Raw genomic sequence first — 70,972 nt, 5'->3', positions numbered from 1 at the left:
TGCATATTCTTATGGAGTGTGTGTCCCCATTGATGTGTGAAATGGGAATGCCACTATTTTTGTAGACAAGTCTCTGTACCATCCTGGAGAGAATCACTCGATATTTGCCCACAGATTAGTTTTTTCTGCAATAGAAAATCACATAAACAGTCTCTTACCAGGTCCACTCCCTTTGGCAAGGTTTCTTCCCTTCAACTGGATTTTGAAGAACAATGATTAATACGTGCTATGTGTATACCAACCAGTAGTTGTTTTTATTGTTGAATAGTACTCCATTGTGGGGCTACAACGCACTTAGTTTATCCATTTCCTGCCGTTGAACACCTGAGCTATGTTTAGCCTTTGGGTGCATATAAACCTAGAGCTGATATAAACATTTTTATTGTTTTTGACATGGGATTAAGGAGAGAGGTGTAACGGCTACCCTGCAGCTAATTGGGTGGGATAAGGAGGTACACAGAATACATTTATTTAAAATGATAAGTAGGTGAAAGGTCAGGAGAGAAAGGATGGCTAGTGATCAGGGGTGATACATGGGAATGATCTGACCCTAGGGCCTGAGGCTGCCCCCTAACTCTTACCGGCAGAGACTTAAGGCTCAGCTTAACGGACACTTCCCCAGAAGTCTTTTCTGACCCAGGATCAGGCATGACATGGCTCCTGACGTGGCTCTCTTACAGCCTTGCCACCATTCATTTGTCTCACTCAGGTATTTCTTTGGCTGTTTTGGGGTGTGTATGCATGTGTGTGAAGGCCAGAGAAAAATCTCGAATGCTGTTCTTCAGGACTGTCTAGTTTTCTTTATTATTTTATTTAAAAACTATTACTGTTGTTGTTGTGTGTGTTGTCGCATGTGCCTGTGGAGTTGCTTCTCTTCCCCCTTTAGGTGGGTTTTGGAAGTCGGCAGGGTGGTACAGCCAGTGCTTTTACCTGCTGAGCCATTTGTAGTCTGCAAAAATAATGGCATTCCAATTTCACACATCGATGGGGACACACACTTCATAAGAATATGCATTCATCTCAGCTCACAGAATGGCAGAGTTAAATGCTGCCCTCCACCATTTCTTTTTTGAGACAGGGTCTCTCTCTGACCCGGAGCTTTCAAGCAGGCTTTTTTTTTTTTTTTTTTTTTTTTATTAAAACAATTAAAAGAAATGTGTAAGTTCTAGCACATGAGGCTTTTTTTTTTTTTTTTTTTTTTTTTTTTTTTTTTTTTTTTTTTTTTTGCTAGCAAAAGCATGTCGTTTGCAGTAGATCAAGAGTGGGTTCTGTTTATGTCCCTTGGTCTCTCTGTACTTCAGCGTCCCCATCTAAAAGGCAGGAATGAAAACACTGTCTCCTGAAGTTGCTGGGGGGATCTTGGAAAGTGTTGGGTGAGGAGCAGGTGCCTGAGCCTTGGCAATAATCACATTATCTTTGATGTGAAGCCAGCAATCACACTTGATCACAAGCAGCCTGTGGTCCTGGTGACCGGGACACCTGGCTTCACTGTCTGAGGTCAGACTGGAGCACAGGTGGGAGCTCAGTGTCCCCCTGCCCTAGGAGGTAAGCGTGAGGCTGGATCTTTGCTTGGAAGAGGTCATTGTGCCATTTGGCAGCTGCTACCAGGACCTTGGGGAGAAGATGGCATCTCCAACCACTGACCTCTGCTAGCCACTGGCCTCTGCCAGCCACTGTGTGTGGGGAAGGCTGTAGGGAGCTATGGGAACAGGGAGGACAGAGAGGCCAGGTGGTCTTAGGAGGCTGCAGGCTCAGGCTCTGGCTGATGTGAGAATGTCAGGGCTCTGGAGGGGATAGGGTTTCTGCCGCCTCCAGCTGCCCTAAGCCCCTTCTGCTGTTTTCCAGAGGGACCCAATTACCATCCCTTTGCAGAGCCAGGGCCGTGGGAGATCCCAAGGAGATAGGAGGCAGCTCCCAGCAGGGCAGCAGGGGCCTTTTAAGCTCCCCTTCTCATACACCTGTTCATGATCATCTGAGATTTGGGGCTGGTTTGGGAAAACGTCAGAACTTCTGACTACAGTCTCCCAGGCCTCTGTGGAGCCCCGGGCTTTCAAAGTGCTCTCATAAGAGCTGATGTGTTTGATCTTCATCAGAGCTTGCCAGCCGCCTGGACAGGCTTGATGGCCTTTGCCCACAGTACCCCTGCAGTGCAGAGAAGGGGAGCTAGTTGTCTGTGGTGACCTGTTGAGAAAGTGATCCAGGACTTCTGTCTCTGCAGAGCCTCTCCCCTTCGCTACTCAACAAGCCAACTGACACAGCTTGGTTCTCCAGTTTGCCCTAGGTGCTACCATCCTCTAGTGCATGAGCAAGCCTTTTTTGCTGCATTCATATGACCTGTTGGGCCCTTGAAGGTATTTGAGCAGTGGCTCCTGGCAGAGTGCTCAGCTTACCTTATGTGCAAAGGATGTGTGGGAGAAGGTGGAGTGTTCTCTGTCCCCAAGAGTGGATGGCCAGATATGTCTTCCAAGAGCGCAGACTGTGGTACTGGAAATACCACCAAGCCACGGTATGTTAGGTGTGAGGGTCTCCATCAGGGCTTAGGTTAAGCCAGAGGTCATCCCAATGGGGCATCTATGCAAGTGTAAGGAAGAAGGAAGACGGTCAGGGTTTCATAGGATGGAGAGAAGGCCCTTCCGTGAAAAATGGCTTTCGATTCACTGAGAGCTGTGTCTCAGGTACCCAGATGCCTTGTCTTGCCTCATCCTCATCATAGTCATGGGAGCAGATAGTTTCTCATTTTACACAGGTGCCAATATGCATATCCAGATGCATTGAAGTTAGTGGCTTGCTTAAGCCCTCTCTGGCTGTAAAGTCATTTTCCCACTGAGAGGGTTCTTTGGGGAAGGTGAGTTGGTGGGTATGTATGGGGGCAGAAGATAGGGAGCCCTTAGCCAGCCCTGGAAATAGTAGGAACTGAATAGACAAGAGCAAGGAGCTGGACCAAGTTGGCTATGAATGGAGTCAATGAGGGGGAAGTTTGATGCACAACTTCCTGTTCAGCCTTGGTACTGGGGACCCCGTTTGGTCCTCTCGATGGGTATACAGCTATTTGTCCTGCTTGTCTTCCCCACCATGATAGACTCTTCTCCACCTGGCCCTGCCTTCAGACTCTGTGGTCTCTGGCTTTTTTTTTCCTGTTATCGCTAAGTTCTTTTCTGGCTCCCACCTTGCTTTTGCTGTTCCTGCTTCCTATTGCTCTCTACCTCCACTATCCAGATCCCTTTCAAATCCACTGGAATTTTAGTGCCTTGAACAGTACAATTGCATGTGTTTTTAGCTGGAAGTTCCCAGGTCTCTTCCCACAGACTGCCTCACCTCTGTAGTTAATAAGTTTCCCTAGCTCAAGTGGGGCCCCAGCCCTCCCCATTCTTGGCTAGTCCTACAAGCATCATGGGCAATGGACACAGTGAGGGATCAAGTACTACCCATGTGGTTCCTGATTCAGTCTTCAAAGCAACTCATATGACGTAACAAGATAACTCTTCTCACGTAAAGAAGAGGCGGCTTGAGACTCGGAGAGGCTGGGCAGCATGCCCAGAGGATTCCACTTTCGAATAGGTCTCCCTCCAGAGCCCATCATGCTTTTTGCTTACTTGCCTTGCCTTTAGCATCTGTGAAGCTTGGGCAAACACGAGATCAACATTATCCCTGGTATACACATGATCAGGGCCAGGCCCCTGCTCCCATGTATCTGAGTAAGAGCTGTGTGTGCAGAACATTGTACCTGCAATGGGAGCTATGCAAGACCTTGTGCCTTGGTCACCTGACTAACCACTCTGAAGGTGCCTTACTGTATGCCCATTTCTGCTTTTTCTGTTCTTTCTTTTGCATGCTCTGTGGGGTGTGTGTAGCCATGAGTGAAGACATGTATCCTGGAAATCCAGCTTAATCTGTTAGTTTTCACTAGGAGCATAAAGCAGAGCAGCTACGGCTTGTACCTACTGAGACGTAATAAAAAGCTCACTGGGGGGATGAGAGGCTTTGGGGGTTCCTTCACTAACCCTGGCTGCAGCTCAGGGTTCCTGGCCTCATTGAAGCCTCATAGAGATCAGAGTCCTCCTGCCCAGGCAAGATTCACCATCCTGGAGGCAGGCGGCAGGCGAGAAATGCAGTCTTTAGCCAGCTCCTGACACCATCTCTGGAGGCTCCCCCACCCCAACTCCACAGGACCACGGCTGGGGAAGCAGGGGATTAGTGGCCTAATTCCTCCAAGAATCCTGTTTTTCTTAGCCTCACATGGATTGCTTTTTAGGAAAGGTTCCTCATCTAATCAGCCTGAGTCAACAGCTTCATTATTTGGACACGTGATGTTATGAAATGGGCAACTGCTGTGTTTTTATACCACATATCTGGCTGCCCCTCCAGGATGGCATCAGGAGGGAGGTGCTGTAGGCTACAGCCTGGGGGGGGGGGGGCTCCCGCAGAGCCGGAAGCAAGGCCCCATGACTACCAGCATGGCAGTACTCTCTCAGATTTCATAACATGAACATGACCACAGAGGGTTCACATACCCAGCTTTCTCTCCTCTTGGTGCTTTTGAATCAAAAGAAAGGATTATGGACATCTGACCAAAATTCTTTACTCTCTTTCTTCCTCAGAATTAAAGGAGACAATCTATTAACTACATCCATGGGTAGTGAAGGTGATTAGAGGAAAAAGCTAGTCAGATGTGGTGGCACACATCTGTAATTCCAGCACTGTGTGTGTGTGTGTGTGTGTGTGTGTGTGTGTGTGTGTGTGTGTGTTGTGTTGTGTGTGTGTGTGCTGAGGCAAGAGGATCATGAGTTTAAAACTGGCCAGAGCTACATAGTAAGACCCTGCCTCAAAAAAGAATTGATATTCGCTATTTACTAACAGCTCACTGCTTACAATGTGGTGAGTTATATTCTTTTCTATCTCCTCTTTCTCTCTGTCTTTTCCTAGCTTGTTACCCTTCCATACTTGGGGACAGTGAACCAACCTTTCCTCTTCACCCTACCCTAACTTTGGCGTTTACCAAATTACCCAGATTCTCTTTATGGCATTGATGCATCCATCACATATTATTTTAACCATAAAACCAAGGAAAAGTATTAACAAGGAAAGCACTCCCGTTTTCCAGATGAGGAAGCTGAGGTGAAGGAGAGGGTTGGGAACATACCCCCCCTCCCCTCTGCTCCCCGGAAAGAGCAGAGCTGAGTGTAAAACACAAGCCTGTATGACTAGAGTGTGATGGGGGGGGAGCAGACTCAATCTTCCTGGCACTTTCTTCACCCCAGCCAGGTTCAGACTTTGGTCGTAGTGAACAGGACCAAGGCCGTGTGCTTCTGACTATCCCCGCAAGTCTCTCCTCCAGGTGCCATTATTTATATCAAATGTGTCAGTTGAGATGGACACTCAGTACATTTGGACCAAATGGATGTCACCATGAATAAAGGAGCTGGAGCTGTGCCTGGCTGCCTCTGCCCTTCTCTAACTACAATCTCAGCTAGCTGAACTGTTTTACTTACACTACATTCTGCCTTGGGCACCCCAGAGCCAGATGGGAATGAGTCAGCACCGGAGGGTAGCCACCCTTTCCCCAGGGTACAGTCGGTCGCTATTTTCATTCCCTAGACTGTGAGCGCTGGGGACAGAGTGTTCATCCTTTTTATTTTTCTTTTGTTCCAAACAGAATATTATGAACAGCAGCAGACATTGAGGGGCAACTACCTCAAGTGGAGAGTTTGAAAAAGACAGTTATTACTCTCTCTCTCTCTCTCCTCTCCCGAATCTTGCCGGCCTTAGACTCACAGTCCTCCCATCCCAGTCTACTGTGTGCTAAACAAACATACATGCTCATTTGATTCTTGTCTTCTCCTTTATAGCAAGGGTCCCAGGCCAGGAACTGCTGCGTATATGTGTGTAAGATACTAAAATTAATTCCCAGAGTTGCTAAGAGTCTGGACAAGGGAGACTGGAAGAACAGGAGCCAAATGCATTGCTGGGTACGTTGAGAAAACAAAACAAATCCCAGTGTTGGGTCTGGAGGCTTCTGAAAAAGGTAACGGGACCTTTTTTTCCTGTTGACCTCTCAAACCATCTCACCCTGGGCCTTTTTTTTTTTTTTTTTTTTTTTTTTTCTGCTCTGGAGTTTATCAGAGACATCAGGGCCAGGAGTATAGCAGGACTAAAGTTACTGGGACAAAGCTGTAGGCAGGTCAGTGCTCCACAGGGGAGTCCCAAGGGCCTGCAGGCAGCCACTGCCACCAAGAACTTCTAAGGCCAAGAAAGGGAAGCCTCGAAGCCAAACATCCCTGCACGGTCCCAGGCAAATGTGTTCCTCATCAAGACAGATACAAACAGAGTTTATTAAAAAGCCTCCTAAAAGGACATTCCAAATCACCAGCAGGCCTCCTCGAGGTGACTGTCCATTCTCTTACGTACTCTCATTCCAGCCACGATGGAGCTTTTCAAACAGCAAGTCACCCATGTGTCTAGGAAGGAAAATAAACACACAGCCCGAGGTGACCCGGCTCTCAGTGCGAGCATGCACTCCGTGACACTGCGGCTAGTCGGGTCGATAAGAATGACCCAGGAATGGAGGACACACAGGGAATTGAGACCTCTTAGTCTGTGGGGTTTGAACCTCCTCTTTGTACCCTAATAGTGGCCCACCAGGCAGAGGAAGCACCCCTGGGGCTGTAGAAATGGGGGTTTGCTGTAGTGGAGTAAGCTCTGAGTTGGAAAGGCCACGGGTCTTTGTGCGTTCTGAGAGGGAGGATTTTACCTCCAACTAATTGGAAAATTTTCATCTGTGAAACTGGTGATTTTCTTTTCCCAGTAGATGGGAGCGAGAGTTCTTTAGCTGGAGTTGGACTCGGGGTTCTTAGAGGTTGGCCCAAAGCATGTTTTGGGTATTGGGCTACTTATGTCTCTCAACTTAGGGGAGGAACGATTTATTTTAGTTCATGGTTTCAGAGAATTTAGTCCTTGGTTGCCTGCCTACGTGCACTTGAGAAGAACATCATGGTGGCAGAAGGGTGTGGCTGAGGAGAGCTCTTCACTACTGGGCTAACCAGGAAGCAGGAAGGAAGACAGGAAGTGTCCAGGAACCCCAAAGGCCTTCCCCCAGTAATTTGCTTTCTTCAGCAGGGTCCCATTTTCAAAGTTTCCAGAACCTTCCAAAATGGTGTCACCATTGGGAATAGAGACACTTCACATGCAAATTAAAACAGGTACCCCCATGGATCCTGTGGGAATTGTGGCATTATACAGTTTTCTCCTGTGAGGTGAGCCAAGACTGCTTTTTACATAATCTGAGTACACAAGAGGACTGGTAAGTTAACAAAGGGGAGCAAAGATTCTATCTCAAAGATCTTTGGTTGCCATCGCCTCTTTTGTTATTTTGGGCATCTTTATTTCCTAAACCATCACTCCAAGGACAGGATGACATAATCACCACCTCTGGCCTTTGGTGTGAGCATCTGTACCAGGATCTAAACAGCTAGCAAAGACTGCGATACATGAGTATAGTTGTTTTTTTTTGTTTTTTTGAGACAGGGTTTCTCTGTAGCTTTGGAGCCTGTCCTGACTAGCTCTGTAGACCGGGTTGGCCTCGAACTCACAGAGATCCACCTGCCTCTGCCTCCCAAGTGCAGGGATTACAGGCATGCGCCGCCACCACCCGGCTGAGTATAGTTATTGTTACCCCCCTAAAATAGTGTGTGTGTGTGTGTGTGTGTGTGTGTGTGTGTGTGTGTGTGTGTGTGAAGGTGTGTGGATGTGTGAAGGTGTGTGTGTGAAGGTGTGTGGATGTGTGAAGGTGTGTGTGTGTGTGTGTGTGTGTGTGTGTGTGTGTGTGAAGGTGTGTGGATGTGTGAAGGTGTGTGTGTGAAGGTGTGTGGATGTGTGAAGGTGTGTGTGTGTGTGTGTGTGTGTGTGTGTGAAGGTGTGTGTGTGTGTGTGTGTGTGTGTGTATGTGTGTGTGAAGGTGGTCTGTGTCACAGTGTATATGTGGAAGTCAGAGGACAGACAGTTTGAAGGAGCTGATTCTCTCTCTCCAATGAGGGATCAAATTCCAGGCAGTTCAGTTTGTCAGGTTTGGCAGCAAGCCTTTTCCTGTTAAGCCTTGCTGCTCACCCTATGGTTACTTTTACTGTTTAACATGTATATTACATTTGTTTATTTACCATTTTAGGGAGGCAAGGAGTGTCTGGAGAAGAAAGGAAGAGTAGAAGAAGAAAGAGGGAGCCCATAGCAGGTAGGGAAAACTTGATGCTGATACAAATCAATTTATAGGCCCAGGGAGATGGCTCAGCAGTTAAGAGCTCTTGTTGCTCTTGCAGAGGACCAGGGTTCAGTTCCCAGCACCCACTCAGTGGCTTACAATCATCTGTAATTCCCATTCCAGGTAATCTGATGCCCTCTACTGGCTGATGTGGGCACTGCATGAATGTGGTACACAGACATATGCAGGCGAAACATCCATACACATAAGATAAAAATAAATATACCTTAAAAAGACTTCTACTTATAACAATTTATTGATAGTTTCCTGTAGCTGGAGTTTTCCTGCCTGGCCCACAGTCAGGACAAATCTCTCTTACCCGCCAGTCCCACAGTCGATCAGACCCAACCAAGTAAGCACACAGAGACTTACATTGTTTACAAACTGTATGGCTGTGGCAGGCTTCTTGTTATCTGTTTCTTCTATCTTAAATTAACCCATTTCTATTAATCTATAAGTTGCCACGTGGCTTGTACCTTACATCTTTCTTGTCATGGCGGTGGCTGACAGCATCTCTCTGCCCCAGCCTTCACTTCCCAGCATTCTCCTCTTCCTTGTCCTGCCTACCCTATCCTTCCTGCCTGGCTACTGGCCAATCAGCACTTTATTTTAACCAATCAGAGCAACACATTTGACATACAGACCATCCCACAGCAGTTTCCTACGAACAGGTACTGTAGGTAGAGACTTCAGAAAGTACCTCTTGTGACAGTTCCACACTACACATCACTAAGAAGGGAAATGAGGCTCAGGGAGTTTCAGTGGTGGTCCAAACCCAAGGCGTGGACAGGAGGAACTGAGACAGATTGCTTGATGCCACAGCCTGGCTCTCAGCCTCTCATTGATCTCTAGTTTTGAGGCACGGGCTGCCCTTCCACTAAGGTTTCGGAACATGCACCTCTCTCTGGGAAGAGTCCAGCTGGAGTTGCTAATGACACTGTTGGGGAGGTTCTTCCTGTCACAGAGCTGTGGACAAAGTCAGGGAAACATGTGGCCAATTTTGGTGACTCCAGCTTTCCTGGCTGTCAACTTGTGATTGTGTACCCTGCTGCCCCGTGCACACTACAGGAGAGCTATGAGAAATCCCCTGTTATGTAGGCCACCCAGTTTTATTCCATCAGCATTCCCAGGTGAGGCCAGGGAACCAGCATCTTGTTGAACACTTTGGCTGGTCCAAAGAGCACCTAGGCCTGAGAACCCCTCATAAGACAACCAGCTGGTACTGAGACTCTGTTTCCATTCACAGAGTAGGTGAGGGTGCTGCAGGTTGGAAGTGGAGGGTATGTTGAGGCAAGGATTATGCATGGGTAGGAAGGTGGTACAAAGGGAGAGATCAAACACTGCAGAGGGATGTATGAGACCAAGGCACAGACAGCCTAGGTGTCAAGTCATGGCAGAGCTGGGAATCACAGCAACGACTGATGGTAAGTGACTGGGGTTTCTGGGAGATGCCATTAGCAGCTCAGGGGTGAAATTTTCTAAGACTCAGTTCTGTACCCAATTCTTTGATTAAGCCAGTGGTTCCCCATGACACGAATCTTAAATGGTCTTATTAATAAAAAAAAACCTGGGGCCAGATATTGGGGTGAAAGCTGAAAGATCGGAGAAACAGAACAAGCCACAGCCAACCTCACCTTGCCAACTCCTCAGCTGATCCTCTTTCCACAAATCCTCAGACTAAAAGCCACTGAGTCCTCACCTGGAAGGGATCTCAACGGAACTACCTAAAAAGCCCTAGTTCCTGGTCCTCACATCTTATATACCTTACTGTTTCCTTCCATCACTTCCTGGGATTTAAGGCATGTGTCCTTCCCAAACAAAGATGTGAGATCTCAAGTGCTGGGATTAAAGGTGTGTGCCACCAAGCCTAGCTCTGTTCCTAGTGGCCTTGAACTCACAGAGATTCAACAGATCTCTGCCTCCTGAATGATAGAATTAAAGGCATGTGTGCCACCACTGTCTTGCCTCTATGTCTAATCTAGTGGCTGTTCTGTTCTCTGACCCCCAGATAAGTTTATTAGGGTACACAATATATCAACCACAGTTCCCAACCTTTCTCATGCTGTATCCCTTTAATATAATTTCTTATGTTGTGCCCCCCCATAAAATAATTTCTTTGCTACTTCATAGCTGAAATTTTTCTACTGTTTTGAATCATAATGTAGATATGATATGCAAGATATCTGATATACAACCCCTGTGGAAGGGTCGTTTGGTCTCCCCAAAGGAGTCACAACCCATAGGTTGAGGACCACTGGCTTATTCCATCTTCTCCCCAACTAGACTCACCCACGGCAAGAACTTATATCATCACTTGACTTCCAGGTTCCCATTTCTAGCTCATATGATTCCTCAGAACCTCAATCTATTCATATTGTGACTCGTCTGATATCTTTATTTGGATGGCACCCAAGCACCCAGTATCCTTACAGACTATCTCCAGCCCAATCTTGTACATGGTGAATACTGGACTCTTCCTTCTCCCTCACTGTCCTGTCTGTCACCAATGGCTCAATGTACCTGTTCTCTTGGCACCCTTTAAAAACATGTCCATCCGGCCAGGCGGCCGGCGGTGGCTCACATCTTTAATCCCAGCACTTGGAGGCAGAGGCAGGCGATTAGATATAGAGGCTAGACAGTAGTGGCACACTATCACTCTGGAGGCAGAGATATATCAGGATCTTTGTGAGTTCAAGGCCACACTAGGAACAGAGCCAGGTGTGGTAGCACTCACCTTTAATCCCAGCACTTGAGATCTCATGTCTTTGTTTGGAAAGGACACATGCCTTTAATCCCAGGAAGTGATGGCAGGAAGCAGAAAGGTATATAGATCCAGAACTGGCACCAAAACTACACAGAGAAACCCTGTCTCAAAAAACCAAAACCAAACAAAACAAAAAACAAACAAAAAACAACCCCCCAAAAACAAACAAAAATCTCAAACTCCCAAACAACCATGTCCACCCTTGTCCTCTTCACTCCTGTCTGAATTGCCATGCCTCTAGCTAAGGGACCACCATCTTCGTTTATTGAGTTATATATTTGGCAGTTCATTCATGCTTACACGATGGCTTATGTCTGTCACCCCATTAGTTTATATCTTCTGTAAGGGCAGGGACTAGAAGTTACATATTCTCAGCATCTTACCTCACACTCAGTAAATATGTGCTGAATGCCTGATTTTACACTTTCAGTTGATTTGAGGGTTATTGATATGGTGCTTTCTTCAATACAGACTGCTGCTTTTCAAGCTGAAATTGGTGGCAATGTGCTCAGATGACTGTGTGTTCCACACAGTCTAGGGGTATAGGCATTGTCCATAAAGGTTGAACGAGGAGATTTGAGGGGACCAAATGCTCTGAGATGAGAGCCAGCCACACAGCAGGGCATGCACATATGTACACACACTTGTGTGTATCCCTGATAAGCTCTGGTTTACTTACTTGGTAGGCATCTTTATCTGGGGAATGAATTATAAAACCAGTTTCACATTATTTCCGAAATAATGAAGCTAACAAAAAGGGAAAACTAATTTGATGACGCCTGGCTTTCTGGCAAAGGAAAAAATAGAAAATAGCATTTTTCTCAACTGCCCTTTGAAAGTGCTTCTCTTGGTCAGAGCAGTTCATAGGTAGAAACATGATGATTCCAAACCTACTCCATATTGGCTCCTGCTGAGGGCAAAAGATTGAGCTAACTCTGGACCATGGCCTCATAGGTCAAGTCAAGATTACATCATGCTGCCTCTGTCATCAGAACAGCCCATAGAAAGGTCATGCAAAGGAGTCTGGGATTCTAGCAGAGTGGGAGATAGAGAAGACTTGAAGGGAAGGCTTTTGATTCCGGTCCTTTTTCAGATCTTCCTATCCTAAGGTGCATCCCCAAGGAAACTCCCCAGCTTTATGATGGCAACTGATTGCTTTTCTTGCTGTTAAGGGGAAGCCAAGTTTCCCTAAGGCAGAAATCACCGGAGTTCCACTCCACTTATCTGTCTTACCTGCCAGGGTGCTCAGGACTTGCTTGGTGAGGTGGTGGTTGATATATTGTGCATCCCAATAAACTTATCTGGGTGTCAGAGAACAGAACAGCCACTACATTAAACATAGGTTTAGGCAGTGGTAGCACACACCTTTAATCCTAGCATTCAGGAGGCAGAGATCCATCTGGATCTCTGTGAGTTCAAAGCCACACTGGAAACAGCCAGGCATGGTGACTCACGCCTTTAATCCCAGGAAGTGATGACAGGAAGCAGAAAGGTATATAAGGCGTGAGGACCAGGAACTAAGGTACTGTTAAGCTTTTAGGCTTTTGAGCAGCAGTTCAGCTGAGATCCATTCAGATAAGGGCACAGAAGCTTCCAGTTTGAGGAAACGAGATCAGCTGAGGAATTGGTGTGGCCAGGTTAGCTGTGGCTGGTTCTGTTTCTCTGATCTTTCAGCGTTCACCCCAATACCTGGCTCTGGGTTTATTTTTATTAATAAGACCTTTTAAGATTCATGCTACAGTGAGGGCAGAGGTATAGTTGAGAAGTTGTTAGGAATTAAATCTGGAATTAGAGAAACTAAGCTTACTTCCTGGATCTGCCACTTCCTGGGTGAGAATTTGGGGGCAATTTCCTTACTAAGATTTAGCCTGTTCTCTCACCTGTGAGAGGGGATGATGATGCTAGTCATGTTATTATATAAGGTTTTGTGAGTTGGTACCACTGGCTCAGTACCTAGCAACAGGAGATGTACCAGAAATTCCTGTGTGTGTAATTCACTAGAAGTAAGTTCTCAGGCTTTCCACGTCCACTACTCATTTGGATTTAAAAAAAAAAAGAAAGAAAGAAAGAAAGGAAAAGAAAAATGGCTGGGCAGCGGTGACGCACGCCTTTAATCCCAGCACTTGGGAGGCAGAGACAGGTGGATCTCTGTGAGTTCGAGGCCAGCCTGGTCTACTGATCGAGATCCAGGACAGGCACCAAAAACTACACGGAGAAACCCTGTCTCAGAAAAGAAAAAAAAAAAGAGAGAGAGAGAGAAAATGAAAGAAAGAAAAATAGAGACCGCTTCTCTCCTGCTGTCTTATGAAACGAAGCCTCAGTTTAGAACCCACCTATCTGGCAGACTAAATGTCATCAGGAGACCTGAACTAGAGTATAACATCCCCAGGCGGCTGGCAGCCTCTCACTTGTATATATATTGCAGATGGCAGCACCTAATGCTGTTTGTTATCTACTTTACTCTTTATTTACGTTTATTTAAGCAGATATTTTCTTAAACTAGCAGTCAAACCCAGAACCTTAAACATGCTAGGTGTGTGCCACATCCCAACTCCCCATTTTTGTTTCTCCTGAGGCAAGGAATTGTTAAATCGCCTAAGATAGCTTGGAACTCCTGATCTTCCCATCTCAGTCTCCTGAGTATCTGAGATTTTGTGTGTCACCACACCTACTTTCTTTGGAACTCAAAGAGGCGGTTGTTCATAGCCGCTAGAGAGTACAGAGCAGGAAGACCCACTTATTCTTGGGCTAAAACTCCAACCACCCCATACAGATGACCCCTAATGAGGTCAATAGAGAGCAGAGGCAGTGAGTGTCCTGCTCTCAAAGGGTTGCTCTGCCTGGTGTGAGCTTGACTGGAGGGATGGGCTGAGTGAGGAGCCCCAGCCTACTCCTTAGGCTGCCATCTTGTGGCAACCCTCTTAGTCCAATTCTGCCGGCCAGTTCTAATGTCTTCAAAGACGCCCCTCCTTGGTGTCTTACATACAGCACTAACATGTTTTGACACGTGGGGCTCCGAGTCTTAACCTCCTCTGGAGAAAAAGCAGAATGAACAGACAAGTCCAGAATGGGGCTCCTCCACGTAGGTCATTCAGCCCAGCAGTGGTTTCAGGGTGACCAGGTGATGTGTCTGGGGCAGCATGGTGCCAGCAGCAGGGGGATCTACCACTTATGTGGCTGAGTACTTCCCATATATGAGTCTATTTACTCCTAACAACAACCTACTGAACCACACCCTGCTTTTCACCCCCACCCCTGACAGGCTCTTACCATGTAGCCCTAAATAGCTTAGAACTTGATATGTAGGTCAGGCTGGCCTTGAACTTAACAGAGATCGCCTGCTTCTGCCCCCTCCCCCAAATGCTTGGATTAAAGGTGTGTGCCATTCCCTGGCCTGTTCCCCCCATTTATAGATGAAGAAACCAAAGCATGGAGACATTAAAGCTCAAAACCTTGAAGCAAATTTGTGATAGAGTTGGAATTCAAAATTAAGGTTTTTCTAACTTGCAAACCTGGGTTCTACAACCCTCCTCCTGGCCCCCTGAACAGCCCCGGAGGATAGGCCCTGGAGCTACAGACCTAGGAGTCTGTCCTCACCTCACCTCAAAGTGGAGCTTCCTCACAGGGAGTAGAAAGGACCAAATGAGCATGTTCATATCCTTAGACAGATGAGGGCTCAGAAGGTGGGTCTTCCCTTTGGTTTGGAAGGGCAGAAGTGGGAGGGCTCACCTTCCTGGTTGGTCCCTCTACCTTTTAAGCCTGTTCTTCCTCCTTTCAACTCCAAAACCACTTTTGGTTTTAACATCAGGAGCTCCTTGACCCTGTGGCTCACTCCCTCATCCAATCAGCTGGGCTGCACAGAAAAGGCAGTGCTGTTTAATGTAATTAGCCTTGAACTAGAATTTCACAAGTTTTCCCCCCAACTCCAGTCTTTCTGAGACTCAGTTTCCTCATCAGTGAGACAGGAGAGTTGTCCATACACTGGGCTAGTGTGCATATGTGGTGCATATGCAGCCACTTCCTGATTCTACATCCACCGTAGACCATGATTAATCAATTGCAGCATCTTCGTTCGTGATCCTGAATGTGGCACAGAGTCCTCCCTCACACATGGAGGCAATCACTGTCAACCACTTAGAGTTGAAATGACAGAGCCTCTTGGATATTTCTGGAGCTATTTGCTGTCTAAGGACCCATTTGGCTCTGCCACTGTGACTCTATTACCAGACCTGGCGGTGCTCTGAGAGAAGGGCAGGGGGCATAAGTCTGACCCTGGCTACAGAGGTATGTAGCAGCTTTGTCACCTTGGGCAAGTGGCTTACATTCCCTGAGCTCTATTTTCTAGTTTGTAAAATGGGAGTTTTCACACATGCTTTCTTCCTCAGCATTGCCATGAGAACAAAACTGTGGGAGCCCGTTTTCAGGTTCCTTGTGGCTTTACCCAGCAGGTCCACAAAGAGAAGATGATTAGGACCATGGGCCTGAGTGCAGGTGTCTGAGATGGCCTGCACTTGGCTGTGCTGGGGGGTGGGGGTGGGGAGGAGGTCTTTTGCTCCACCCTTTGGTGTCTCTATAAATACCCTGGGGTAGAGCCAGTCATAGCCTGTTGGAAAAGGTTCCAGGCCCTCTCGAGGCTATCCTGTATTTTCTATCTGTTTGTCTCCGCACTATAAGTCCTTCTATCTAATATTTCCTGCTGTTCACACTCAAGAAAACTCTGGGGAGCTGTGGGGTTGGTGGGTAAATGCTCCTCAGAAGGACGCCATGAATAGGGACTAAAGGGGACTCGAGAGAAAAGGGGGGACTCGAGAGAAAAGGGGGGACTCGAGAGAAAAGGGGGGACTCGAGAGAAAAGGGGGGACTCGAGAGAAAAGGGGGGACTCGAGAGAAAAGGGGGGACTCGAGAGAAAAGGGGGGACTCGAGAGAAAAGGGGGGACTCGAGAGAAAAGGGGGACTCGAGAGAAAAGGGGGGACTCGAGAGAAAAGGGGGGACTCGAGAGAAAAGGGGGGACTCGAGAGAAAAGGGGGGACTCGAGAGAAAGGAAAATAATAGTTTTATTACAGAGTTTTTGGTGAAAGTGCTGAGTCAGCCCTGCCAGTGGAAAGTGGAAAGTGGGATGCCAGTGTTAAGGAATACATATATTATGTATTATTGAGGGGTAGGGGTTTTATCCTCAAGAAAAGGAAAAACAGACTGGAAGGATGTCCAAGGCTACAGCGCAAAATTCTCTTCTGTCAAAAATTTCTATCTTCTATCCCTTTTTCAATTTCTTTCTGTGAAAAATAAGTATAGGGTATAGGATAGTAATATAGTGTAGGAAAAACTCAAGTGTAAGATCGTGTAGAAAAATATAAGGCAATGAGACAGAAAAACTCAATTTTCTAACTTGGGGGCTATGAACGCAAACTGGGGAAAAAATCTTTTTTCGAGCTTTACAGGTAGTAAAAAAGCTCTTTGAGCTTATGGGGAAGAGAAAGTTTCCTATGGAAGCTTTTGACCTGGGGACAGCTGAAATGCTAAATCCAAGTGACAGGAGAAAGTGATTTCTCCCTGAGGCAAAAATGCGGGTGTAAATCGCCAAAAAGCTTAAAGTTCAGAAGTTTTGGGAAAAGTTGGTCTTTCTCTCTTGGGGGGAAAAATCTTTCTTTTAAACTAAAAGCTTTTCTTGGAAAATTTGGGGGGGGGAAATCTCTTTAAAAAACCTTAATCTTTCTCAAAAGCTCTCTTAAACTTAAAAACTAAAGCCTTTAACTTTCTCAGAAGGACAAAAATTAGAATCGCCTGAAGATACGAGTATGGGGGCCACCTGTGATTAGCTCTAAGGGAAACAACAAACTTAAGACAGCAAAATCTCTCTAAGTTCTTTCAAGCTTTAAAAATCCTCCCTGCAAGACAGGAGGCAGGGATGGAATTCCTAAAAACCTTTCTAATCTGTCTCTTCAAGCTAGTAAAAAGCAGTGGGTCAAAGTCCCCAGAGGACTTTGGGGAGAGTAAGGGTGAAGAGCCACAAAGAGAGCCTGATAGGGTAGGAAACTTTACCTGAGGAAAGCAAAAAAGCCAAGCTTTTCAGTTAGAGCCAAGCTGAGGCATCAAGGGTTTTGTTTCTGAGTGAGTTATAAAAAGGTGCTCCTAATCTCCCTAACGCAAAGATCACCTGAAGCAATGCAAACTGTTAGCATTGTATCCTCGCTTCTGACCAAAAACCCAGAGGCGACTAGCCAGTGCCTCTGAGTTGGAGTGCATGTGGGGATACTAGGGTTCCTGCAGTTGCAAACTTCCTGGAGCACAGAGCTGAGGCAGGAAGGTGCAGGGCCCAGGGGAAGATTGCTAATGAACAAACACAGCTAAAGCCGGTGGGAATGGCAGAGTTGTCCACTTTCCTATAAGTCCTGGGTTGATAGGTCGATAGCTGCAAAAAGAAATCTGAGAAAAAGCTTTCCTATCAGGGTAAGGACCTTTCTGGGAAAGCAGGAAAGCTGAACTGTGTCTGAAGCAGTTGTGCTGCTGAGTCAGAACGCTGTCTGAGGAAAGAGCCCAGCCAGGGCAGAACAGAACTATCCAGGAGTAAAGCTTTCTTTTGTCAGAGAAAGCATCTCTTTGAGAAAAGCTTTGTTTCAACTGACTCCCAGGGACTGTAGCCCTGAGGGGTGATTGCCTCTGGCATAAGCTCTGTCCTTGAGCACCCAGACAAACACAACCCACTGGGGGACTGGGCCAGGTGAAGGCCTGATGAGGCAAAACACCTGTCCTAACAGGAGTTTAGAAATGGCCAAAACATCCCTTGTTAGATTTTCAATCTGTCCGCAAACTCCACAGACCCCGAAAACGGAAAGCCCCTACCTTCAGTAGCAGGGAAAGCCACCACTGTAGGGTCGGAAACTCTTTTTGGGGTAGAGGGAATAAACTGAGACCAAACTGGGAACTGTCTGGGAGAAAGATTCTGAAGAAACAGACGGGACAGATTCCTCCCCAGAAAATGCATGACCTGTGAAAGCTGCTAAGGGTTTGAGGCAGATTGGGGGGAAGAAAGCCCCTACCTCCAAAGGCAGCTAGTGGAGGAACAGAGTAGTAGCCTGAGATACCTGAAGCTCTGCATCTGTTGGGGAGGAAAAAGTGAAATATGATAAAGATCTGTCAGTGAGGGGAAAAAATCTCTGAAGGAGCTATGAAAAAGCTCTGTTGTAAAAGTTTGTTTTTTTCACTGACTGGCTAAGGCAAACACAAGCCCAGAGGAAAGTTACTATCAGGAATGCCAGCCTCAATGCACATGAGGCAGGTGCAGTTCTAATTCTGGGGGGCCAGTGTCAAATGAAGGAGAGACACCTGTTGAAGCCAGCTCAGAACAGAAATCTCCTGATGTCCCATAATTGAAAACTTAAAACGCTTGGTTCAAATCTCTTGTTGGAAAAGCAACTTCTAAAGTAAGCCCAGTAAAAGAGAACCTGTTGACTCCAGGACCCAAAAAGAACTATGGGAAATGGAGTCCATAAGCTAGCTCTTAACAGTGAGCTAATGAAGAGAAATGAATTCTGAGAAATGTATTTCAGCTAAAGATGGCCATACTGTACAAAAACTTTTCAGCTCAGAATGAAGTTTCTTCTCAAAGCAATACTAGAACGCTTAATCTTACCGGAACTCGGATCAGATAAAAAGCTACCTATAAAAGCAAACAAGCCACTTTAAAATCCTTAAAACAAGGGAAAGCAGTTTGTTTATACACTGAACGTTGTCTTAGCTATGAAGAAACTTATGTGAAATTTAAAAAAGTTCTTTGCCTTTTGAACTGCCTGCAATGAGTAATTTCTTTGCAAATCTAATGAGACAAGGAAACAGGCAGTCAAAAAAAAAAATGACTGCTTTATAGATGGGAAACTTCAGAAAATCTAGCTGTCTTACAAAAGAGTTGCTTCACCTGAAAGTTCCTTATAAGAAATCAATGCTAAATATCACAGCTGCTAACATCAGGAATTAAAGCTAATGAAGTGAAAATACTAAATCCTGAAAATGCTTTTTCTCAGGGTAAACTAATGAAGGATATGTTTCATGAAAGAACATCTATGTTTTTTACTCCTTTGAATAGTAACAGTTTTAGTGAAAATATTGGAACTAACAATCAAGTTAAAATGTTTCAACAAATTCAAGACACTATTCCACAAAAGCTGCCATGCTTTGTGGACCATATTAGAGCTCACTGTAATCTCCCTGGTCCTTTAGCTGAGGGTAATGCAATGGCTGATAAGCTAACAAAGATAGTAGCATTATCCCAAGTGGAAATGGCTCAACAGTCACATGCTGTTCTGGATGTATAGTAGTAAGGCATTTCAACAATTTTGTACCCAATGGGAAATTGTACATAAAACAGGTATTCCTTATAATCCTCAGGGACAAGGTATTGTAGAAAAGGCTCATAGCAGTCTTAAATACCACTTCAAGAAATAAAAATAAAAAGGAAGAAATTTACCCTCAATTGCCACATAATACATTATTAAATCATGCTCTTTTTGTTCTGAACTTTTTGTATATGGATGTCCATGAACAGTCTGCCACAGATAGATTTTGGCACAGTGACATCCAAGCAACTTTTTGTCAAGTGAAATGGAAAGATCCCTGCTTGGGATTATGGAAGGGTCCCGAAACTGTTAATATGGGGTCGAGGACATGTTTGTGTTTTCTCACAAGAGGAGAATGAAGCTGGGTGGTTACCAGAGCGTCTGGTAAGGAGCGTGGAACTAAGGAAGGTCAACTCCTTCCTATGACGTTCCTGTAAAGGAACCAGAATGAACATGGCTCAATTAGTGTTTCTGAGGTCTTATCACTGAAAATAGAGTTTGGAGCTGTGCTGCTTTTGGCTTTACTAGCTCCTTTAGAAAAGTACTTTATGTCACCTAATAGCTGTGCAGTATTTTGCAAAGAGCTTTACAGCAGCTAAATATGGTAATCTCACCCTCAGCGTGAAGTTTTTCCGTAGAACAAACCAAAAGTACTATAATAGAAACGTTTGTCTGAATTGAAGCACTTAGGGGAGCTATTATGAATTTGGGTGTAGGGACATCTTCCAGTTAAAAACCATTTACTTCTGACAGTGCATCTCTGCCGGTTCCCAAACAGCTGAGAGAACTCGGCAACTTTGGGGTGTGGCTTCATCCTGAGAATGTTACAGTTCCCTAGCAACTAGTATCACAACTCTATAACATTCACTAAATCCCAGTGTTGTATAGCAAAGCTGACTATAAACTCTAAACTTTAGAAATGATGTATGTACTTCCTGTCTAGTTAAGAGAATCTAATAGAGATAGTGATGATAATTAAGAGTAAGAAGTAGAAAAAGATGAAAATAAGATATGTGAGTTTGTAGAAATGATTCTGTTTTGTTAGATCTGTGTTAAGAAATCTTTTAGATGTTTGCTAAGTTAAATATATGCTAATGGTAGTCCTATATAAGTTTGTAAAACAGATCTATAGAGTTCCTTTAAGAATATAAGCTTGCAAGAAGTATCTAAGGTAGTCTTAAGACATGTAGTAATAAGCTTATAAGAAGTAAAGATGCTAGTTGTAAACTAAGTTTAAATAAATAAGATGGAATGAATAGAAGTATATAAGAAGTAATAAAATATATTTGCTAAAGTAGTTCTATAGTTTCCTTAAGGAGTGTAAATAAGTAGATGTTAATGTTATATGCGAGTTTTAAAAGTGTAAATGTTGAATGTGAGTCTAAATGCTTTGCAAGGAAAATGTTATATGTGAGTTTTTTTTTTTTAAAAAGTGTAAATGTTAAGTGTTAGTCTATTAATGTATATGGTGAAAGAACCTGAGACACAGAAGGTAGTGTCCTAGCAGTAGCAAAGCAGGCAGTCTGAATGGTTTCAAAAGCTCCAGGAGCCACTAAAAATGGCAGACCAGAACCAGCGCAACAAGGCATCCACAGCTGAGATTGTGGAAAAATCAACACAACACAGAAAAACCTGAGCTAACATAAAAATGGTGCGGTTTAGAATACTACTGTACCTAAAAAGGCCTCTGGCTTAGAGAATGAAAGTTGCAGAGATGCTTGTTTTAACTAAAATTGTTAACTGCAAAAAGTTTTGGTTGTAAAATGTCTCTTCATGTTTGGAAGTTGAAGTCTACCAGAATTTACTTTTTTGGAACTTTTTGAACCTAAAAAATGAGATAAAACTACAAGGATTTTGTTACGGAGTTCTTCATATTTGGAAGGCTCGGACCAGAATTTATTATTAGAATTTTGGCACTTAAGAAATGAAATGAACAATAGTGATTTCATTGCAATGGGATAATTTTTGAATTTACTTGTAGTGGTGACCTAGGAACTGTTTTCTGGAATTTGTGTTACAAATGGAACTGTTTATACTGAAAAGTTTGTTTTCTAACTAGGCTTGCGACTTTGCTTAAAAAATTATAAAGAGAAGGGAGACTTAATATTCCTTAGTCTATTTAATTTAAAAAATATTTTCTTATTGTTTGAGTGGATTAATGTCATGTTAGTAAGAAATGCAAATGGGTATACTAAGACTACTTTTAAAGTGTAAAGAGTTTTATTAAGAAACTGCTTTTGGGGGCTGGAGAGATGGCTCAGAGGTTGAGAGTGCTGCTTGCTCTTCCAAAGGTCCTGAGTTCAATTCCCAGCAACCACATGGTGGCTCCCAACCATCTGTAATGAGATCTGGTGCCCTCTTCTGGCCTGCGGGGATATGTGCAGACAGAACATTGTATACATAATAAATAAATAAATCTTAAAAAAAAACTGTTTGGATGTTTTGCTAAAAGTTTTCAAAGTGTTAATGGTTAGATTGAGAATATTGCTTTTCAATATGGGTTTGTAGGAATTGTATAATTTTAGGTTTTTTCTAACTAGGTTTGAGATTTTGTTTAAAAATTATAAAAAGGAGTTATGAGTGAATTAAGGTTAAATTATGTTTGCAGAAATTATGTTTAACCTATTGGTATTAATGCACCTTGGTATTGTGAAGTTAAGGAAATATTTAAGTTTGATGTGAATACATCAGAAGTTTTTCCTATGTTAGCAAGAAAATTCAAATGATTCTATTAAGACTTAAAGTTGTAAGACTGAGAAAATCGTTAACTATATATATAGCACCATATATGTTAATTCAAATGGTTCTGTTAAGAGTTTGCTTTGAGTTGTAAGATTGGGAGAATTGTGACTATGTATAGCAATATTTATGTTGACCTGTTAATGGTAATGATGGTAAGGGATTCTTTAAGTTTGCGATTGCATTAAGTTTTTGGATTAGAAAGGGCTTCAGGCAGCTAAGACTGCTGTAGTCACCTTGGACCTAATTCAAAAGAGAAATACCACCTTTATCATCCTCTACTCCCATTCCGGGAGGTGTAGCAGCTATGGAGATTGTTGTGAACTCTTAATAACGAGTTATTTTTTATATATATTAAGAAAGGAGGGGGGACCTGTAGGAGCCCATTTTCATGTTCCTTGTGGCTTTACCCAGCAGGTCCACATAGAGAAGATGATTAGGACCATGGGCCTGAGTACAGGTGTCTGAGATGGCCTGCACTTGGCTGTGCTGGGGGGAGTTCTTTTGCTCCACCCCTTTGGCGTCTCTATAAATACCCTAGGGCAGAGACAGTCAGGGCCTGTTGGAAAAGGTTCCAGGGCCTGTTGGAAAAGGTTCCAGGGCCTGTTGGAAAAGGTTCCAGGGCCTGTTGGAAAAGGTTCCAGGGCCTGTTGGAAAAGGTTCCAGGGCCTGTTGGAAAAGGTTCCAGGGCCTGTTGGAAAAGGTTCCAGGGCCTGTTGGAAAAGGTTCCAGGGCCTGTTGGAAAAGGTTCCAGGGCCTGTTGGAAAAGGTTCCAGGGCCTGTTGGAAAAGGTTCCAGGGCCTGTTGGAAAAGGTTCCAGGGCCTGTTGGAAAAGGTTCCAGGGCCTGTTGGAAAAGGTTCCAGGGCCTGTTGGAAAAGGTTCCAGGGCCTGTTGGAAAAGGTTCCAGGGCCTGTTGGAAAAGGTTCCAGGGCCTGTTGGAAAAGGTTCCAGGGCCTGTTGGAAAAGGTTCCAGGGCCTGTTGGAAAAGGTTCCAGGCCCTGTAGAGGCTATCCTGTATTTTCTGTTTATCTCCGCTTCTATCTAATATTTCCTGCTGCTCACACTGAAGAAAACTCTGGGGAGCTGTGGGGTTGGTGGGTATCGCCCCACACAAAATCACTGTAGCTTTTTGTAGGTGGGCCTCCACATACAGCTACACCCTCTGCATTTTAGAACAGGGCCTGGTCTAGAGCAGCAGAGAAGAATTTTAAATCTGCAGAAAGAGACAAAACTACAGACCCATGCAGAATGTCTAACGAAGTGGTACTCAAGTCTTTCTGGAATATCCAGCTAGTGACTGGAGCCCTTGCAGCATGTACATTCCAAGGCTCCAAGGAGATCATCCATATGGCTGAGGTGGGGCCTGGGCATCCTATTTTTCAGCAGGCCTTCCTGGGAATCCTGCTGCAGGCAGTCTTGGAAGCATGGGCTCAGGATTAGAGTGGAAGTTAATACTCTTGAGGGGGCCTCCCTTTATGCCCATTGCTTTCTAGGAGTTGGATCAGACGGTGATTTGGAGTTGAGTGCTTCTGCACCAGGGAGGGGGGACACAGGGAAGGATGGTTGTCTGCTTCTCCCACTCTGCTGGTCCCCAGGTGACAGAGGCTCTTAGCTCTTACACTCAAGCCCGAGAGGTACACTCAGAAGGGTCACAAGTCAAATGAGAGCTCCAGGATCTAGGCTCATTCTCAGCTGTCCTGTGCGGGTCCTGCATAACTCTCCCCAACCTGAGCCACAAGCCCAAATCGTGCTCCTTGTGAAGAAACAATCAAGAACAGACTGGGGTGTGTGTGTGTGTGTGTGTGTGTGTGTGTGTGTGTGTGTGTGTGTGTGTGTGTGTGTATTTGGCTGTCTACGTGGCTCCTAAAACCAGAAGTACAAAGTGAAAAGCAAACGTAATGCTCTGGCTTTTTTTCTTCTCTGCCCTCAACAAACAGATCTTTGCGAAGTCCCGTGTTAGGTAGAAACAGAAGTCTCTTAACCTGGTGCTTCAGTGTGTGCTAATGTAGCCTGTATGGAGATGGCTCCCATCGCAGGAACCCACACAGGCTCTCTGCTTTCAGAAACAGGGCTCAGTGGGCACAGCCTGCCATTCTTCTGGTGTCTTAGCACTGGCTTCAGTGCTTGTGGTTCTCAGGTGGCTATACAGCCCCCATCCCTGTGATAATGTCTTAGTTCCTTTCTCTCCCTGAGTTCATCTATGGTCCCCTCCCTCCATTCAGGTACCCCAGGTACCCCACTGTGTCTGCTTCAGAGAGTCTTCAAACCTTACTAACTCATGACCAGTTCACCAGGACCTAGGACAAGCAAGCCACCATCAAACTTGGGTTAAAGGAAGCCTAGCCTGAGCCACATGCCTGCTTTTGCTTGGTCTTAGGTGGCTAGGAATGTTCTGGAGAATGCTCTTGCTGAAGAGAAGTGTTCCCTGGATATCACACATGGAAGTGCCTCCCACCCTCAGTACCCAGCCGTCTGCACACTAGACCCAGACTCCTCCAGGCCTCCTTGCTGCCCTAGCCAGTGCTTCCTTTCTCACAAGGGAAACCAGATGGATGGGGTGGGCAGTGAGGGTGGCTTAGAGGGACCTAGGGAGAGTTGAACTTCTGATCCCACCCACTGCCCCAAACTGCTTCTGAAAGGGTTCATCCATGAACAAACCCCCACATTTCTTTTACGTCCCAATCACCAAGAATCTGATCCTTTATTTAGTCCTGAAACTCAGAAGCTAATCCTTTATTTATCTCTACTGTAATCTCAGTTTGGGTGCTGTATGGAACATTCCACTTGGGAGCAGACCTCTAGGATTTCAGAAGGACCCCCAGTTGGGAAAGGGTAAGGGCTTAGGAGAGAAAGTAAAACCAGGCTAGGCATGTTTTGTCTCCTTGTGTGAGCTGGAGGAAGAATGCAGCTCATTTGGGTGCCTGGGATGGGTAATGAGCCATGGGCAAGCTCCCTGATCACTTAGCCACAAAGGATGGGCCTGGTATGACGCAAAGCAAGGCAGACTGGCTGAAATTATCTCATGGGTTTTTCTCAGTGGCAGCTTGGCCCTAAAGCCAGAGAGAGGATCACTGAAAGTCATTCATGAGGGATCCATCTCCATGATCTAATTACCCCTGGAAGCTACTGCCTCTTGCTACTAGCATATCAATTACCAGGTGTTCAACATAGGAATTTATAGGGATTATAAATGTTCAGATTATGGCAGAAAGGAAGTAAATTGTTAAGATCTGTCTTAGTCGGTGTTCTATCTTTGAAGAGACACCATGACCATGGCAACTCTTATAAAGGAGAACGTTTAATTGGGGCTGGCTTACAGTTTCAGAAGTGTACTCCATTGTCCTTATGGTGGGGAACATGGCGACATGCAGGCAAACATGGTTTGGAAGCAGCTGAGAGTTCCACATCTGGATTTGAAGGCAGCAAGAAGAGAGAGACAATGGGCCTGGCTTGAGCTTTGGAAACCTCAAAGCCCACCCACAGGGACATACTTCTCCCGACAAGGCCACACCCATTCTAACTCTGATATGTAGGATATCTGGTATTTGACCCTTGAGAAGCACTGGTTTGGGGGGGTCATCTTTGAAGTAGACTCTCTTGCTCCCAGCAGTCATTAACTTCTTTAAAATTTTTTTTTTCATATAATAGATTCTGACTGGCTTCTCCCTCTTCTCCCAGTCCTTCTGTCTTCCCCAGCACCCCTCCACTCCCCCTGTCCCCCAGATTCACAACTCCTCTTCTCTTTCCCTTCAGAAAAGAGCAGACCTCTCAGGAACCCCAGCACGTTGAAGGAAGAGGTAGGAGGGTCTAAGTTTGAGGCCAGGTTGGCTTACACAGAAAGACTGTGTCTCAAATTAAATAAATAAAAAGTAAAATAATCAATAGACTATAGTATATTCATATGGAAGTCAAATCTTTATTAGAAATAAACCACACACATTTATGCCATGTTTTTAAAATACAGTTTAGTAAAAAAGCCAAGCAAAGAATATGGTATCAGTTAGGAAATTTCATTGTTCACAAAACACTATAAATGTCACCTTTTATATCTGTCCATACTTTTTTTTTAATAAACAGCATTCATATACTGACTGGCCTGGTAACAACTTGGTTATAATGGCAATCTTTTTTCCAGAGAATGTTATAAGGGTGGTGTGTGTCAAAAGATATTGATGACATTATACACAATAGTTTTAAAAAAGGACTCTAAAATAGTACTAAGGGACAACTGCCAATTCTGGGTTATGGCTCATTACCATGAACAATTCTTGAAAACCAATTAGATAGATGTCTGTGCTTTGGAATGGAGTGTGCCATGATGAATAATTGTGCCTTTTATTATCCCAAGGAGAAATCAAGATAAATTCCAAACTTCACGGACATTTGGGAGTGTTGGTTAGATTAAGTACAGTATAGCAGAGCACTGGATAACCCCTCTCATTTGCTTTTGAGACAGGATCTTACTATGTAGCCCTGCATATCATGAACTTCACTTCTGTAGACCAGGCTAGCCTTGAACTCAGAAAAATCTGCCTACTTCTGCCTGAGTGATGGGTGTTAAAGTGTGTAACACCACAGTTCATTTGCTGTTGTAGTATTACTTTAAGAGGTGTTACATTCATTTATGTTGTGGAACAATTGCTTTAATGGTGCAAAGATGCATATATATATATATATATATATATATATATATATATATATATATATATATATATGTTGCATTTGTTTAACTCTGTGAAGCTGTGATTCTTTGCCTGTCTAAAGCACCTGATGGTCTAATAAAGAGCTGAACAGCTGCTGAGCTGCAGCAGTGGCACATGCCTTTAATCCTAGCCCTTGGGAGGCAGAGCCAGGTGGACCTTTGTGAGTTCCAGGCCAGCCTGATCTACAGAGTGAGATCCAGGACAGGCACCAAAACTTCATGGAAAAACCCTGTCTCGACCCACCCCCCCCAAAAAAACCCCACAAAACTGAACAGTTGTAGCACAAATATTAAAAGTTCTTATTAATAAAAACAAATCTGGAGCCAGGTATTGGGGTGAACGCTGGAAGAACAGAGAAACGGAACAAGCCACAGCTACCTCACCTTGCCAACTCCTCAGCTGATCCTGTTTCCTCAGACTGGAATCCTCTTGATTATTCATCCAAAATGAATCTCAGCTGAAATGCTGCTCAAAAGCCTAAAAGCTTAACCCACTCTAGTTCCTGGTTTTCACACCTTATATACCTTTCTGCCATCACTTCCTGGGGTTAAAGGCACGAGTCGCCATGCCTGGCTGTTTCCAGATGGATCTTTGCCTCCCAAGTGATAGGATTAAAGGCGTGTGTGCCACTGTTTTCTAGCCTTTGTGTCTATCTAGTGGCTGTTCTGTTCTGACCCCAAATAAGTTTATTAGGGTGCACAATATTTTGGGGAATACAATACCACAAACAGCCAATAGGAGGAAGGATAGGTGGGGCTAGCAGGCAGAAATAATAAATAGAAGGAGAAATCTGGGAGGAAACGAAGAGCAAGAGAATAAGGAGTGTAAGATGAATTGCTAAACAGTCTTATTAATAAAAAACACGGAGCCAGATATTAGGGTTAAAACTGAGAGATCAGAGGAATAGGACAAGCCAGAGCCAACCTGACCTTACTAACCCTCAGCTTCCAGAGAGGCCTACTTCCTGTATACCCACACCTATATGCCTTTCTGTTCTCTGCATCTCACTTCCTGTCTGTCTGTACAGACCTCCAGACCTCTATGGTTTGTGCTGGGATTAAAGGCATGTGTTACCATGTCTGGCTCTGTTCCCAGTGTGGCTTTGAACTCACTGGATGGATCTCTGCCTCTTGAATGCTAGGATTAAAGGTGTGTGCTATCACTGTCTGACTTCTATGTTTAATATAGTGGCTGGCTTTTTTCTCTGCTCCTCAGATAAGCTTTATTATTGTGCACAATATATTGGCAGACACAATATATCACCACAGAAGAGGATGCTAGAGGCCAGCCACACAGCCACACAGTCAGCCATGGAGTAAGAGTGAAAGTCAGATATACAGAAGTAAGAAAAGGAAAAATCCCAGAGGCAAAAGGTAGATGAGATAATTGAAAGTTAAGGAAAGCTGGCAAGAAACAAGCCAAGCTAAGGCTGGGCATTTATAATTAAGAATAAGCTTCTCTGTGTGGTTTATTTGGGAGCTGGGTGGTGGGCCCCCCAAAAGAGCAGAACAAAACAAAAAAGCCCAAAACACAAAGCAAAAAACCCCAACCAACAACGCTTTGCTTTGCTTTTGCTTTTGTTTTTTTAGACAGGGTTTCTCTGTGTTGCCCTGGCTATCCTGGAACTCACTCTGTCAACCAGGCTGTCCTTGAACTCAGAAATCCACCTGCCTCTGCCTCCCTATGCTGGAATTAAGGGACTGTGCCACTACACTCTATCATTGTGCCCCTTCATAATAAGACAATTTCTTCACCTCCACTAAATATTACTTCCCTTAACTTTTATCTTATTATTATTAGTAATAATAATAATAATAATAATAATAATAATAATAATAATAATAAACTTTGAAAGATCCACTGCATTACATTTGTGTATCATTTATTTATTAAGTATATATTTACTTTGGCCAAGTGTGGACAAAGGTGTTAAGGAAGAAATAGGGAAATGAAATTGAAGAATGATATTGGTAAAATGTAAGTTCATAATTACAAAGAGAAGGGAAAGTAGATTGGAGAGAAGAGAGATGTATTCGGGAAGTAATAAAAAACAGGTTAAATAAAGATATTTTTGTTAGGGTTTTTATTGCTGCAACAAAACACCATGACCAAAGAGCAAGTCCACATTGCTGTTTATCATTGAAGGAAGTCAGGACAGGAACCCAAGCATGGTAGGATCTTGCAGGTAGGAGCTGACGCAGAGGTCATGAAGCACTGGCTTACTTCTCATCGTTTGCCCAGTCTACCTTTTTATAGAACCCAGGACTAACAGCCCAGGGATGGCACCACCTACGGTGGGCTGGACTCTCCCTCATTTATTGCACATTAAGAAAATACCTTACAGCTGGAGTTTACGTAAGCATTTTCTCAACTGAGTTTTCCTTTCAGATGACTCTAGCTTGTGTCAAGCTGATACACAAAACCAGTTAGTACAAGAATCATGTGAGTTCTAATCAGGAATTGGCACGAAACAGATTGACAAAGCTTGGCTGAAGGGGATGGAGGTGGAAGGGACAGCTCTGACAGCTGAGGCGATGCAGGCTGATGCCTAACTCTGTCTCCACTGCCAGCTCAAAGGTGCCACCCAATACTGGTTTCTTTTGATGGCTTCAACTGCTATTGATCAAGGAATTTAATTATCTTTTTGAGACTGAGTTTCTCTGTATAATAGCCCTGGCTGTCCTGGAACTCACTCAGTAGGCCAGGCTGGCCTTGAATTTAGAGATCTGCCTGCCTCTGTCTCCCAAATGTTGGGATTAAAGGCATGTGCCACCATGCCTGGCTTGATTTTTTTTTTCTTTCTTAGATAAACAGTTGGACAAACAACCTCAAATCTGAAACCAAATACAAGAGAAAAATGTAGCTAAACACTGCCTAGGAATGAAGACACTGCCCCGGGGTTAGCCCTAAATGGGACTCTGGGCATGTTCCATACTTCATAGTCAGTCACAGAGCCCACACTCCAGGGTGCTGCCTCCAAGAAAGTCAAGGATCTGTCACAACTTTGTAGATTGTATGAAACAAAACAGCTGGGTTAGGGATTTAGCTCAGTGGTAGAGTGCTTGCCTAGCAAGCGCAAGACCCTGGGTTTGGTCCTCAGCTCTGGGGAAGGGGAAAAAAAAAACAGCATGACCATGCTTAACTCATCCCTTGCAAGATAGCAAAGAACTGTTGGAGACAGTTCAATCTGCTGTATGGGAAAAATCTGTCTACCTACCTCCATACACAGAAAGAAGAAAACTTAGCTAGACTGAGGGAGTGTAAGAACAAAAAGATGGGAGATCTTGAAGGGATAAGCAGTACATTTGAAGAGTTAATATTTCAAGAAATTATCTAGGCTTCATTGTATTACTTACCCCGACTCTTAGCTGTTGGTCCCCAGTGTTTGCTTCTGTCACCCTCACCTTCTAAACCAAAGCTACCATGCAGGAGTGCATGTCCATACATGTTGGCCAGCATAGTGTTCAGATTGGCAATGCCTGCTGGGAGATCTACTGCCTGGAACATGGCATTCAAGCTGATGGCCAGAAGCAGGTGACAAGATCATTGGGGGAGGACATGACTCCTTCAACACCTTAAGTGAGACCATTGTTGGCAAGCATGTGCCATGGGCAGTGTTCATAGACCTGGAACCAACAATTATTGATAAAGTTCACACTGGATGCTGCCAGCTCTTCTACTCCAAGTAGCTCATCACAAACAAGGAAGATGCTGCCAATAACTATGCCTGTGGCCATTACACACCATCAGCAAGGAGATTATTGACCTTGTTTTGAACTGAATTAAAAAACTGGCTGACAAGTACACAGGTTTTCAGGGTTTCTTGTTTTTCCACAGCTGTTATGGGAGAACTGACTCTGGATTCACCTCGTTGCCGATAGAGCGGCCTTCTGTTGATTACAGAAGAAAGTCCAAGCTGGAGTTTCTCAGACCCCAGGTTTCCATTGATGTGGTAGAGACCCACAATTCCATCCTCACCACCCACACCACTCTGGAGCACCCTGATTGTGCCTTCATAGTAGACAATGAGGTCATATATGACACCTGTCATAGAAACCTTAATATTGAGCACCCAAACTACATTAACCTTAACCACCTTATTAGCCAGGCTGTGTCTTCCATCACTGCTTCTCTGAGATTTGATGGGGCCCTAAATGTTGACCTGACAGAATTCCAAACCAACCTGGTGCCCAACTCCACACCTGCTTCCCTATGGCCACACATGCTCTTGTCTTCACTGCTGAAAAAGGCTACCATGAGCAGCTTTCTGTAGCAGAAATCACCAATGCCTGCTTCGAGCCAGCCAACTAGATGTTGAAATGTGACTCTTGCCATAGTAGACACATGGCTTGCTGCCTGTTGTACCATGGTAATGGGGTTCCCAAAGATGTCAATGCTGCTATTGCTACAATCAAGACCAAGTGCAGCATCCAGTTCGTGGACTGGTGCCTCACTGGCTTCAAGATTGGCATTAATTACCAGCCTCCCACTCTAGTACCTTTGTATGTAGCTCTGGTTGACCAAGCTGGCCTTGAGCTCAAAGAGATCTCCTGCTTCTGTCTCCCAAGGGGTTAAAGGTATGCATCATCACTGTCTCTAGCCCAATCTATTCTTTCAGCTCCTGTATCATGCCAAATTCTCCAAACTTCAGTTTCAACATTACCTGACAGACATTAATGCTTCTAGTTGTGTTATTTTATTCTGTGATCATGTCTTGTCTTCTTCATGTGCACCTGTAAGTTTTTCCCATGATGTCTTAAAGAAAAAGCTTGAACAGGCTGGCCTAAAAGGTCAAATGACCCTTTCATGGGGGTCATATATCAGATATCTACATTCTGATTCATAACAGTAACAAAATTACACTTACGAAGTAGCAACAAAATAATTTTATGGTTGGGGGTCAGCACACAGGAGGAACTGTATTAAAAGGTCACAGCATTAGCAAGGTTGAGAACCACTGCTCTAGCACTTTGTGGATAACTGTAGACCAGGACATCACTAACTTTTTCTTATTGAAAAAAGATGATAGACTTTTTTAGATTTGTGAGCATAGAGGTAGTAATGAAGATGTGTATTTCTACTATTATGAGTACTAGGAAAACACAAATGGACAGGCAGCAGAAGCCAGCCAGGCCTCAAAGAGTGTGTGTGTGTGTGTGTGTGTGTGTGTGTGTGTGTGTGTGTGTGTGTGTGTGTGTTGGTGACATTATTAAGGCCACTCCACGTAGTTAAAAGGGAGGTTTATTTTGTGGGGTAACTTACAATGAAGGGGTAGGTTGCAGGGTCTGGCAAAGGTATAGCGCAGTCCGGCGGTGTTCTCTGGAGAACTCTGCTCGGTCTACCTCCAGTGTCTAGAGTCCAGGAACCAAGAGAGCCGGCCCATCCAGATCTCGGGTCTTCAGGGTCCTCTCTCAGCCTCACCTTGTAGGTGTGACAGTGACCAGATCTGCAATGGAGAGGTGGGAAAGATAGAAAAATGGAGCTGTTCGTGTGCTGTGGAGAGTCAGAACTGGGGACAGTGGCAGGCATGAGACAGGGCTGAGGTCAATGGGGATCGTGTTGCCCAGTAGAGTTTAAGTAGGGTGTTGTACAGTGGGGTCTCCCCAGCTCTGAGCAATGATGGAGGCCTGAGATGAGGGATGTTTCATTTTCTGGATTGTATCTCCTTGAAGGACTATCTTGGTCCATGATGCCACCAGAGGCCATGTTGGTGTTTGTTCACAATACTGCCCCAAACTGTGAAGCCTGAGATTTACCTGGATGTTTACAGTCAATACTGTAATACTGAGGCCATGTTAATGACAATGGGCCATGCTGACACTGGGGACCATATTGATGTGAGTGGTCTGCATTGCCACATGGAGCCACAGTGATGTTTAGTGCTGCCACTAAGGGGCATATCTGAGTCTAAGGTCCTACTGAAAACCAGGTCTATATTGATGTCCCTGGCCAATGTTACCACCAAAGGCCATGTGGTATCCATGATCTGTGCTGAAGCCTGAAGCCACATTGATGTCTGAAGCCTGTGCTGCCACACGAGGTTATGTTGATGATAGTAGTCTGAGCTGCCTCCAAGGGCCTTGTCTGGGTCTATAGTCCTACAGCAGCTGGAGCCAGTGTTCATGATCTGAACTATTGACAAACTGTGTGGAAGCACAAAATCCATGCTCCTGCTGACTGTGAACAGCAAAGAGACTACTTTTGCAGTGATAGCAATGGTTGCAGATGCAGAGTTGAGAAAAGGACATTGGAAGACCTCTATGATATTGGTGGTGAGATTATTAAGACCACTCCATGTATTTAAAAGGGAGGTCTATTTTGTGGGGTAACTTACAAATGAAGGGATAGGTTGTAGGGTCTAGCAAAGGTATGGCGCAGTATGGCGGTGTTCTCTGGAGAACTCTGCTCAGTCCACCTCCTTCGTCCAGCGTCCCCGAACAAAGAGAGCGTGCCCCTCCTCTCTATCTTGGGTCTTCTGCTTCCTCCTCTGCCCCGCCTTGTGGGCGTGATCATTACCGAAGCCTCAATGGGGGTTGGAACTTCCAGGCCAATGCTGGGATGGCTATCCACTACATCTCCCCCTTTTGTCTAAATAAGAAAGTTCTAACCTAATACAAGACTATATACAAAGAGATGGTTATCAAATATTGTCCAAGAGTAATGAGGGATAATGACCTAGAAAAGTTGGAATTACAATAAGTGCAAACAATATCAAGCAAAAAACACATAGTGAAATCCAGGGAAGTCTAGAGCATGGGTATGTGGCATGTTACAAAGATTATTCCAAAAGGTGTTCTATCCTAAAGAACCTGAGTCTAATACTTAATATATTCTAAGATATTATATATGTATATATACTAAGTTGTAACTATAACTGCTAATCTCCAACCTCATCAAAGACCCAAGAAGGAATATAATAATACCTGAGAAATGGGAGAAGGATGCAAGCAACTTTCGGGAGTCTTGCAAGAGTAGACAGAGACAGCTGGCAGCCTGGACAGTCACCTAATGTTTCTCAGCATCGTTGGTGCATTCAAATTGGCTACAGGCCTAGAGTATCTGACAGACCATTTTCAGAAGCAGGAATTCTGAAAGACCATCTTACCCTGTCTTGGCAAAGTATACTGGTCGCTTTCCTTGTGTCCCGCTTGTCCAGAAAGGACAGCATTTGTACTGTCAGTAGTTGAGGCAAGGGCAGTTCTTTGCCCAGTAGGCCATTTTGTGCCAAGAAGACAAACTTCCAAATGGAAATGTCTTAGAAGCCCAACATTCTCTCAGGATCAAATTGGTGCTGCCAGGAGCGATTGTGTCTCACGTCAACAGAATTCTAAGTTATTTAAATGCCATATTCTCTAGGTCCATGAAGTGTTTGAAGATTACCTGTCCATCTGACCTATGTATTTATAAATCTGGATAACCTAACTAACATAATTATAGAGATGATAAGCATAGGTGACAATAACTCTATAAGTCTTATCTACCTAAACAACCTAAGGACTAAGGCTTCCTATAAATAAGGCAAACAGTGTGTAAGCAAATGTACAGTAAAAGGACAATGACTTTAAATTGTGACAATACACAAAATATCTTTAACAGAGGTAGGAATGTATAGTGCAATATGCAATATGATAATAATCATAAATATATATCAGTATACATAATATCTTAAACAGAAGTAGAACATACATATAGTATGACAGATATAAATTTACATTTATATCAATATACAAATATTTCAAGTAAGAGTAAAAATATGGGTACAATATAACAAACATAGTTCTGTATTTGTATCAATATACAAATTATCTTAGATAGGAATATAAAAAGTTTATATTTGTATCAACATATAAAAATTCATAACAGTGCAAATTATCTAAGGCTGCTATTTTATTAAATTTGTTTACTAATGTATATGATAGTCTACCATAATATCTTATACCTATCCATGCCATTTCTTCTTTTCCCTTTTTTTTTTTTTGAGACATATTTTCTTTCCTTAAGGAGAGTAGTGAGTTTAACAGTTTCTTCCACCCCCAACCCTAGAACCATTATCCATAACCCTGAGAAATATGAAACCTTAGGGATAAGGGGCGTTGTTTTCTTAGAATTGCTTCCTGCTGTTTAGGGGGCAATGGTATCTCTGTTGGGTATTGTGAGAAAGCTCAGATAGTTAAATCTCAGTTAGACTAACTGTAGATTCTGCAGCAGCTCTCAGAGTAATGGGTGAGACTGTCTGAAATCCTGGCAAGAAGTGTAGTATGATGATGATTACCATGGCATCATTCTGGATCGGGTAGAGTTGTTGTTGTTGGGGCCCCATCTTCCTTCTGGAGACTTCAGAGATTGATATTGGAAAAAACTTATTTTTTATCAGAATGGAAGGTTTGGATTTAAAGAAGTCATGGCATGTAAGAAAGGATTCCAAGAAATCAAGAGTAAGCATGGAGAGAATTAGAATCTTGAAGATAATGATCCCTTATAATTGGTTTCCTTCTGTCTCACACCAGAGGGCTCTTCTGATACGGGACTGAAGAATCTCTCAGTCGGTAGAGCATGAGACTCTTAATCTCAGGGTCATGGGTTCGTGCCCCACGTTGGGCGCCAGATATTGGTGGTGAGATTATTAAGGCCACTCCACATATTTAAAAGGGAGGCTTATTTTGTGGGGTAACTTACAAATGAAGGGATGGGTTGTAGGGTCTAGCAAAGGTATGGCGCAGTATGGCGGTGTTCTCTGGAGAACTCTGCTCAGTCCACCTCCTTCGTCTAGCGTCCCCGAACCAAGAGAGCGTGCCCCTCCTCTCTATCTTGGGTTTTCTGCTTCCTCCTCCCGTCCCGCCTTGTGGGCGTGACCATTACCAAAGCCTCAATGGGGGTTGGAACTTCAGGCCAATGCTGGGATGGCTATCCACTACACTATGACAACCCCTATGTCCCCCAAAAGTAACAACCTAAACAGGAAGCCATTGAAGAGAACTCATAAAAGTTGTGATAAGAATGCTGGTTAGCCATAGAACTATAAGGCTATATATATGGCATGGGGGACTCTAGGATGACTGTTGCTTATAATAAGATTTGGTTTTACTCAATTACTGAGCAACCCTCAATGAAACATTACACTGTTAAGAGCGGCCAGCTTAAGTTGTGCTCGGATCAAGAATAATGAGCCTCACCAGTTTGTGTTCCTGGAGTTATGTCCATGCCAATGGATACCCACATGCTCCAGAAGAGAATTTGACATCGCTGCTGCCATTGTTGCTGTTATAACAGTGACCACTGCTACTACTGTTTGTGGGATTGCCATTTCATAATGGGTTACTACAGCTAGCACAGTGGAGACCCAGGCAGCAAAAGTAGCTACCACAGTTAATTAATCTTTCATTTTATTGGGCATGACAAATTTAAATCAATAGTTATATACATTTCGATTGGCTTTGAAAATTATAAATTTACAAATTCAAGTTCCATTTGCTCTTGGAATACCATCTTACAAGGACTCCAATTTATAGTAAGGCTTGTTAAGGAAGGGAATAGCTCAATTGCCTTTAGCCTACCGGCTATAAGTGGGTTAAAACTTCTGTTGGTCTTTTCTGTGTTGAACACACAGATTGCAAGCCCAGCACCACTTAGATGTTTGGCAACAGTTAACTCTGCAGCTCTCACACAATTGAGCCTGTATGATAATGAGTATTCAGAGACGGGTAATGGGGGGCGCTCACCAACCTAAGACAGAGTGCCTGTGTGGCCTGGACAGGTCTCCATGACGGGTAAGGTGACCTGCTGACGTCCCACACAACCTAAGTCAGAAGCTCATTTATTTATTTATTTTTTTAGTAAAAGTGGGGGGGACCTGTAGGTCCCTGGCCCTGTTTTGGGTAACTCTTGCCTTGCTTGCTGACCTTGACCTTGATATCCTCCCTATGCTAATTCCCTGCGAGATTTCACCCTCCTGAATGCTTAAGGTTATGTTACTTGTCTGTGTATCTAGCATATTGGGGGCGTTAACAGCTTAGATGCAAGTGGGGTGGGGATTTAACTCAGTAGAGCGCTTGCCTAGCAAGGGCAAGGCCCAGGGTTCGATCCTCAACTCCCCTCCCCCCCCCAAAACAAAACACATCAGAAGCGAACTTCTGCCCTCTAGGGTTCTCCCATTGTGCTCTAAGCCTGTATTTAGATCTCCTCCCTCCTTCAATAAATGACATTCGGCATTCAAAAAAAAGGGGGGGGGTCAAGATCATGATGGGGAAACCCACAGAGACAGCTGACTGGTGCTAGTTGGAGCTCACTGACTCTGGTCTGACAGCTCGGGAACCTGCATGGGACCAAACTAGGCCCACTGAATGTGGGTGACAGTTGTGTGGCTTGATCTGTTTGTGGGGTCCCTGGCAGCAGGACCAGGACTTATCCCAGGTACATGAACTGACTTTTTGGAACCCATTCCCTGTGGTGGGATACCTTGCTCAGCCTTGATACAATGGGGTGAGGGCTAGGCTCTCCTTCAACTTGGTATGCCAGACTTTGTTGACTGCCATGGGAGGCCTTACCCACTCTGAGGAGTGGATGGGGGTAGAGTGGGAGGGAGGTGAGGAGGTGGGAGAAGGGGAGGGAGGGGGAGCTGGGGTTGGTATGTAAAATAGAAAAAATTTAATAATTCTCCACAATTGAAGGCTTGTGGGAGAATGCTGAAGGGGAATGACTCGGTCCTATTTACAGGGTAGGACACTGGGAGTTAGAAAATATTCCAGTGAGTATATATATAACACAAATTGGACTTCTTTATTTTTATATTTATTTAATTTTTTCTTTTCTTAGGAGAGAGGTCCCAAAGTGGGGGTGGGGTGGACATGGAGTGACTGGAAAGTGAGTGTGATAAGGTGCATAATGTGAAATTCCCAAAGATTCAAGAAAAATATTATGCAAATAAAACTGAAAAAAACTAGTGTGGAAATGGTCTCAGTGGTTAAGAGCAACACTTGCTCTTCCAGATAACCCAGAGAAAAATTCCCAGCACCCACATGGCAGCTAAACACTGCCAAGAACTCAAGTTCCAAGGGATCTGTCACACATGCAAGGACAAACATGCAGGGAAAAGACCAATGCACATAAAAATAAATCAAAAAAATATAAACTTCAAATGTTTGAGTTTTTTTCTTTTACCATTTTTAAGTAATATATTATTTTCCAAGGAGATGAGACAAACTCAATAATGAAGGAATATTTTAACAAGTTTGGATTACATGAGAAAAAAGGGAATTGTGGAGTGAAAAGCATAAACTATGAGGCAAAGACTACCTCCAGCACATTTCCATGAGTCAAAAGGCCCTATGAGAACTTACAACATATAGAAATCCAAAACTCAAAGGATACTGAAAACAGCAGATGAAATTCTACATCAAGTCTCATTCACCAGAGGGTTATAGAATAGCAGCCAAGAAGAAATGAACAGCTCTCTCCCACTGGGGTATTAGTCAGTTCTTGAAAAAGTCTTCCCTCCATCTTTCCTCCTCCTGACAACTGTACAGTGTTCCTTAGGACAGTCTCATACATGTGTAAAATAGACCTTGATTTCATTCAATCCCCATGACCCTCTCTTCTTGTGGGCTCTGTTCCTTTTTCTCTTTATTCTTCAAAGTACTCTAAGGACTTTAAAAATACTTTCAGCATTTCTTTTCAGCAAGAGTGTCATGTACCCAACCCAACTGGCCCAAAACACTCTGCAGTGAGGATAACCTTGGACTTCTGATGGACTGTCTCTACCTCCCAAAGGCTGGGGTGCATGTAACAGCACCTTCCTTCTCCGTCTGTGCTGGGGATCTTTCCACCTCTAAAGAACCAGATTCAGATTGGGTCCTCCATGCTATGGGATGTTCTGTATGCTGTGAATCCATGTTGTTCTGATTGGTTGATAAATAAAATGTTGATTTTATTATAGCCAGTTAGGAAGTATAGGTGTGGTAAGCAGAAAAAGAATTCTGGGAAGAGGAAGGCAGTGACAAGATACCAGCCTGCTGTCCAGGGAGCAGCATGTAATGACACACAGATAAAGCCACAAAACACGTGATGACATATAGATTCACACAAATACGTTGAATTTATGTTTAAGAGGTAGTCAATGGTAAGCCTGCGCTAATGGCAGAGAAGTTTTAATTAATATAAGCCTCTGTGGGTTTACTTGAGTCTAGGTGGCTGTGGACTGGGCAGGACTCAGAAAATATTCAGCTATACTTCCCACCTCAAATGATGCAATCAAGAAACATCCCTCACAGGTGTATTTGACCACTGGGGGTTTAGTTAATTCCAGAGATAATAAAGATGACAACCAAGACTAGACACCACACACTCCCTGTTCAAGAAGTTCTTAACCTCTGATTTTTCATTCTTTCTGTTAAACCTTTATTCATTTATATTTCATTGGCTTATGTGCAAATTTGTAGGCCTTTGTTAGTGTACATGCACTTGGGACATATAAGAGCCTGGAGAGAAGAGGGTGTTAGAGATCTTGCTGAACTGTAGTTACAGGTGGTTAAGTGCTATCCTGTGGGTGCTACAAGAGCAGACAGTCCTCCTAAGTGAACAGTTTACCACAGTCCTAATGCTGGGATACTTCAAACAGTACCTAATGGATTAAGGACCCACAGCCCTAAAATTATTTGCTACTTCATAACTGTAATTTTACTACTGTAATGAATTATTTTGTAAATGTCTGCTCTGCTGTATGCCTGCCATGGGACCTCTGAGCCCTCAAAGTGGCCTCTCCACACGGGTTGAGGATGACAACTCAGAGTGCTGAGCCATCTCTCCCATCCCTCTTTACTTTTTGATCTCTTTGACACTGTCCCTTACAGCTCCCATTGCCCTAGAACCTTCTGTGTAGCTGTGTGTGGGCTCCAACTCCTGATCCAGCTGCCCTCACCTGGATTCCGGGCATGCAGCACCACACTCGGTGGATCCTCATAGTTTCCCATGTTCCTTTCCCAGCTTACCTCTCTGTCAGGTTTACCAAAATTCAGTGTGGCCAGTGGGGACCTGAACCCTCCCTATTCTTCTCTGTGTCCTCACTGCTGCTGTTGGAGGCATGGGCCACCACACCCAGCACAGTTTATCCTCATATCTGGATGGAATGGGGTATTAAAACCACCAGATAGTTATTCAATTTCTCTTTTCATGTGAAAAATAATGGTCCCGTCATATCTTACAAAAAAATTTACCTTTCCCCACTGAACCCCATCACTTCCAGGTGTTTGTTTGTTTGTTGTTTATTTATTTATTTATTTTTGTGTGTTCATTTCTTTGTGTTCTAATTCTATTTCAATTTTTAAAGATACCTGTTTTTCTTGATATCGGTAGGCAGAAGCAATTTCCGGCAATTGACATTTTAATATGTTTCTTATTGAAGATGATACTTTCAGTGTTGCTTTATACTCTGTGGGGCCAAGGGAAGGTGAGACCCTCCATTTCACTAGCAGGCTGATTTTCAAGCAATCTGTGTGTGTTCACGGTTCCCCAGATTGCCTGTGATTTTATTGTCTGCTTTCTCAAATACACACACACACACATACACACACACACACACAGAAACACACACACACACACACACACACACAGAAAAACACACACAAACTCTCTCTCTAGCTCTCTCAAAAACTCCTTTACACAGTCTCATACTGGGGTCCACATATTTTATTAATTTGTAAGTGAAGTTGGAATTACAAATATTGCTCTGGAGAAGAGCATTTCAAAAGTAAATCATGAAACTGGAATTTTTGTTGGAGAGCAAGCTCCAGTCCAGAGAGATCTGCTAGGGAGTCTGGTTTTCCAGGGCTGGAGCTGAAGGCACATGCCAGCTCACCTGCCCAAACTGCTTCCTTAAGCAGCTGTCATTTTGTTGGTTGGTTGGTTTGTTAGCCCTGCTGGAGGATGACCTGGTGGTCCTGAGGAATTTCCAGAGGAGCAGCCACCTGCAGGCTGGCAAGTCAGAAGCCAGGCTGTGCAGTCTGTGTGGAGTTCTGGAGATCCTCGGGCACCATGATGGTGTGTCCAGGGAGCATTACTCTCATGTCCCAATTAGGCAGGCTGCAGCATTCTTCCATGGCTTAGGCCTCAGGAAGACTCCTGAGAATCCTTGAGTGTCTTCAGGTGAGTCTGAGGCATTTCTCCAGCCTTGGGTGTCTGATACAGATGTGTTGCTGCATCCCCGATGGACAATGACCTGGTGGTCCTTGGGCATTTCCAGGAGAGCAGCCTCCTGCTGGCTGTTGGGCCATAAAATAGGCTGTGCAGTCTGTGTGGGTTCCTGGAGATCCTTGTTCACCATGATGGTGTGTCCAAAGAGCATCACTCTCATGTACCAATCAGGCTAGGCTGCAACATTCATGCATGGCATAGGCCTCAGGAAGTTTCCTAGGAATCTTTGAGTGTCTTCACATGGATCAGAGGTGTTTCCCCTGCCTTGCATGGCTGATAGACATGTGCTGGAGGATTCCTGCTTGATGATGACCTGGTGGTCCTGGGGCATTTACAGGAGAGCAGCCTCCTGCTGGCTGTTGGGCCAGAAGCCAGGCTGAGCAATCTGTGTGGAGTCCTGGAGATCCTCGGGCACCATGATGGTGTGTCCAGGGAGCATCACTCTCATGTCCCAATTAGGCAGGCTGCAGCATTCTTCCATGGCATAGGCCTCAGGAAGACTCCTGAGAATCCTTGAGTGTCTTCAGGTGAGTCTGAGGCATTTCTCCAGCCTTGGGTATCTGATACAGATGTGTTGCTGGATCCCCGATGGACAATGACCTGGTGGTCCTTGGGCATTTCCAAGAGAGCAGCCTCCTGCTGGCTGTTGGGCCATAAAGTAGGCTGTGCAGTCTGTGTGGAGTCCTGGAGATCCTTGTGCACCATGATGGTGTGTCCAGAGAACACATGTCCCAATGAGGCTGGGCTGTGGCATTCATGATGGCATAGGCCTCAGGAAGTCTGGAACTTCTGAGTGTCTTCACATGGATCAGAGGTGTTTCCAAAGCCTTGGATGTCTGATACAGATGTGCTGGAGAATCCCTGCTAGAGGATGACCTGGTGGTTCTTGGGTATTTCCAGGAGAGCGGCCTCACGCTGGCTGATGGGCCAAAAGACAGTCTGTGCAATCTGTGTGGAGTTGGAGATCCTCGGGCACCATGGTGGTGTGTCCAGAGAGCATCACTCTCATGTCCCAATCAGGCTCGGCTGCAGCATTCATCCATGGCTTAGGCCTCAGGAAGTTTCCAAGGAATCCTTGAGAGTCTTCATGTGGATCAGAGGCGTTTCCCCAGCCTTGGATGTCTGATTCAGATATGCTGGTGGATCCCTGCTGGAGGATGACCTGGTGGCCCTGGGGCATTTTCAGGAGAGTGGCCTTCTGCTGGCTTGCAGGCCAGAAGCCAGGCTGTGTGGCCAGAAGCCAGGCTGAGCAGTGTGTCGATTCCTGGAGATCCTCAGGCACCATGATTGTGTGTCCAGGGAGCATCAATCTCATGTCCCGATCAGGCTCGAATGCAGCATTCTTCTATGGCATAGGCGTCAGGAAGACTCCAAAGAATCCTTGAGTGTCTTCATGTAAGTCGGAGGCGTTTCCCCAGCCCCGGGTGTCTGATACAGATGTGCTGGTGGATCCTTGCTGGAGGATGACCTGGTGGTCTTTGGGCATTTCCAGGAGAGCAGCCTCCTGGTGGCTGTTGGGCCATAAGACAGGCTTTTTAATCTGTGTGGAGTCATGGAGATCCTTGTGCACCATAATAGTGTGTCCAGGGAGCACCACTCTCATGTACCAATCAGGCTCAGCTGCAGCATTCATCCATGGCTTAGGCCTCAGGAAGTTTCCTAGGAATCCTTGAGATCTTCATGTGGATCAGAGGTGTTTCCCCAGCCTTGGATGGCTGATACAGATGTGATGGAGGATCCCTGCTGGAGGATGACCTGGTGGTCCTTGGGCATTTCCAGGACAGCAGCCTCCTGCTGGCTGGTAGGCCAGAAGCCAGGCTGTGTGGCCAGAAGCCAGGCTGTGCAATCTGTGTGGAGTCCTGGAGATCCTTAGTAACCACCATGATGGTGTGTCCAGGGAGCATCACTCTCATGTCCCAGTTAGGCTTGGCTTCAGCATTCATCCATGGCAGAGGCCTTAGGAAGTTTAAGAATCCTTGAGTGTCTTCATGTGGATCAGAGGTGTTCCCCCAGCTTGCATGGCTGATACACATGTACTGGAGGATTCCCACTGGAAGATGACCTGGTGGTGCTGGGGCATTTCCAGGATAGTGGCTTCTTGCTGGCTGTTGGGCAAGAAGCCAGGCTGTGCAATCTGTGTGGAGTCCTAGAGATCCTCAGGAACCACCATGATGGTGTGTCCAGGGAGCATCACTCTCAAGTCCCAATTGGGCTTGGCTAGAGCATTCATGCATGTCATAGGCCTCAGAAAGTCCCTATGAACCCTTGAGTGTCTTCATGTGGGTCAGAGGTGTTTCCCCAGCCTTGGGTGTCTGATACATATGTGCTGAGGATTCCTTTGGTGTATGACCTGGTTGGTGGTCCTGGGGTTTCCAGGAGAGTGGTCTCATGCTGGCTATTGGGCCATAAGACAGGCTGTGCAATCTGTGTGGATTCCTGGATATCCTCGGGCACCTTGATGGTGTGTCCATGGAGCATCACTCTCATGTCTCAATCGGGCTAGACTACAGCATTAATGCATGGCATACGCCTCAAGAAGTCTCCTCAGAATCCTTGAGTGTATCAGGTATTTCCACAGCCTTAGATATCTGATACAGTGATACTGGAGCATCCCTGCTGGAAGATGACCTAGTGGTCTTTGGGCACTTCCAGGTGAGAAGCCTCCAGCTTGTGCGCCAGAAGCCAGTATGTGCAGTCTGTGTGGATTCCTGGAGATCCTCGGGCTCCATGATGGTGTGTCCAGGGAGCATCGCTCTCATGTCCCAATTGGGCTAGGGTAGAGAATTGATATGTGGCACAGGCCTCAGGGAGATTCCTAACAATCCTTGAGTGTCTTCATGTGTGTCGGAGGCATTTCCCCATTCTTGGATATCTGATACAGATATACTGGAGGATCCCTGCTGGAAGATGACCTGGTGATCCAGGGACATTTCCAGGAGAGCATCCTCATGCTGGTTGGTGGACAAGAAGCCTTGCTGTGTGGCCAGAAGCGAGGCTGTGCAATCAGTGTGGATTCCTGGTGATCCTTGGGCACCATGATGGTGTGTCCAGGCAGTGAAACACTCATGTCCCAGTTAGGCCTAGCCTGGAGGAGAATTCATCGTTGTCATATATGTTAGAAAGTCTCCTAATAATCCTTGAGTGTCTTCATGGGTGTCAGAGGCCTACTCAAGATATAGGCATAAGTCCCAATGGGTGAGGTAACCAGTCTCTGTCATTTGAATATAATGAATGTTCCAGCAGGTTAAGGGATAGTTGGGAAGCAGCAGAGAAGCATCATAGGGTCAGGGCTTGGCACCATCTTCTCCCACTGGGGTATTTGTTGGTTCCTGGAGGAGCAGTAGCGTGACCTGTCCAAGAGGCAGAAGGCAAGGCCAAGTCTCCATCCAGTCAGGGGAACACAGAAGGGACAGTGGTGGAGTGCAAACCCAGGACTCTTGGTTCCATTGAAATAGTGGATGGACACTGAGAGTGTGTGTGCAGGGAGCCAGCGATGCAAATGAGGGGGATGTGGAAGGTTTCGAGATGAAGCTTTGAATTGGCAAGCAGATTTGTGGTTCTGGAAGGCAGCGTTTTGACTTGAGGGGTGAGATCTAGTGTCTCCATTCTTGCATAGTGCACAGCAAATAAACACCTGTTTTGTAGGCAGGCTCAACGTTGGGTTATTTGGTGTCTGGAGTGGCACTGGGAATCCATAGGGCAGTCAGGGGAGTGTCCAAGTCACTCCGGGTTGGGAGAGCAGTTCTCTCTCTCTCTGTCTCTGTCTCTGTCTCTCTCTCTTTCCTAGAAGAGTCGCCTCCGGGCCTTGCAGCAAGGGCGCCCAGGCTTCTGAGCACTCTGAGGATCCTGTGCCTGATGACTTGGAGGAGGAGGCGATGGAGGGAGAGGCTGCAGTGGTGAACTGGGGAGAGGCCACAGCACGCTGCCTTTGAGGCTCCAGGTGGAGCTGGGAGCATATCTCTCTGCACCAGGAGGGGCTGATGGGCCCCAGGGTCGTGGTACTGGGCCCTGGAACAAAGGGCTGGGCACCCCGGTGAAGGGGAGAAGCAGCCCCGGGACCATGCCGGCTGGGGCGTTCATCCATGGCGTTGGCCTCACCAAACCTCCTAAGCCTCCTTGAGAGGCTTCATCTGAGTTTCCCAAGCCTTGGGTAAATGGTAGAAATGCACTGGAGGAACCCTGGTGGAGGGCGCCCCGGTGGTCCTGGGGCATTTCCTGCTGGCTGGTGTGCCAGAAACCAGGCTGGGCCCTCTGTGCGGAGTCCTGGAGACCCTCGGGCACCACGACGATGGAGTGTCCTGGGAGCGTCACTGGCATGACCGAATCAGGCTGGGGCTCCAGCAGCAGGTCGACGTCTTCCAGACGGAGTTGGAGGGCAAAGCCAGCAGGCAGGAACATGGTGGTGGTGAGCTGCTCGCTGGCCGGCCCGGTGGGTGCTTCCAGGTCTGGCTGTGCCTGCGTGCCCGGGCAGGTGCACCCGTGGAGGCAGGGGCGCTTGGCGGGCCTGGGTCCTTCTGGCTGTGGTGGCCAGCAGGGCAGCGGGTTGGCGCTGGGGCTGCGGGGCCGCACTCCTGGCTTCATGGTGGCAACGAGGCCTTGGCACTTGACGAGAGTTGCAAGACAAAGTCCGATGTAGCTGATGGACTTGTGTGCTGGAAGTCTTCCTCGGGGACAGCTGAAGTCTGGCTGCTTCTGGGCGCTGGTCGTCTTCCTTCAGGACAGCTGTCCTCTGGCTTCTTCTGCAAGAGTCTCTGTGGACCCTCTAGGAGAGAGATGTGATCAGGATGACTGGACTGATCAAGAGTGTTTGCACAGGACCACAGCTCCCTATTTAAGCCTGGCTTTGAGAAAGCCCCACCCAGACAGGGCGGGGCCCAGCCAAGGTGTGACCCTTGGCCTTCAAGAACCCACCTGTGGGCAAGTGTGTGTGTCTGTGTGTGTGTGTGTGTGTGTGTGTGTGTGTGTGTGCGCATGCGCGTGCGTGCACACACAGGTGTTATTGGGTGGTGGTGGTCGAGAGAAGAAATCGACCTTTGCATGTCTTTAGTGTTTGTATAGCCTGATTTTTGGCAACACTAAGAAACGGGAAAACCGTTTTCCCGAACCCTTCCTACATTCTCATGGATTCCTTGTCCCATGCCCACATACCAAGTCCCAATAGTTTTCTTCATTCCCCAAATCAAACGGAAATGGAAATTCACAAAGTGAAACTTCAGTTGTTGGGAGGAGGTCAAGGTTGGTAATAAAACCAGTGGCTAAATTTTTGTATAGGACTATTTTTTAATTTAATCCAAAATCCATATCAGATTTATATGGTATCACGTGCAAAGACTTGATCTAAGAAAATACCCCAAGGTTGGAGTGTTTGTCTCACATGCTGGAGGACAATGGGTTCTATCCCCAGAAAGAAATTTTAAAAAGTATTGGTGGGAGTAGTTTAGAACATCCATAACCCCAGAAGTTGGGACACAAGGACAGCAAGATCAGGAGTTCAAGGTCAGCCAGAGGCATGGGGAGTACTAGGCCAGCCTGTGGAAAAGGGGAATTCCAGGCTAGGCTGGATCCATGAAACCCTGGCTCTAAGACTTGATTAGTTTTTCCTCAAAGGTCATCAGGGGTGGAAAATAAATCTTTCAAAATCAAAACCCTCTTGGTTTGTATTAAAAATGGAAATTAAGCAATGTCAGCTTAATTGATAAGTGGCATCTTTGATTTGTTTTTCTTGTTCTATTATTTTGTGGTGTTCTGTGTTTGACACTTGACACCAATGTTACTCTTTATGACTCTCTCCCTGTCTTCCCTCCTTCTCTCTTTTTCCCTTCCCTATTAGAGGAGCTCATCCTCACACATGCCAGACAAACACTAGAGCTAAGGGCCAAGCCCAGCCCCTTAGTGGGCCTGTTTGTTCCTTTGGTTATTTACTTACATACTTATGTACTTAGTTCTTTGTTTATATCTAACAATGGTCAGGTATTCCATCTGGACTACTCAAGATGTAGGCCAAAGATCTTGATGGGTGAGGGGACCAAGCTTTCTCCTTTCCATATTTAATGAATGTTTCTTTTTCTTTTCTTTCTTTCTTATTTAATTTTTAATTCATTTTTATTTTTATTGTTTGGTTTTTGGAGACAGAGTTTCTCTTGTGTAGCTTGGTGCCTGTCCTGGAACTCCAACTGTGGACCAGGCTGGCCTGAAACTCGCAGAGATCTCTCTGACTCTGCCTCCCAAGTGCTGAGATTAAAGGCATGCACCACCACTGCCCAGCCATGGAATGGTTCTTACCTTTTAAATAGTATATCAATGAATCTACTACTTGGCCCTCTGGCTATCCATGGAAAACACTGCTAAATGAGAGCAAGAAATGTAATGCCTCCATCTGCCCTGCTGAGTGACCTTCTTGGAAAAGTTCTCCGAAAAGTCTTCCTCCTTCCGTTTCTCTCCTCCTCCTAACAACTATATAAAATACTGGGTTTCCTTAGGACATTCTCATACAAGTGTAAAATAGACCTTGATTTCATTCATAACCCACCACCCGCTCTTCTTGCTGGCTCTACTCCTTTTCATCTTTATTCCTCAATTATTCTAAGAACTTTAGAAATACTTTCAGCGTTTCTTTACAGCAAGAAAGTCATGTATCCAACCCAACAAACCAAAACACACAATGTGGTGAGGATAACGTTGACTTCTGATCAACTGTCTCTACTTCCCAAAGCCTGTGGTGCATGAACCAACACCTACATTCCTTCTCCTGCTGTGTTGGGGATCTTTCCACCTCCATAGCACCAGATTCAGTTTGGGTCCTCCCACCTTAAATGATTCAATCAAGAAAAATCCCTCACAGGTGTACATGACCTCTGTCTTTAATTCTAGAGGTAATGAAGATGACAACCCAGACTAGACACCACAAACTCCCTGTTTAAGAAGTTCTTAACCTCTGATTTTTTTCATTCTGTTTAAACTTTATTTATATTTCATTGGCTTATGTGCAAATTGTAGGCCTTTGTTAGTGTATATGCACTTGGGCCACACAGGAGCCTGGAGAGAAGAGGATGTTAGAGATCTTGCTGAACTGTAGTTACAGGTGGTTAAGTGCTATCCTGTGGGTACTACAAGAGCAGACAGTGCTTCTAAGTGAACGGTTCACTACAGTCCTAATGCTGGGACACTTGAAAGAGTTCCTCAGGGATTGAGGACCCACAACCTTGAAATTATTTGCTACTTCATAACTAATTTTACTACTGTAATGAATTATTTTGTAAATATCTGCTCTGTTGTATCCCTTTCATGGGACCTCTGAGCCCTCAAAGTGGCCTCACACGGGTTGAGGATCAATACTCTAAGTGCTGAGCCATCTCTCCCGTCCCTCTTTACTTTTTGATCTCTTTGACACTGTCCCTTACAGCTCCCATTGCCCTAGAACCTTCTGTGTAGCAGCTGTGAGTGGGCTCCAACTCCTGCTCCAGCTGCCCTCACCTGGATTCCGGGCATGCAGCACCACACTCGGTGGATCCTCATAGTTTCCCATGTTCCTTTCCCAGCTTACCTCTCTGTCAGGTTTACCAAAATTCAGTGTTGCCAGTGGGGACCTGAACCCTCCCTATCTTCTCTCAGTGTCCCCACTGCTGCTGTAGGAAGCATGGGCCACCACACCTAGCACAGTTTATCCTCATATCTGGATGGAATGGAGTATTAAAACCACCAGATAGTTATTCAATTTCACTTTTCCTGTGAAAAATGATGGTCCTGTCCTATCTTACAAAAAACAATAACCTTTTCCCACTGAATCCCATCAATTGCAGGTGTTTATTTGTTTGTTTGTTTATTTATTTATTCATTTATTTATTTATTGTGTGTGTTCATTTCTTTGTTTGTGTATTGTGATTCTATTTCAATTTTTAAAGATACCTGTTTTTCTTGATATCGGTAGGCAGAAGCAATTTCCGGCAATTGACATTTTAATATGTTTCTTATTGAAGATGATACTTTCGGTATTGCTTTATACTCTGTGTGGCCGAGGGAAATTGAGACCCTCCATTTCACTAGCAGGCTGATTTTCAAGCAATCTGTGTGTTCACAGTTCCCCAAAATGCTTGTGACTTTATTGTCCTCTTTCTCAAACACACACACACACACACCACACACACACACACACAGACACACAGAGAAAAACACACACACAAACTCTCTGTCTCTCCAGCTCTCTCTCTCAATAACTCCTTTTCACATACCAGGGTCCATATATTTTATTAATTAATAAGTGATGTTGGAATTACGAATATGGCTCTGGGGAAGAGCATTTCAAAAGTAAGTCATGAAACTGGAGTCTTTCTTTGGAGAGCAAGCTCCAGTCCAGACAGATCTGCTAGGGAGTCTGGTTTTCCAGGGCTGGAGCTGAAGGCACATGCCAGCTCACCTGCCCAAACTGCTTCCTCAAGCCGCTGTCATTTTGTTTGTTGGTTGGTTTGTTATCCTAGTCCTCTGAGATGGCGTTTCCCTGTGTAGGCTTGGTTGTCCTGAGGAGATAGACACAGGAGGACTGTTGCAGCAGGTTAAGGGATAGTTGGGAAGCAGCAGAGAAGCATCATAGGGTCAGGGCTTGGCACCATCTTCTCCCACTGGGGTATTTGTTGGTTCCTGGAGGAGCAGTAGCGTGAACTGTCCAAGAGGCCGAAGGCACGGCCAAGTCTCCATCCAGTCAGGGGAACACAGAAGGGACAGTGGCGGAGTGCAAACCCAGGACTCTTGGTTCCGTTGAAATAGTGGATGGACACTGAGAGTGTGTGTGCAGGGAGCCAGCGATGCAAATGAGGGGGATGTGGAAGGTTTCGAGATGAAGCTTTGAATTGGCAAGCAGATTTGTGGTTCTGGAAGGCAGCGTTTTGACTTGAGGGGTGAGATCTAGTGTCTCCATTCCTGCATAGTGCACAGCAAATAAACACCTGTTTTGTAGGCAGGCTCAACGTTGGGTTATTTGGTGTCTGGGAATCCATAGGGCAGTCAGGGGAGTGTCCAAGTCACTCCGGGTTGGGAGAGCAGTTCTCTCTGTCTCTGTCTCTGTCTCTGTCTCTGTCTCTTTCCTAGAAGAGTCGCCTCCGTGCCTTGCAGCAAGGGCGCCCGGGCTTCTGAGCACTCTGAGGATCCTGTGTCTGATGACTTGGAGGAGGAGGCGATGGAGGGAGAGGCTGCAGTGGTGAACTGGGGAGAGGCCACAGCACGCTGCCTTTGAGGCTCCAGGTGGAGCTGGGAGCATATCTCTCTGCACCAGGAGGGGCTGATGGGCCCCAGGGTCGTGGCACTGGGCCCTGGAACAAAGGGCTGGGCACCCCGGTGAAGGGGAGAAGCAGCCCCGGGACCATGCCGGCTGGGGCGTTCATCCATGGCGTCGGCCTCACCAAACCTCCTAAGCCTCCTTGAGAGGCTTCATCTGAGTTTCCCAAGCCTTGGGTAAATGGTAGAAATGCACTGGAGGAACCCTGGTGGAGGGCGCCCCGGTGGTCCTGGGGCATTTCCTGCTGGCTGGTGTGCCAGAAACCAGGCTGGGCCCTCTGTGCGGAGTCCTGGAGACCCTCGGGCACCACGACGATGGAGTGTCCTGGGAGCGTCACTGGCATGACCGAATCAGGCTGGGGCTCCAGCAGCAGGTCGACGTCTTCCAGACGGAGTTGGAGGGCAAAGCCAGCAGGCAGGAACATGGTGGTGGTGAGCTGCTCGCTGGCCGGCCCGGTGGGTGCTTCCAGGTCTGGCTGTGCCTGCGTGCCCGGGCAGGTGCACCCGTGGAGGCAGGGGCGCTTGGCGGGCCTGGGTCCTTCTGGCTGTGGTGGCCAGCAGGGCAGCGGGTTGGCGCTGGGGCTGCGGGGCCGCACTCCTGGCTTCATGGTGGCAACGAGGCCTTGGCACTTGACGAGAGTTGCAAGACAAAGTCCGATGTAGCTGATGGACTTGTGTGCTGGAAGTCTTCCTCGGGGACAGCTGAAGTCTGGCTGCTTCTGGGCGCTGGTCGTCTTCCTTCAGGACAGCTGTCCTCTGGCTTCTTCTGCAAGAGTCTCTGTGGACCCTCTAGGAGAGAGATGTGATCAGGATGACTGGACTGATCAAGAGTGTTTGCACAGGACCACAGCTCCCTATTTAAGCCTGGCTTCTGAGAAAGCCCCACCCAGACAGGGCGGGGCCCAGCCAAGGTGTGACCCTTGGCCTTCAAGAACCCACCTGTGGGCAAGTGTGTGTGTGTGTGTGTGTGTGTGTGTGTGTGTGTGTGTGTGCGCATGCGCGTGCGTGCACACACAGGTGTTATTGGGTGGTGGTGGTCGAGAGAAGAAATCGACCTTTGCATGTCTTTAGTGTTTGTATAGCCTGATTTTTGGCAACACTAAGAAACGGGAAAACCGTTTTCCCGAACCCTTCCTACATTCTCATGGATTCCTTGTCCCATGCCCACATACCAAGTCCCAATAGTTTTCTTCATTCCCCAAATCAAACGGAAATGGAAATTCACAAAGTGAAACTTCAGTTGTTGGGAGGAGGTCAAGGTTGGTAATAAAACCAGTGGCTAAATTTTTGTATAGGACTATTTTTTAATTTAATCCAAAATCCATATCAGATTTATATGGTATCACGTGCAAAGACTTGATCTAAGAAAATACCCCAAGGTTGGAGTGTTTGTCTCACATGCTGGAGGACAATGGGTTCTATCCCCAGAAAGAAATTTTAAAAAGTATTGGTGGGAGTAGTTTAGAACATCCATAACCCCAGAAGTTGGGACACAAGGACAGCAAGATCAGGAGTTCAAGGTCAGCCAGAGGCATGGGGAGTATTAGGCCAGTCCTGTGGAAAAGGGGAATTCCAGGCTAGGCTGGATCCATGAAACCCTGGCTCTAAGACTTGATTAGTTTTTCCTCAAAGGTCATCAGGGGTGGAAAATAAATCTTTCAAAATCAAAACCCTCTTGGTTTGTATTAAAAATGGAAATTAAGCAATGTCAGCTTAATTGATAAGTGGCATCTTTGATTTGTTTTTCTTGTTCTATTATTTTGTCATGTTCTGTGTTTGACACTTGACACCAGTTTTACTCTTTATGACTCTGTCTTCCCTTCTTCTCTCTTTTCCCTTCCCTATTGGAGGAGCTCATCCTCACACATGCCAGACAAACACTAGAGCTAAGGGCCAAGCCCAGCCCCTTAGTGGGCCTGTTTGTTCCTTTGGTTATTTACTTACTTACTTACTTATCTACTTATTTCTTTGTTTATATCTAAGAGGGGACAGGTAGTCCGTGTGGGCTACTCAAGATGTAGGCCAAAGATCTTGATGGGTGAGGGGGACCAAGCTTTCTCCTTTCCATATTTAATGAATGTTTTTTTCCTCTCTTTCCTTTTAATTTTTAATTTATTTTTATTTTTATTGTTTGGTTTTTGGAGACAGGGTTTCTCTTGTGTAGCTTGGTGCCTTTCCTGGAATTTGGGCTGGCCTGAAACTCACAGAGATCTCTCTGACTCTGCCTCCCAAGTGCTGAGATTAAAGGCATGCACCACCACTGCCCAGCCATGGAATGGTTCTTACCTTTTAAATAGTATATCAATGAATCTACTACTTGGCCCTCTGGCTATCCATGGAAAACACTGCTAAATGAGAGCAAGAAATGTAATGCCCCTGCCCTGCTGAGTGATCTTCTTGGAAAAGTTCTCCGAAAAGTCTTCCTCCTTCCGTTTCTCTCCTCCTCCTAACAACTATATAAAATACTGGGTTTCCTTAGGACATTCTCATACAAGTGTAAAATAGACCTTGATTTCATTCATAACCCACCACCCGCTCTTCTTGCTGGCTCTACTCCTTTTCATCTTTATTCCTCAATTATTCTAAGAACTTTAGAAATACTTTCAGCGTTTCTTTACAGCAAGAAAGTCATGTATCCAACCCAACAAACCAAAACACACAATGTGGTGAGGATAACGTTGACTTCTGATCAACTGTCTCTACTTCCCAAAGCCTGTGGTGCATGAACCAACACCTACATTCCTTCTCCTGCTGTGTTGGGGATCTTTCCACCTCCATAGCACCAGATTCAGTTTGGGTCCTCCCACCTTAAATGATTCAATCAAGAAAAATCCCTCACAGGTGTACATGACCTCTGTCTTTAATTCTAGAGGTAATGAAGATGACAACCCAGACTAGACACCACAAACTCCCTGTTTAAGAAGTTCTTAACCTCTGATTTTTTTCATTCTGTTTAAACTTTATTTATATTTCATTGGCTTATGTGCAAATTGTAGGCCTTTGTTAGTGTATATGCACTTGGGCCACACAGGAGCCTGGAGAGAAGAGGATGTTAGAGATCTTGCTGAACTGTAGTTACAGGTGGTTAAGTGCTATCCTGTGGGTACTACAAGAGCAGACAGTGCTTCTAAGTGAACGGTTCACTACAGTCCTAATGCTGGGACACTTGAAAGAGTTCCTCAGGGATTGAGGACCCACAACCTTGAAATTATTTGCTACTTCATAACTAATTTTACTACTGTAATGAATTATTTTGTAAATATCTGCTCTGTTGTATCCCTTTCATGGGACCTCTGAGCCCTCAAAGTGGCCTCACACGGGTTGAGGATCAATACTCTAAGTGCTGAGCCATCTCTCCCGTCCCTCTTTACTTTTTGATCTCTTTGACACTGTCCCCTTACAGCTCCCATTGCCCTAGAACCTTCTGTGTAGCAGCTGTGAGTGGGCTCCAACTCCTGCTCCAGCTGCCCTCACCTGGATTCCGGGCATGCAGCACCACACTCGGTGGATCCTCATAGTTTCCCATGTTCCTTTCCCAGCTTACCTCTCTGTCAGGTTTACCAAAATTCAGTGTTGCCAGTGGGGACCTGAACCCTCCCTATCTTCTCTCAGTGTCCCCACTGCTGCTGTAGGAAGCATGGGCCACCACACCTAGCACAGTTTATCCTCATATCTGGATGGAATGGAGTATTAAAACCACCAGATAGTTATTCAATTTCACTTTTCCTGTGAAAAATGATGGTCCTGTCCTATCTTACAAAAAACAATAACCTTTTCCCACTGAATCCCATCAATTGCAGGTGTTTATTTGTTTGTTTGTTTATTTATTTATTCATTTATTTATTTATTGTGTGTGTTCATTTCTTTGTTGTGTATTGTGATTCTATTTCAATTTTTAAAGATACCTGTTTTTCTTGATATCGGTAGGCAGAAGCAATTTCCGGCAATTGACATTTTAATATGTTTCTTATTGAAGATGATACTTTCGGTATTGCTTTATACTCTGTGTGGCCGAGGGAAATTGAGACCCTCCATTTCACTAGCAGGCTGATTTTCAAGCAATCTGTGTGTTCACAGTTCCCCAAAATGCTTGTGACTTTATTGTCCTCTTTCTCAAACACACACACACACACACACACACACACACACACACAGACACACAGAGAAAAACACACACACAAACTCTCTGTCTCTCCAGCTCTCTCTCTCAATAACTCCTTTTCACATACCAGGGTCCATATATTTTATTAATTAATAAGTGATGTTGGAATTACGAATATGGCTCTGGGGAAGAGCATTTCAAAAGTAAGTCATGAAACTGGAGTCTTTCTTTGGGAGAGCAAGCTCCAGTCCAGACAGATCTGCTAGGGAGTCTGGTTTTCCAGGGCTGGAGCTGAAGGCACATGCCAGCTCACCTGCCCAAACTGCTTCCTCAAGCCGCTGTCATTTTGTTTGTTGGTTGGTTTGTTATCCTAGTCTTCTGAGATGGCGTTTCCCCTGTGTAGGCTTGGTTGTCCTGAGGAGATAGACACAGGAGGACTGTTGCAGCAGGTTAAGGGATAGTTGGGAAGCAGCAGAGAAGCATCATAGGGTCAGGGCTTGGCACCATCTTCTCCCACTGGGGTATTTGTTGGTTCCTGGAGGAGCAGTAGCGTGAACTGTCCAAGAGGCCGAAGGCACGGCCAAGTCTCCATCCAGTCAGGGGAACACAGAAGGGACAGTGGCGGAGTGCAAACCCAGGACTCTTGGTTCCGTTGAAATAGTGGATGGACACTGAGAGTGTGTGTGCAGGGAGCCAGCGATGCAAATGAGGGGGATGTGGAAGGTTTCGAGATGAAGCTTTGAATTGGCAAGCAGATTTGTGGTTCTGGAAGGCAGCGTTTTGACTTGAGGGGTGAGATCTAGTGTCTCCATTCCTGCATAGTGCACAGCAAATAAACACCTGTTTTGTAGGCAGGCTCAACGTTGGGTTATTTGGTGTCTGGGAATCCATAGGGCAGTCAGGGGAGTGTCCAAGTCACTCCGGGTTGGGAGAGCAGTTCTCTCTGTCTCTGTCTCTGTCTCTGTCTCTGTCTCTTTCCTAGAAGAGTCGCCTCCGTGCCTTGCAGCAAGGGCGCCCGGGCTTCTGAGCACTCTGAGGATCCTGTGTCTGATGACTTGGAGGAGGAGGCGATGGAGGGAGAGGCTGCAGTGGTGAACTGGGGAGAGGCCACAGCACGCTGCCTTTGAGGCTCCAGGTGGAGCTGGGAGCATATCTCTCTGCACCAGGAGGGGCTGATGGGCCCCAGGGTCGTGGCACTGGGCCCTGGAACAAAGGGCTGGGCACACCCGGTGAAGGGGAGAAGCAGCCCCGGGACCATGCCGGCTGGGGCGTTCATCCATGGCGTCGGCCTCACCAAACCTCCTAAGCCTCCTTGAGAGGCTTCATCTGAGTTTCCCAAGCCTTGGGTAAATGGTAGAAATGCACTGGAGGAACCCTGGTGGAGGGCGCCCCGGTGGTCCTGGGGCATTTCCTGCTGGCTGGTGTGCCAGAAACCAGGCTGGGCCCTCTGTGCGGAGTCCTGGAGACCCTCGGGCACCACGACGATGGAGTGTCCTGGGAGCGTCACTGGCATGACCGAATCAGGCTGGGGCTCCAGCAGCAGGTCGACGTCTTCCAGACGGAGTTGGAGGGCAAAGCCAGCAGGCAGGAACATGGTGGTGGTGAGCTGCTCGCTGGCCGGCCCGGTGGGTGCTTCCAGGTCTGGCTGTGCCTGCGTGCCCGGGCAGGTGCACCCGTGGAGGCAGGGGCGCTTGGCGGGCCTGGGTCCTTCTGGCTGTGGTGGCCAGCAGGGCAGCGGGTTGGCGCTGGGGCTGCGGGGCCGCACTCCTGGCTTCATGGTGGCAACGAGGCCTTGGCACTTGACGAGAGTTGCAAGACAAAGTCCGATGTAGCTGATGGACTTGTGTGCTGGAAGTCTTCCTCGGGGACAGCTGAAGTCTGGCTGCTTCTGGGCGCTGGTCGTCTTCCTTCAGGACAGCTGTCCTCTGGCTTCTTCTGCAAGAGTCTCTGTGGACCCTCTAGGAGAGAGATGTGATCAGGATGACTGGACTGATCAAGAGTGTTTGCACAGGACCACAGCTCCCTATTTAAGCCTGGCTTCTGAGAAAGCCCCACCCAGACAGGGCGGGGCCCAGCCAAGGTGTGACCCTTGGCCTTCAAGAACCCACCTGTGGGCAAGTGTGTGTGTGTGTGTGTGTGTGTGTGTGTGTGTGTGTGTGTGCGCATGCGCGTGCGTGCACACACAGGTGTTATTGGGTGGTGGTGGTCGAGAGAAGAAATCGACCTTTGCATGTCTTTAGTGTTTGTATAGCCTGATTTTTGGCAACACTAAGAAACGGGAAAACCGTTTTCCCGAACCCTTCCTACATTCTCATGGATTCCTTGTCCCATGCCCACATACCAAGTCCCAATAGTTTTCTTCATTCCCCAAATCAAACGGAAATGGAAATTCACAAAGTGAAACTTCAGTTGTTGGGAGGAGGTCAAGGTTGGTAATAAAACCAGTGGCTAAATTTTTGTATAGGACTATTTTTTAATTTAATCCAAAATCCATATCAGATTTATATGGTATCACGTGCAAAGACTTGATCTAAGAAAATACCCCAAGGTTGGAGTGTTTGTCTCACATGCTGGAGGACAATGGGTTCTATCCCCAGAAAGAAATTTTAAAAAGTATTGGTGGGAGTAGTTTAGAACATCCATAACCCCAGAAGTTGGGACACAAGGACAGCAAGATCAGGAGTTCAAGGTCAGCCAGAGGCATGGGGAGTATTAGGCCAGTCTGTGGAAAAGGGGAATTCCAGGCTAGGCTGGATCCATGAAACCCTGGCTCTAAGACTTGATTAGTTTTTCCTCAAAGGTCATCAGGGGTGGAAAATAAATCTTTCAAAATCAAAACCCTCTTGGTTTGTATTAAAAATGGAAATTAAGCAATGTCAGCTTAATTGATAAGTGGCATCTTTGATTTGTTTTCTTGTTCTATTATTTTGTCATGTTCTGTGTTTGACACTTGACACCAGTTTTACTCTTTATGACTCTGTCTTCCCTTCTTCTCTCTTTTCCCTTCCCTATTGGAGGAGCTCATCCTCACACATGCCAGACAAACACTAGAGCTAAGGGCCAAGCCCAGCCCCTTAGTGGGCCTGTTTGTTCCTTTGGTTATTTACTTACTTACTTACTTATCTACTTATTTCTTTGTTTATATCTAAGAGGGGACAGGTAGTCCGTGTGGGCTACTCAAGATGTAGGCCAAAGATCTTGATGGGTGAGGGGACCAAGCTTTCTCCTTTCCATATTTAATGAATGTTTTTTTTTCCTCTCTTTCCTTTTTAATTTTTAATTTATTTTTATTTTTATTGTTTGGTTTTTGGAGACAGGGTTTCTCTTGTGTAGCTTGGTGCCTTTCCTGGAATTTGGGCTGGCCTGAAACTCACAGAGATCTCTCTGACTCTGCCTCCCAAGTGCTGAGATTAAAGGCATGCACCACCACTGCCCAGCCATGGAATGGTTCTTACCTTTTAAATAGTATATCAATGAATCTACTACTTGGCCCTCTGGCTATCCATGGAAAACACTGCTAAATGAGAGCAAGAAATGTAATGCCTCCTGCTTAGTGATCTTCTTGGAAAAGTTCTCCGAAAAGTCTTCCTCCTTCCGTTTCTCTCCTCCTCCTAACAACTATATAAAATACTGGGTTTCCTTAGGACATTCTCATACAAGTGTAAAATAGACCTTGATTTCATTCATAACCCACCACCCGCTCTTCTTGCTGGCTCTACTCCTTTTCATCTTTATTCCTCAATTATTCTAAGAACTTTAGAAATACTTTCAGCGTTTCTTTACAGCAAGAAAGTCATGTATCCAACCCAACAAACCAAAACACACAATGTGGTGAGGATAACGTTGACTTCTGATCAACTGTCTCTACTTCCCAAAGCCTGTGGTGCATGAACCAACACCTACATTCCTTCTCCTGCTGTGTTGGGGATCTTTCCACCTCCATAGCACCAGATTCAGTTTGGGTCCTCCCACCTTAAATGATTCAATCAAGAAAAATCCCTCACAGGTGTACATGACCTCTGTCTTTAATTCTAGAGGTAATGAAGATGACAACCCAGACTAGACACCACAAACTCCCTGTTTAAGAAGTTCTTAACCTCTGATTTTTTTCATTCTGTTTAAACTTTATTTATATTTCATTGGCTTATGTGCAAATTGTAGGCCTTTGTTAGTGTATATGCACTTGGGCCACACAGGAGCCTGGAGAGAAGAGGATGTTAGAGATCTTGCTGAACTGTAGTTACAGGTGGTTAAGTGCTATCCTGTGGGTACTACAAGAGCAGACAGTGCTTCTAAGTGAACGGTTCACTACAGTCCTAATGCTGGGACACTTGAAAGAGTTCCTCAGGGATTGAGGACCCACAACCTTGAAATTATTTGCTACTTCATAACTAATTTACTACTGTAATGAATTATTTTGTAAATATCTGCTCTGTTGTATCCCTTTCATGGGACCTCTGAGCCCTCAAAGTGGCCTCACACGGGTTGAGGATCAATACTCTAAGTGCTGAGCCATCTCTCCCGTCCCTCTTTACTTTTTGATCTCTTTGACACTGTCCCTTACAGCTCCCATTGCCCTAGAACCTTCTGTGTAGCAGCTGTGAGTGGGCTCCAACTCCTGCTCCAGCTGCCCTCACCTGGATTCCGGGCATGCAGCACCACACTCGGTGGATCCTCATAGTTTCCCATGTTCCTTTCCCAGCTTACCTCTCTGTCAGGTTTACCAAAATTCAGTGTTGCCAGTGGGGACCTGAACCCTCCCTATCTTCTCTCAGTGTCCCCACTGCTGCTGTAGGAAGCATGGGCCACCACACCTAGCACAGTTTATCCTCATATCTGGATGGAATGGAGTATTAAAACCACCAGATAGTTATTCAATTTCACTTTTCCTGTGAAAAATGATGGTCCTGTCCTATCTTACAAAAAACAATAACCTTTTCCCACTGAATCCCATCAATTGCAGGTGTTTATTTGTTTGTTTGTTTATTTATTTATTCATTTATTTATTTATTGTGTGTGTTCATTTCTTTGTTTGTGTATTGTGATTCTATTTCAATTTTTAAAGATACCTGTTTTTCTTGATATCGGTAGGCAGAAGCAATTTCCGGCAATTGACATTTTAATATGTTTCTTATTGAAGATGATACTTTCGGTATTGCTTTATACTCTGTGTGGCCGAGGGAAATTGAGACCCTCCATTTCACTAGCAGGCTGATTTTCAAGCAATCTGTGTGTTCACAGTTCCCCAAAATGCTTGTGACTTTATTGTCCTCTTTCTCAAACACACACACACACACACACACACACACACACACACACAGACACACAGAGAAAAACACACACACAAACTCTCTGTCTCTCCAGCTCTCTCTCTCAATAACTCCTTTTCACATACCAGGGTCCATATATTTTATTAATTAATAAGTGATGTTGGAATTACGAATATGGCTCTGGGGAAGAGCATTTCAAAAGTAAGTCATGAAACTGGAGTCTTTCTTTGGAGAGCAAGCTCCAGTCCAGACAGATCTGCTAGGGAGTCTGGTTTTCCAGGGCTGGAGCTGAAGGCACATGCCAGCTCACCTGCCCAAACTGCTTCCTCAAGCCGCTGTCATTTTGTTTGTTGGTTGGTTTGTTATCCTAGTCTTCTGAGATGGCGTTTCCCTGTGTAGGCTTGGTTGTCCTGAGGAGATAGACACAGGAGGACTGTTGCAGCAGGTTAAGGGATAGTTGGGAAGCAGCAGAGAAGCATCATAGGGTCAGGGCTTGGCACCATCTTCTCCCACGGGGGTATTTGTTGGTTCCTGGAGGAGCAGTAGCGTGAACTGTCCAAGAGGCCGAAGGCAAGGCCAAGTCTCCATCCAGTCAGGGGAACACAGAAGGGACAGTGGCGGAGTGCAAACCCAGGACTCTTGGTTCCGTTGAAATAGTGGATGGACACTGAGAGTGTGTGTGCAGGGAGCCAGCGATGCAAATGAGGGGGATGTGGAAGGTTTCGAGATGAAGCTTTGAATTGGCAAGCAGATTTGTGGTTCTGGAAGGCAGCGTTTTGACTTGAGGGGTGAGATCTAGTGTCTCCATTCCTGCATAGTGCACAGCAAATAAACACCTGTTTTGTAGGCAGGCTCAACGTTGGGTTATTTGGTGTCTGGGAATCCATAGGGCAGTCAGGGGAGTGTCCAAGTCACTCCGGGTTGGGAGAGCAGTTCTCTCTGTCTCTGTCTCTGTCTCTGTCTCTGTCTCTTTCCTAGAAGAGTCGCCTCCGTGCCTTGCAGCAAGGGCGCCCGGGCTTCTGAGCACTCTGAGGATCCTGTGTCTGATGACTTGGAGGAGGAGGCGATGGAGGGAGAGGCTGCAGTGGTGAACTGGGGAGAGGCCACAGCACGCTGCCTTTGAGGCTCCAGGTGGAGCTGGGAGCATATCTCTCTGCACCAGGAGGGGCTGATGGGCCCCAGGGTCGTGGCACTGGGCCCTGGAACAAAGGGCTGGGCACCCCGGTGAAGGGGAGAAGCAGCCCCGGGACCATGCCGGCTGGGGCGTTCATCCATGGCGTCGGCCTCACCAAACCTCCTAAGCCTCCTTGAGAGGCTTCATCTGAGTTTCCCAAGCCTTGGGTAAATGGTAGAAATGCACTGGAGGAACCCTGGTGGAGGGCGCCCCGGTGGTCCTGGGGCATTTCCTGCTGGCTGGTGTGCCAGAAACCAGGCTGGGCCCTCTGTGCGGAGTCCTGGAGACCCTCGGGCACCACGACGATGGAGTGTCCTGGGAGCGTCACTGGCATGACCGAATCAGGCTGGGGCTCCAGCAGCAGGTCGACGTCTTCCAGACGGAGTTGGAGGGCAAAGCCAGCAGGCAGGAACATGGTGGTGGTGAGCTGCTCGCTGGCCGGCCCGGTGGGTGCTTCCAGGTCTGGCTGTGCCTGCGTGCCCGGGCAGGTGCACCCGTGGAGGCAGGGGCGCTTGGCGGGCCTGGGTCCTTCTGGCTGTGGTGGCCAGCAGGGCAGCGGGTTGGCGCTGGGGCTGCGGGGCCGCACTCCTGGCTTCATGGTGGCAACGAGGCCTTGGCACTTGACGAGAGTTGCAAGACAAAGTCCGATGTAGCTGATGGACTTGTGTGCTGGAAGTCTCCCTCGGGGACAGCTGAAGTCTGGCTGCTTCTGGGCGCTGGTCGTCTTCCTTCAGGACAGCTGTCCTCTGGCTTCTTCTGCAAGAGACTCTGTGGACCCTCTAGGAGAGAGATGTGATCAGGATGACTGGACTGATCAAGAGTGTTTGCACAGGACCACAGCTCCCTATTTAAGCCTGGCTTCTGAGAAAGCCCCACCCAGACAGGGCGGGGCCCAGCCAAGGTGTGACCCTTGGCCTTCAAGAACCCACCTGTGGGCAAGTGTGTGTGTCTGTGTGTGTGTGTGTGTGCGCGTGCGCGTGCGTGCACACACAGGTGTTATTGGGTGGTGGTGGTCGAGAGAAGAAATCGACCTTTGCATGTCTTTAGTGTTTGTATAGCCTGATTTTTGGCAACACTAAGAAACGGGAAAACCGTTTTCCCGAACCCTTCCTACATTCTCATGGATTCCTTGTCCCATGCCCACATACCAAGTCCCAATAGTTTTCTTCATTCCCCAAATCAAACGGAAATGGAAATTCACAAAGTGAAACTTCAGTTGTTGGGAGGAGGTCAAGGTTGGTAATAAAACCAGTGGCTAAATTTTTGTATAGGACTATTTTTTAATTTAATCCAAAATCCATATCAGATTTATATGGTATCACGTGCAAAGACTTGATCTAAGAAAATACCCCAAGGTTGGAGTGTTTGTCTCACATGCTGGAGGACAATGGGTTCTATCCCCAGAAAGAAATTTTAAAAAGTATTGGTGGGAGTAGTTTAGAACATCCATAACCCCAGAAGTTGGGACACAAGGACAGCAAGATCAGGAGTTCAAGGTCAGCCAGAGGCATGGGGAGTATTAGGCCAGTCTGTGGAAAAGGGGAATTCCAGGCTAGGCTGGATCCATGAAACCCTGGCTCTAAGACTTGATTAGTTTTTCCTCAAAGGTCATCAGGGGTGGAAAATAAATCTTTCAAAATCAAAACCCTCTTGGTTTGTATTAAAAATGGAAATTAAGCAATGTCAGCTTAATTGATAAGTGGCATCTTTGATTTGTTTTTCTTGTTCTATTATTTTGTCATGTTCTGTGTTTGACACTTGACACCAGTTTTACTCTTTATGACTCTGTCTTCCCTCCTTCTCTCTTTTCCCTTCCCTATTGGAGGAGCTCATCCTCACACATGCCAGACAAACACTAGAGCTAAGGGCCAAGCCCAGCCCCTTAGTGGGCCTGTTTGTTCCTTTGGTTATTTACTTACTTACTTACTTATCTACTTATTTCTTTGTTTATATCTAAGAGGGGACAGGTAGTCCGTGTGGGCTACTCAAGATGTAGGCCAAAGATCTTGATGGGTGAGGGGACCAAGCTTTCTCCTTTCCATATTTAATGAATGTTTTTTTTCCTCTCTTTCCTTTTTAATTTTTAATTTATTTTTATTTTTATTGTTTGGTTTTTGGAGACAGGGTTTCTCTTGTGTAGCTTGGTGCCTTTCCTGGAATTTGGGCTGGCCTGAAACTCACAGAGATCTCTCTGACTCTGCCTCCCAAGTGCTGAGATTAAAGGCATGCACCACCACTGCCCAGCCATGGAATGGTTCTTACCTTTTAAATAGTATATCAATGAATCTACTACTTGGCCCTCTGGCTATCCATGGAAAACACTGCTAAATGAGAGCAAGAAATGTAATGCCTCCGTCTGCCCTGCTGAGTGATCTTCTTGGAAAAGTTCTCCGAAAAGTCTTCCTCCTTCCGTTTCTCTCCTCCTCCTAACAACTATATAAAATACTGGGTTTCCTTAGGACATTCTCATACAAGTGTAAAATAGACCTTGATTTCATTCATAACCCACCACCCGCTCTTCTTGCTGGCTCTACTCCTTTTCATCTTTATTCCTCAATTATTCTAAGAACTTTAGAAATACTTTCAGCGTTTCTTTACAGCAAGAAAGTCATGTATCCAACCCAACAAACCAAAACACACAATGTGGTGAGGATAACGTTGACTTCTGATCAACTGTCTCTACTTCCCAAAGCCTGTGGTGCATGAACCAACACCTACATTCCTTCTCCTGCTGTGTTGGGGATCTTTCCACCTCCATAGCACCAGATTCAGTTTGGGTCCTCCCACCTTAAATGATTCAATCAAGAAAAATCCCTCACAGGTGTACATGACCTCTGTCTTTAATTCTAGAGGTAATGAAGATGACAACCCAGACTAGACACCACAAACTCCCTGTTTAAGAAGTTCTTAACCTCTGATTTTTTTCATTCTGTTTAAACTTTATTTATATTTCATTGGCTTATGTGCAAATTGTAGGCCTTTGTTAGTGTATATGCACTTGGGCCACACAGGAGCCTGGAGAGAAGAGGATGTTAGAGATCTTGCTGAACTGTAGTTACAGGTGGTTAAGTGCTATCCTGTGGGTACTACAAGAGCAGACAGTGCTTCTAAGTGAACGGTTCACTACAGTCCTAATGCTGGGACACTTGAAAGAGTTCCTCAGGGATTGAGGACCCACAACCTTGAAATTATTTGCTACTTCATAACTAATTTTACTACTGTAATGAATTATTTTGTAAATATCTGCTCTGTTGTATCCCTTTCATGGGACCTCTGAGCCCTCAAAGTGGCCTCACACGGGTTGAGGATCAATACTCTAAGTGCTGAGCCATCTCTCCCGTCCCTCTTTACTTTTTGATCTCTTTGACACTGTCCCTTACAGCTCCCATTGCCCTAGAACCTTCTGTGTAGCAGCTGTGAGTGGGCTCCAACTCCTGCTCCAGCTGCCCTCACCTGGATTCCGGGCATGCAGCACCACACTCGGTGGATCCTCATAGTTTCCCATGTTCCTTTCCCAGCTTACCTCTCTGTCAGGTTTACCAAAATTCAGTGTTGCCAGTGGGGACCTGAACCCTCCCTATCTTCTCTCAGTGTCCCCACTGCTGCTGTAGGAAGCATGGGCCACCACACCTAGCACAGTTTATCCTCATATCTGGATGGAATGGAGTATTAAAACCACCAGATAGTTATTCAATTTCACTTTTCCTGTGAAAAATGATGGTCCTGTCCTATCTTACAAAAAACAATAACCTTTTCCCACTGAATCCCATCAATTGCAGGTGTTTATTTGTTTGTTTGTTTATTTATTTATTCATTTATTTATTTATTGTGTGTGTTCATTTCTTTGTTTGTGTATTGTGATTCTATTTCAATTTTTAAAGATACCTGTTTTTCTTGATATCGGTAGGCAGAAGCAATTTCCGGCAATTGACATTTTAATATGTTTCTTATTGAAGATGATACTTTCGGTATTGCTTTATACTCTGTGTGGCCGAGGGAAATTGAGACCCTCCATTTCACTAGCAGGCTGATTTTCAAGCAATCTGTGTGTTCACAGTTCCCCAAAATGCTTGTGACTTTATTGTCCTCTTTCTCAAACACACACACACACACACACACACACACACACACACACACACACAGACACACACAGAAAAACACACACACAAACTCTCTGTCTCTCCAGCTCTCTCTCTCAATAACTCCTTTTCACATACCAGGGTCCATATATTTTATTAATTAATAAGTGATGTTGGAATTACGAATATGGCTCTGGGGAAGAGCATTTCAAAAGTAAGTCATGAAACTGGAGTCTTTCTTTGGAGAGCAAGCTCCAGCCCAGACAGATCTGCTAGGGAGTCTGGTTTTCCAGGGCTGGAGCTGAAGGCACATGCCAGCTCACCTGCCCAAACTGCTTCCTCAAGCCGCTGTCATTTTGTTTGTTGGTTGGTTTGTTATCCTAGTCTTCTGAGATGGCGTTTCCCTGTGTAGGCTTGGTTGTCCTGAGGAGATAGACACAGGAGGACTGTTGCAGCAGGTTAAGGGATAGTTGGGAAGCAGCAGAGAAGCATCATAGGGTCAGGGCTTGGCACCATCTTCTCCCACTGGGGTATTTGTTGGTTCCTGGAGGAGCAGTAGCGTGAACTGTCCAAGAGGCCGAAGGCAAGGCCAAGTCTCCATCCAGTCAGGGGAACACAGAAGGGACAGTGGCGGAGTGCAAACCCAGGACTCTTGGTTCCGTTGAAATAGTGGATGGACACTGAGAGTGTGTGTGCAGGGAGCCAGCGATGCAAATGAGGGGGATGTGGAAGGTTTCGAGATGAAGCTTTGAATTGGCAAGCAGATTTGTGGTTCTGGAAGGCAGCGTTTTGACTTGAGGGGTGAGATCTAGTGTCTCCATTCCTGCATAGTGCACAGCAAATAAACACCTGTTTTGTAGGCAGGCTCAACGTTGGGTTATTTGGTGTCTGGGAATCCATAGGGCAGTCAGGGGAGTGTCCAAGTCACTCCGGGTTGGGAGAGCAGTTCTCTCTGTCTCTGTCTCTGTCTCTGTCTCTGTCTCTTTCCTAGAAGAGTCGCCTCCGTGCCTTGCAGCAAGGGCGCCCGGGCTTCTGAGCACTCTGAGGATCCTGTGTCTGATGACTTGGAGGAGGAGGCGATGGAGGGAGAGGCTGCAGTGGTGAACTGGGGAGAGGCCACAGCACGCTGCCTTTGAGGCTCCAGGTGGAGCTGGGAGCATATCTCTCTGCACCAGGAGGGGCTGATGGGCCCCAGGGTCGTGGCACTGGGCCCTGGAACAAAGGGCTGGGCACCCCGGTGAAGGGGAGAAGCAGCCCCGGGACCATGCCGGCTGGGGCGTTCATCCATGGCGTCGGCCTCACCAAACCTCCTAAGCCTCCTTGAGAGGCTTCATCTGAGTTTCCCAAGCCTTGGGTAAATGGTAGAAATGCACTGGAGGAACCCTGGTGGAGGGCGCCCCGGTGGTCCTGGGGCATTTCCTGCTGGCTGGTGTGCCAGAAACCAGGCTGGGCCCTCTGTGCGGAGTCCTGGAGACCCTCGGGCACCACGACGATGGAGTGTCCTGGGAGCGTCACTGGCATGACCGAATCAGGCTGGGGCTCCAGCAGCAGGTCGACGTCTTCCAGACGGAGTTGGAGGGCAAAGCCAGCAGGCAGGAACATGGTGGTGGTGAGCTGCTCGCTGGCCGGCCCGGTGGGTGCTTCCAGGTCTGGCTGTGCCTGCGTGCCCGGGCAGGTGCACCCGTGGAGGCAGGGGCGCTTGGCGGGCCTGGGTCCTTCTGGCTGTGGTGGCCAGCAGGGCAGCGGGTTGGCGCTGGGGCTGCGGGGCCGCACTCCTGGCTTCATGGTGGCAACGAGGCCTTGGCACTTGACGAGAGTTGCAAGACAAAGTCCGATGTAGCTGATGGACTTGTGTGCTGGAAGTCTCCCTCGGGGACAGCTGAAGTCTGGCTGCTTCTGGGCGCTGGTCGTCTTCCTTCAGGACAGCTGTCCTCTGGCTTCTTCTGCAAGAGACTCTGTGGACCCTCTAGGAGAGAGATGTGATCAGGATGACTGGACTGATCAAGAGTGTTTGCACAGGACCACAGCTCCCTATTTAAGCCTGGCTTCTGAGAAAGCCCCACCCAGACAGGGCGGGGCCCAGCCAAGGTGTGACCCTTGGCCTTCAAGAACCCACCTGTGGGCAAGTGTGTGTGTCTGTGTGTGTGTGTGTGTGCGCGTGCGCGTGCGTGCACACACAGGTGTTATTGGGTGGTGGTGGTCGAGAGAAGAAATCGACCTTTGCATGTCTTTAGTGTTTGTATAGCCTGATTTTTGGCAACACTAAGAAACGGGAAAACCGTTTTCCCGAACCCTTCCTACATTCTCATGGATTCCTTGTCCCATGCCCACATACCAAGTCCCAATAGTTTTCTTCATTCCCCAAATCAAACGGAAATGGAAATTCACAAAGTGAAACTTCAGTTGTTGGGAGGAGGTCAAGGTTGGTAATAAAACCAGTGGCTAAATTTTTGTATAGGACTATTTTTTAATTTAATCCAAAATCCATATCAGATTTATATGGTATCACGTGCAAAGACTTGATCTAAGAAAATACCCCAAGGTTGGAGTGTTTGTCTCACATGCTGGAGGACAATGGGTTCTATCCCCAGAAAGAAATTTTAAAAAGTATTGGTGGGAGTAGTTTAGAACATCCATAACCCCAGAAGTTGGGACACAAGGACAGCAAGATCAGGAGTTCAAGGTCAGCCAGAGGCATGGGGAGTATTAGGCCAGTCTGTGGAAAAGGGGAATTCCAGGCTAGGCTGGATCCATGAAACCCTGGCTCTAAGACTTGATTAGTTTTTCCTCAAAGGTCATCAGGGGTGGAAAATAAATCTTTCAAAATCAAAACCCTCTTGGTTTGTATTAAAAATGGAAATTAAGCAATGTCAGCTTAATTGATAAGTGGCATCTTTGATTTGTTTTTCTTGTTCTATTATTTTGTCATGTTCTGTGTTTGACACTTGACACCAGTTTTACTCTTTATGACTCTGTCTTCCCTCCTTCTCTCTTTTCCCTTCCCTATTGGAGGAGGTCATCCTCACACATGCCAGACAAACACTAGAGCTAAGGGCCAAGCCCAGCCCCTTAGTGGGCCTGTTTGTTCCTTTGGTTATTTACTTACTTACTTACTTATCTACTTATTTCTTTGTTTATATCTAAGAGGGGACAGGTAGTCCGTGTGGGCTACTCAAGATGTAGGCCAAAGATCTTGATGGGTGAGGGGACCAAGCTTTCTCCTTTCCATATTTAATGAATGTTTTTTTTCCTCTCTTTCCTTTTTAATTTTTAATTTATTTTTATTTTTATTGTTTGGTTTTTGGAGACAGGGTTTCTCTTGTGTAGCTTGGTGCCTTTCCTGGAATTTGGGCTGGCCTGAAACTCACAGAGATCTCTCTGACTCTGCCTCCCAAGTGCTGAGATTAAAGGCATGCACCACCACTGCCCAGCCATGGAATGGTTCTTACCTTTTAAATAGTATATCAATGAATCTACTACTTGGCCCTCTGGCTATCCATGGAAAACACTGCTAAATGAGAGCAAGAAATGTAATGCCTCCGTCTGCCCTGCTGAGTGATCTTCTTGGAAAAGTTCTCCCAAAAGTCTTCCTCCTTCTGTTTCTCTCCTCCTCCTAACAACTATATAAAATACTGGGTTTCCTTAGGACATTCTCATACAAGTGTAAAATAGACCTTGATTTCATTCATAACCCACCACCCGCTCTTCTTGCTGGCTCTACTCCTTTTCATCTTTATTCCTCAATTATTCTAAGAACTTTAGAAATACTTTCAGCGTTTCTTTACAGCAAGAAAGTCATGTATCCAACCCAACAAACCAAAACACACAATGTGGTGAGGATAACGTTGACTTCTGATCAACTGTCTCTACTTCCCAAAGCCTGTGGTGCATGAACCAACACCTACATTCCTTCTCCTGCTGTGTTGGGGATCTTTCCACCTCCACAGCACCAGATTCAGTTTGGGTCCTCCCACCTTAAATGATTCAATCAAGAAAAATCCCTCACAGGTGTACCTGACCTCTGTCTTTAATTCTAGAGGTAATGAATATGACAACCCAGACTAGACACCACAAACTCCCTGTTTAAGTAGTTCTTAACCTCTGATTTTTTTCATTCTGTTAAACCTTTATTTATTTATATTTCATTGGCTTATGTGCAAATTGTAGGCCTTTGTTAGTGTACATGCACTTGGGGCACACAGGAGCCTGGAGAGAAGAGGGTGTTAGAGATCTTCCTGAACTGTAGTTACAGGTGGTTAAGTGCCATCCTGTGGGTACTACCAGAGCAGACAATCCTCCTAAGTGAACGGTTCACCACAGTCCTAATGGTGGGACACTTGAAAGAGTTCCTCAGGGATTGAGGACCCACAACCCTGAAATTATTTGCTACTTCATAACTAATTTTACTACTGTAATGAATTATTTTGTAAATGTCTGCTCTGCTGTATGCCTGACATGGGACCTCTGAGCCCTCAAAGTGGCCTCTCCACACAGGTTGAGGATCACTACTCTAAGTGCTGAGCCATCTCTCTGGTCCCTCTTTACTTTTTGATCTCTTTGACACTGTCCCTTACAGCTCCCATTGCCCTAGAACCTTCTGTGTAGCAGCTGTGTGTGGGCTCCAACTCCTGATCCAGCTGCCCTCACCTGGATTCCGGGCATGCAGCACCACACTCAGTTGATCCTCATAGTTTCCCATGTTCCTTTCCCAGCTTACCTCTCTGTCAGGTTTACCAAAGTTCAGTGTGGCCAGTGGGGACCTGAACCCTCCCTATTCTCTCAGTGTCCTCACTGCTGCTGTTGGAGGCATGGGCCACCACACCCAGCATCAGCACAGTTTATCCTCATATCTGGATGGAATGGAGTATTAAATCCACCAGATAGTTATTCAATTACACTTTTCATGTGAAAAATGATGGTCCTGTCCTATCTTACAAAAAAATAACCTTTTCCCACTGAACCCCATCACTTCCAGGTGTTTGTTTGTTTATTTATTTATTCATTTATTTATTTATTGTGTATGTGTTCATTTCTTTGTGAGTTGTGATTCTATTTCAATTTTTAAAGATACCTGTTTTTCTTGATATCGGTAGGCAGAAGCAATTTCCCCGCAATTGACATTTTAATATGTTTCTTATTGAAGATGATACTTTCGGTATTGCTTTATACTCTGTAGGGCCAAGGGAATGTGACACCCTCCATTTCACTAGCAGGCTGATTTTCAAGCATTCTGTGTGTTCACAGTTCCCCAGATTGCTTGTGACTTTATTGTCCTCTTTCTCAAGCACACACACACACACACACACACACACACACACACACACACACAGACACACACACAAACTCTCTGTCTCTCCAGCTCTCTCTCAATAACTCCTTTTCACATACCAGGGTCCATATATTTTATTTATTAATTAATAAGTGAAGTTGGAATTACAAATATGGCTCTGGAGAAGAGCATTTCAAAAGTAAGTCATGAAACTGGAGTCTTTCTTTGGAGAGCAAGCTCCAGCCCAGACAGGTCTGCTAGGGAGTCTGGTTTCCAGGGCTGGAGCTGAAGGCACATGCCAGCTCACCTGCCCAAACTGCTTCCTTAAGCAGCTGTCATTTTGTTGGTTGGTTGGTTGGTTTTCCTAGTCTTCTGAGATGGCGTTTCCCTGTGTAGGCTTGGTTGTCCTGAGGAGATAGACACAGGAGGACTGTTCCAGCAGGTTAAGGGATAGTTGGGAAGCAGCAGAGAAGCATCATAGGGTCAGGGCTTGGCACCATCTTCTCCCACTGGGGTATTTGTTGGTTCCTGGAGGAGCAGTAGCGTGAATTGTCCAAAAGGCCGAAGGCAAGGCCAAGTCTCCATCCAGTCAGGGGAACACAGAAGGGACAGTGGCGGAGTGCAAACCCAGGACTCTTGGTTCCGTTGAAATAGTTGATGGACACTGAGAGTGTGTGTGCAGGGAGCCAGCGATGCAAATGAGGGGGATGTGGAAGGTTTTGAGATGAAGGTTTGAATTGGCAAGCAGCTTTTGTGGTTCTGGAAGGCAGCTTTTTTATTTCAGGTGGAGATCTTATATCTCCATTCTTTTTGAAGAGGGGTGGGCAGCAAAAGCACCTG

At 45.9% G+C, this 70,972-nt stretch overlaps 4 protein-coding genes and 1 pseudogene across 4 annotated transcripts; 1 reads left to right on the top strand and 4 right to left on the bottom strand.

The window, feature by feature from the left end:
- The first annotated feature begins 30,210 nt into the window (after positions 1–30,210).
- LOC118587641 lies at positions 30,211–43,994 on the top strand (annotated as a pseudogene).
- A 760-nt stretch (positions 43,995–44,754) lies between these two features.
- Positions 44,755–45,552, bottom strand: LOC118587640 (proline-rich protein 23A3-like). Its single transcript, XM_036193644.1, has one exon. The coding sequence runs from the start codon at positions 45,550–45,552 to the stop codon at positions 44,755–44,757; it is 798 nt and encodes a 265-aa protein (XP_036049537.1).
- A 4,496-nt stretch (positions 45,553–50,048) lies between these two features.
- LOC118587639 (proline-rich protein 23A3-like) lies at positions 50,049–50,846 on the bottom strand. Its single transcript, XM_036193643.1, has one exon. It carries the CDS (start codon positions 50,844–50,846, stop codon positions 50,049–50,051), a length of 798 nt encoding a protein of 265 aa, XP_036049536.1.
- A 9,738-nt stretch (positions 50,847–60,584) lies between these two features.
- On the bottom strand, positions 60,585–61,382 carry LOC118587638 (proline-rich protein 23A3-like). The gene has a single exon (XM_036193642.1). It carries the CDS (start codon positions 61,380–61,382, stop codon positions 60,585–60,587), a length of 798 nt encoding a protein of 265 aa, XP_036049535.1.
- Positions 61,383–65,850: 4,468 nt separating this feature from the next.
- On the bottom strand, positions 65,851–66,648 carry LOC118587637 (proline-rich protein 23A3-like). Its single transcript, XM_036193641.1, has one exon. The coding sequence runs from the start codon at positions 66,646–66,648 to the stop codon at positions 65,851–65,853; it is 798 nt and encodes a 265-aa protein (XP_036049534.1).
- Between the last annotated feature and the right edge of the window lie 4,324 nt (positions 66,649–70,972).

Source organism: Onychomys torridus, chromosome 7 (assembly GCF_903995425.1).
Source record: "Onychomys torridus chromosome 7, mOncTor1.1, whole genome shotgun sequence".
Lineage (NCBI taxonomy): Eukaryota > Metazoa > Chordata > Mammalia > Rodentia > Cricetidae > Onychomys > Onychomys torridus.
This window is presented reverse-complemented; position numbering and strand designations above follow the sequence as displayed.

Excerpts from the sequence above, each read along its gene's own strand:
- LOC118587640 (XM_036193644.1), bottom strand. The coding sequence starts at position 45,552 with ATGAAGCCAGGAGTGCGGCCCCGCAGCCCCAGCGCCAACCCGCTGCCC.
- LOC118587639 (XM_036193643.1), bottom strand. The coding sequence starts at position 50,846 with ATGAAGCCAGGAGTGCGGCCCCGCAGCCCCAGCGCCAACCCGCTGCCC.
- LOC118587638 (XM_036193642.1), bottom strand. The coding sequence starts at position 61,382 with ATGAAGCCAGGAGTGCGGCCCCGCAGCCCCAGCGCCAACCCGCTGCCC.
- LOC118587637 (XM_036193641.1), bottom strand. The coding sequence starts at position 66,648 with ATGAAGCCAGGAGTGCGGCCCCGCAGCCCCAGCGCCAACCCGCTGCCC.